Source organism: Solanum verrucosum, unplaced genomic scaffold (assembly GCF_900185275.1).
Source record: "Solanum verrucosum unplaced genomic scaffold, falcon-dt-bn FXZP01000123.1, whole genome shotgun sequence".
Lineage (NCBI taxonomy): Eukaryota > Viridiplantae > Streptophyta > Magnoliopsida > Solanales > Solanaceae > Solanum > Solanum verrucosum.
Window position 1 is genome coordinate 1 of NW_026020312.1, and position 72,089 is coordinate 72,089.

The following is a 72,089-nucleotide window of genomic DNA, read 5'->3' on the forward strand; positions in this document are numbered from 1 at the left end:
TCTAAATTCTATTGGTACCACATAAAATGGATTATATGATAAACATATATTGTTTGAAATTGACGAAAAAAGAAAAAAATAAATTACAATAATTAATAAAAAAAATAGTCGACGAAATTGACGAATTTTTTTTTATAAATTACAATAATTAACAAAATAAATCTCTCGACTCCAACAAATCTATCAATTAATGCCACATAAATTGGGACATGGCAAATAACATATATTATTTAAAAAATTAGGTTCAAAATGTACTATAAAATACAATAATTAACAACTTAATATATTAAAGAGATATATAAAAAAAGGTTAATATTTGAAATTCTGCATCTGCCACATAAATTAGAACAAATAGAGTAATAAATATTATTTTCAAAATTATGTTAAAAAAAAGTACTACAAATCACAATAGCTAACAATTTAAAATATTTTTAAAATCATATAAAAATTTCAATAACTTCTCAAATTCCATAATATGACATAAATTTAAAAAAAAGTGTTATAAATCATAATAAATAGTACAATATTTAAACTACTTTAAAAGCATTATAAATTGTAATAAATAATACAACAATTTAAATTACTGAAAATTTAACGACTTAAATTTTTTTTAAAAATGTATTAAAATTTTGGTTAATTGTCAAAACTTTACATGTGCCACATAAATTGGGACATGGAGAGTCACACATATTTTTTTAAAAAAATTACATTAAAACTATTCTATCAATTAACAACATATATTGTTTGAAATTGACGAAAAAGAAACTATAAATTACAATAATTAACAAAATAAATCTCTGGACTCCAACAAATCTATCAATTAATGCCACATAAATTGGGACATGGCAAATAACATATATTATTAAAAATTTAGGTTCAAAATTTACTATAAAATACAATAATTAAGAACTTAATATATTAAAGAGACATATAAAAAATGGTTAATATTTGAAATTCTGCTTGTGCCACATAAATTAGAACAAACAGAGTAATAAATATTATTTTCAAAATTATGTAAAAAAAAAAGTACTACAAATCACAATAGCTAAAAATTTAAAATATTTTAAAATCATATAAAAATTTCAATAACTTCTCAAATTCCATAATATAACACCTAAATACTACATATTATATATTAATTACTATACTATAAATGACTTAAATACTCCATATTATCTATTACAATAATTAACAATTATTTGACACTTTAAATCCTATCAATGCCATATAAATTAGGATAAAAAACCTAACATATAATATTTAAATATATTTAAAAATAATATAAGTAATACTATACATTACAATAATTAACAGCTTAATTATTTAAAACTTATATAAAAAATTTAATTGACTCTCTAAATTCTATTGGTACCACATAAAATGGATTATATGATAAACATATATTGTTTGAAATTGACGAAAAAGAAACAATAAATTACAATAATTAATAAAAAAAATAGTCGACGAAATTGACGAAAAACAAATTATAAATTACAATAATTAACAAAATAAATCTCTGGACTCCAACAAATCTATCAATTAATGCCACATAAATTGGGACATGGCAAATAACATATATTATTAAAAAAATTAGGTTCAAAATGTACTATAAAATACAATAATTAACAACTTAATATATTAAAGAGACATATAAAAAATGGTTAATATTTGAAATTTTGCGTGTGCCACATAAATTAGAATAAACAGAGTAATAAATATTATTTTCAAAATTATGTTAAAAAAAGTACTATAAATCACAATAGCTAAAAATTTAAAATATTTTTAAAATCATATAAAAATTTCAATAACTTCTCAAATTTCATAATATGACATAAATTAAAATAAAAAAATAATATATATTGGGTTCCGTGCTGGCACGGGGTCCTATATCTAGTATGAGGAGAAATGTTTAAAAATGGGACTTATTGACACCCAATTTTGACTCTCCAAAATTTGATTAATTTTCAAGCTTTTTAAATTTCAAACAATTTAAAATAATTGTTTTCGAATATCAAATAATACTTTTAAAATTATTTTCAAGGCAATTTTGCCATTTTTCCTATAAAATATATAGATTTATATTTTGAAAAAAAAAAGCTATCTCAAAAAATAGCTCTTGAGTTAAATATATATTTTCTTGTTCTTAAATTAGTTAAGTTAAATAATTAGTATTATAATGAGTTGTGAGTAATTTCCCTAAATAGTCACCCAAGTTTGGGAAATTACCTTGAAATATCACTTATGTTTGTTTTAGGACCACAATATCATCCAACTTTATCTCTTTTCCTCAAAATATACTTAAACCAAAAAAATTTATCTCTCTCCTAATAAGATGCCATGTCACATTATTCCTTTTTCATTATTAACATTTTTTTAAAAAAAATTTAGACAACCCATATTACCTAGTAAAAAAAAATTACATAGCCCAAAAATTTCTATCTTAGTTCTAGGGGATTAGGCGGCAAATCCAAATATGAGCTCCTCAGATTCTTCAAGAAAATATGTGGCTTCCTCCGATTTTTCAAGCGAGATAATGTCTTTATATGGACACTAATGGGCAATGACACCTTTTTGTTGAGTCCGGAGCCAAAAGTGTAACTTTTTTTCTTTAAAAAACAAAAACGGCACATCAAAAAAAAAAATTTAACCAAAAGGGAAAAATCGCTCCTGACGGAGCGATTTTGTTTTGACAAAAATTGACGCCACTCCGCTAAAAGAAATAAAAATCTCTGCCGATTTTCTCAAAAAAATATTTTTTCTTTAAAATCGCTGCTATAACAACATTTTTATATTAAAAAAATTAAAAAAAAAATCGCTGCTATTGCAGCAATTTTGTTTAAGAAATTAAAAAAAAAAGTGCTGAATTGTTTAAGAAATTATTTTTTTAAAAAAAAAAAAATCCTACCCTTGCAGAGAATTTAATAAAAAAATTTTTAAAAAAAAAACTGAAGCCAACGATTTTCATAAAAAGCTTTTTTTAAAAAAAATCTTTACCCTTTTAGCAATTTAAATGAAAATTAAAAAAAAAAATTAAAACTGAAAATCGCTGCTTCGGCATCGATTTTTTCTTTTAAAAACTTATTATTTTTTTAAATGGCTGCCGCCAAAAATTTATGTAATTTAAAACTTGTTCTTTATGTTTTTTTTTAATTCCTTAACAAAAAATCACTACTATAGCAGCGATTTCACTTTTTTATTTTATTTATTTTTTGAGAAAATCGCTACCAAATACAGTGATTTTTATTTCTTTTAACGGACGGCGTCAATTTTTGTCAGAAGAAAATCGATCCGTCAGGAGGGATTTTGCCCTTTTGGTTAATTTTTTTTTTTGATGTGCCCTTTTTGTTTTTTGAAGGAAAAAAATGACCCTTTTAGCTTCGGACTCCCTTTTTGTTGATATTTTAATTCATTAGAGTAATAAGGTAACCATATTGTCAAACTACAAAGGATATAATGTTTTTAAAGAATTTTAAAAAATGTTAATAATAAAAAAGGAATTAAAAAAATGTTAATAATAAAAAAGGAATAATGTGACATGGCATCATATTAGGAGAGAAATAATATTTTTTTTGTATCAAGTATATTTTGAGGAAAAAAGGTAAAATTGGGTGATATTGTGATCCTAAAACAAACATAAGTGATATTTCTAGGTAATTTTCCAAACATGGGTGACTATCCAGGGAAATTACTCAATGAGTTGTTTATTTTGAATGTTAGATAATTATTATAATGTGTCTTCTTCTTCGCCAAGCGAATCCAGACACGAATGAACCCAAGAGCAACCCGAACCTAGTGACTTTGCAGCTGCGTCGTCCTCTCTATCCGTTACCCTCTCTGTACAAGAAGATTCTCGAATCTCACAGCTTCTTCGTACTACTCAAGAATCAAACGATCCTCCATTCAATTCCGTTCGAATTAGTACGATTCCAAAATTTTCAGGTTCCCACATGGATTTGGGCCACTATTTTTCTCATAATCTCAGGCCTATATAAACCCTACTCATTGACTTTGTTAAAGGGGAATTTTAGCCTAAAAAACGAAAGAAAAGGCTTCTGGACCTGATTTTTTCGAAACCAGGAAGCTAGTTGATTTTTTCATTCTAGTCGTTTCGGAGTTTTCCTCTCAGGTGAGGTGGAGTCGCTTTCTTTGCTTGTCGTCTTTTTCAGCTTGTAATATTTCTGTCTTAAATCTCTTTGCTAAAAAAGAAAAGAGACTGTGCAGCAGGGGTTTTCACACAGGAAATGCTATATTTGATGGGGATATAACATGAACATCCCGTAATTTAAGTATTGAGTTGATAAATTGTGGATACTTAAGATGGGTTATTAACTCTTGTATGTGTGCTGCCGAGTTTGTGGAGAAGCTAGGTTCATAGATTTTTTTTAAAATTAATAATCCATATAAGCTGAAGATGGAGAATATGGTGTATGCGGAGGAGCTTGTGAGGGAGTTTCTAGTATTCAGAGGCTTTACAAACACTCTGCAGGCTTTTGTCAAAGAGTTGGGAACTGATATTGGCAAAGGATTTCAAGTTGATAAGATATTAGATTTAATTTTCTCCATTTATATCCCCAAATTCCAAGCTGAAAACCTCATTCAACTCCTTCGCTTTTTCAACAACTGCTTTTCTTCTCACGAGACACATCTTATTTCTGTCATATCTGAGTTAGATATCTCTATTATACACTATTATATCATTCATGCCATACAAGCTGGCAGAAAGGATAAAGTCATAGAGTTGTTTGACATACATGGCACTGAATTGCTGCAAAAAGACCAACATTGGGCATCCTGGTTTGGTCGGTACTATCTATCTCTTTTATTTATCTATTCAAATTAAATGATGAAGCTTTCTTGACGTCTAATCATTTCATGCAGCAATTCCATATATTAAAGCTCCTCAATCCGAACCCCAGTTTCGGGTATACTTTTCAAAGGAGTGGTCCAATGCATTGCATCTATCTCTTAGAAATTTTCTCACCAAGATGTTTAATGGCACTCATATCCTTAACTATATATTCTCATGTTTTATTATTTCTAGTTATGGATTAAATATTCTTGCTTTCAATCATGCAAATTAATTTCAAGCAGTTTCCCTACAAGTGAGATTATTTATGCTTCTTTGGTGTTTAGAGGAGACCATCTTTTACATTTAGTTTCTGGTGCTTTACTGCCAGGCATATGGGGAAAACAAAGATGCTAAGGCCTTTACCAATTTTGTTGAGGGAATCAGTTTATAGTAAAAGAAGATAAATGTCTGTATGTCTCCTATGAAGATCAATTATATGTTTGAAGGTATTTAATGTTTTCTTGAAAAAATGTGCCCATTAATTAGATTGTAGTAAAAGCAAATACACATTGCATTTCACCATATGATAATAAGCTAAATGTAAATAATGAAAAAAGAATGAGATGTTTGAAATGAATTACTTGATTATTCCCTCAAGCATGTTGTGGTTCAAATATTGTTTACACCTAAAGAGGAACAAACTGTAATCCCAAAAAGGAAAGGAAAGTATTTCCTATTTGTAGTTGCACAATTATAAGAATTCTTAACCTTTTCCATTTTTACAAAGAATGGGCTCTTCTAAATGTTTTAACATTTTCTTAATTCTTAATACTCCCCCTCAAGTTGGGGCATACACATTATATGCTCTTGACTTGCCTCAAATATACTCAATTCTGGAGCAGTGGATTGACTTTGTAACTATATTTGCCAACTGGATCATTCAAGTTGATAAAACCTGTTGTAATGTACCCCAACTCTTTTGTCGGATGAAATGACAAAATGTTTCTATTTACTTCGTTCTCTCATGAAACACTAAGCTTAAAACATTGTGTATTGCAGCCTGATTGCCATAGATCAGTTGCATTAGTGCAAAATCCTTAAAAAAGTTGCTTTAGTCATATAAGGCTACATGTAGCCAACATCATTGCTTGATAATTTGCCTTTGCAATTGATCCAACTATTGTGTGTGTTTTGCTTTTCCAAGATGTCGATTTTCTCTAATTAAAACATAGTTTTCCTTTAGTAGATAATCTATCTTAAGAAGATCCTACTTAGTTTGCATTGGAGTTTCCAATGTATTTGTTATGCTCTTATCCTCATATAATATGCCTTGTCCAAGTTAACTTTGATATACCTAAGATTGTGAATTGAAGCATTTCATGACTGTCATAAGGAGCTTGGAGAAATTGGCTAATAACACTGATAAAAAATGAGATGTCTCGTCATGATTGTAATATAATTGAGCTTGTCAACTAATCTTTGATTATGATTAGGGTCCTCTAGGGCTCCCACTGGCTAGGATTCCATAGGAGCATCAATAGGTTTGCAATTTAATGTGCTAGTGTTTTCCATTATGTTCAAATCATACCTCTTAAAATGAAAATCCTAGTGTTGAATAATGCCAATGCTTAGGAAGTATCTTCATTTAATCAGATTTTTGGTTTGAGATTGGTTTCGAAGTGACTAATTAGATACTATTTAGGTTGAGTGATACCTTCATCATTGCCTTTATGACAATGTCATGAGCGTAAACAATCAAGAGTATGCTACTCTAATTTTTCCATTATGAGAATGTTTATAGAACATAGAGTGGTCAACTTTACTTTGAAGCATGCCAAACTCTTGATCATTAGTGCTAAACAACCACAAATGACTAAACCTTAAATTTTTGTGGAATCCTTCGACGGACTTTTTTAGAAACCTTTGGTAAAATGCTCGCCCATAACCCAACATATAAAGTACCTTACATAGTCCAAGGATTGATGACTTGCCCACTCAGTGACTTTGGCACTCAACTTTCTCACAAAAAGGGCCCTTAACCAAAGTAAAAGATTACTTTGTTCTGAATGCAATTTGAACTATTGATTTACGTTATTGGAAATTACTATTAGGTTTATGATGAATCCATTGCTCAAGACTATACAAAGATTAATGTAATTGACACACAAACTCAAACTTCTTGTGAGCAAAAAACTTTGAGGTTGCTACATGTTGACATCCTCAACAAGGCCGCCGTGAAACTAATAAAGGAGCTAAAGAGACATGATTACGATGGAAATAAGTAGACAAATATATACAATCTTCATTATCGTAGAAATAATGTCACTATAATCAAGGCTGTTAATTTGAGTAGATCCGTTTCTACCCATCTAGCTTTGAAACCATCAACCTTTGATATAAATTTCAACAACATCTAACGACTGCTTCGTGCAGTGGTAAAAGAACTATTCCCAAGTACCATTATCTTTAAGACTATCATTACATTGATCATAGCTTGACACCAACTTGGATGAGCCATCATGCCCTGCCATTGTCTTTGGTATTTTGATAGTATATAAATTGATAATAAAGGCATGGTATGAAGGCAACAAAGTGTAATAACACAGGAAATTATAAACAAGATAAATATTGTGAGTAGTCTAAATGTTTTTTCTAAGAGCAATAAGAAGATCTATTTTATTTGATGAGTGCTCAACCCAAGTAGGGGGTGTTGTTGAAGTATGAGTCACTCGTCAAACATTGTTTGCATGTATCATGAATAGTAACACCAACTAGATTGGCTAGTGGAGGGTTTGGTCGAGGTCGTCTAGAGTAGACTTGAAGAGGAAGAGGGGATGAGCTGTAATGGGAAGAGTTGGTGCAGAAAGAACCATGGAGATGACATTTTGATTTAGCTAATTTGATGGACGATGATGTTACACATTGTATTGGAGTGAGGTGGATGAAATGGAGGCTTACATCCGGTGTCTATTGTGATAAGAATGTACCACCAAGACGTAAAGGTAAGGTTTATAAAGTGGTTAGACTAGCTATGTGGTATAGTGTTGGTCGGTCAAGAACTCAAACTTCCCAACGATGGAAAGTAGAAGAAACAAAAATGTTGAGATAGATGTGTGGGCATACTAGGAGAGATATTCGCCACAAGGTGAGAGTGGCTGCTATGGTTGACAACATGAAAGAAGCAAGAGTAAGATGGTTCAGGCATGTAAAGAGATGCATAAATGCCCTAGTAAAGAGATGTGAGAGGTTGACCATGGTGGGTTTGTGAAGAGGTAGAGGTAGGTTGAAGAAGCATTGAAAGAGGTGATTAAACAAGAAACGACATACATGCAACTTACTGAGGACATGGCCCTAGATAAATGGATATGGAGGTCGAGGATCATGGTAGAAGGTTAGTAAAGAGTTGAACATTGTCTAGTTTTCCTTAAGTACTATTATTATTATTATTACTATCCTATTATTTTATTCTTTAGTTTTTCTTTATTTATTGTTTCCTTTGCTTTGTTATCATATTATTTGTTGTTACTACTATCTCTGATAAGATTTCAAATGAGGACATCTGGGTCAAGGTGGAGCGGCTTCGGTGGAGGACAAAATGTAGAAACGAGACTGAAATGGTTTAGGCATGTAAAAAGAAGATGTACAGATGTCCTAGTGTGGAGTTGTGAGACAATGCTTATGGATGGTTTTATGAGAGGTAGAGATAGACCAAAGACAGCTTGGGAGAGGTTATTAGACAAGATATGATGCCGCTTCAGCTTACTAAGGACATGGCCTTAGGTAAGAGGTTGTGGAGGACACGAATTGGGGTAGAGGGCTAGTACGTAGTAGTGCGTTGTCTTGTTATCTGTCCATACTAGTAGTTGTAGTATTGCTCTTGTAGTTTTTAGTCCTTTGATTTCTGTTATTATTTGTTATCTTGTCCTTTGACTATCATATTATGTTGTTGTAGTTATTGTCCTGTTACTATCTGCTATTTCTTGAACTTTTGTTGTTTTGTTTTTTGGACTGCTTTAGACTTTTTTTTTGAGTAGAGGGTCTATTGGGAACAATCTCTCTACCTGAGTAGAGGTAAGGTCTGCGTACCCTCTACCCTTCCCAAACCTCACTTTGTGGGATTATACTGGGTATGTTGTTGTTGCTACTTTCATCATGGCTTTTTCACTATAGTATTTGTGAGAAATATAGGAAAAAAATATTATTTAATTTTGTATCTACATTATTACATAGAGACCCTATTTATAAACACTACAATACAATCCTTTACTAAGTAGGATATTCATTACTATTCTTATTCCTATTCCTATTCCATTCCTATGCCTATTCCTATTCTAAATACGATTGTATATATCTATTCCAATTTTAACACTCCCCCTTAAGCTGGTGCATACAAGTCACATGTACCCAGCTTGTTACAAATGTAATTAATACAAGGACTGATGAGGAGCTTGGTGGTATATCTGCAGGTTGATCACCCGACTTCACAAAATTGACCGTCAATTTCAATGTGCTTCTTCTCATGAAATACTAGATTTGATGCATAATGTTAGTGAATCTCAATGTGCTTGGCCTTCTCATGAAATAAATTCTAGATTAGATGTAGTTCCTCAAAATAAATAAATTAGATTTGATGTATAATGTCGATAAAATACAGAGTGATAAGTTCGTTGAGAAAATTGTTTCGGACCATAAAGTGACTTACACAATCGACATATAAGTGCAGTAGACTCTCCCTGAGCAACAAAATCAGGTGCTTGCTCCATATAAACTTCTTCATTGAGATCACCATGGAGAAAAACGTTCTTAGCGTTCAACTGATTAGAATGTCACAATCTGTGAAATAAAATTATATGGGTGCAGACGGAATGATGGCACAACCCTTCTGAGAAAGAGAATTATATGAGTAGGGTCAGATTAATGGCATGACTCTTTTGAAAAGGAGAAATTATATGGGTAGAGTCGGAATGATGCACAACCCTATGTAAATCAGATTTGAGGAGTCATCGGAAAGCTTTCCGAATGGAACTACCCAAACAAATATGAGGAGTCATCGAAAAGACACACGGTGCTATGCAACTCAAATATTAGAAAGCAGTTCAAAAAAATCCACGATACTACACAAATTAAATATGAAAAGTAGTCTGCAGAGATGCACGGTGCTATGCAAATCAGATCTAAATAAAAGTAGTCACAGGATAGATGGCACAGTGCTACACAAATTAATTATGAAAAATGTAGTCATCGGAAGGATGGCACGGTGCTACACATATAAGATATGAGAAACTAGTCATCGAAATGATGGCACAGTGCTACACAAATAAGATATGAGAAAATAGTCACTAGAATGATGTCATAGTGCTATACAAATTAATTATGAAAAAAGCAGTCACCAGAAAGATGGCATATTGCTACACAAATTAAATATGAAAAAAGTATTCACCGAAAAAATTGCATGATGCTACACAAATCACATATGATAAAAGTAGTCACCGAAAAGATAACACGGTGCTACACATATTAGATATAAGAAAGTAGTCACGAAAAGATACATGGTGACCCAACTATTGCTAATATAATCATTAGCCATACGGGTGACATATATGGGTAATGGTTGCCCGTCGGCAATAGAAACTCTTTGATTCTCTACCAAGATCGTAGAGGCTCTGATACCATGTGTGAAATATAGGAGCAAAATATAATTATTAGCCATACGGGTGGCATATATGGGTGATGGCTGCCTGCCGACAATAGAAACTCTTTGATTCTCTACCAAGATCGTAGAGACTCTGATACCATGTGAGAAATATAGGAAAAAAATATTATTGAATTGTTGTATCTACGTATTTTTTTTTTTTTTTTTTTTTTGAGAATGGTAACTTTTTCTTCTATTTATCCACAGGTATACTACATCAAAGTAGCCCCCCTTCCAAAAGTATTACAAACGAGACTTACTCCATCTGTGCTTTTTGTCACAAATAGTCTAAAACATCAAAAAGTTCTTCTGCCTGTACTAAGACTTTCTGTTTACACCAAAATAATAAAGAGCTATACAATTCATCTTGAAATTCTACAAATTGTTCTTCTTGCCCTCAAAACATCTTTGATTCCTTTCTTTCCACACTGTCCACCATATACAAGCTGGGACAATCCTCCATCTCTCCTCCTTAATTGTAGTATTGCCAATATTGATCCAACAATTTAGGAGTTGTACTATGTTTCTTGGTTTCACCCAAATGATCTTACTAAGGCTGCTGAATATTCTCCATAATTGATGGTTGACTGTCTCTGCTTGTTCCTCACACAAATAGCATCTTGAGCATAGTTGGAACTTCCTCTTCTTTATATTTTCTTGTGTCAGCACTGCTTCCTTTGCTAGTAACCATGTGAAACAGTTTACCTTGTATGGGATTTTAGGTCTCCATATCATCTGCCATGGCCAGAGCTCCATCCTATCATTTGAATTTGAGTGATTAAGATCTTTGTAAGCTGACTTGACACTGAAAACCCCTTTGCTGCCAATCTTCCACACAACTGTCTTCTTCCCTAGTCAGATTACTAAATTGTGCCATTGTATCATGGAAGGCCACTTTGTTCCCCATCTCCCAATCATTTAGATTCCTCCTAAGATGTAAGTTCCACCCCTGTCCTGTCCACATTTCAGCCACAGTTGCATTTTGTTGAAGGCTTAGTGTATATAAGTCTGGGAATAATTGTTTCAGGGTTCTTTGGGCTATCCATCTGTCCTCCCAAAATGACACCTTCATTCCATTACCCACCTGGAATCTGATTCTAGAAAGAAACAGATGCCAAAGATTTCTTATTGATCTCCAGATACCACATCCATATGGTGTAGTTACCATCTTTGTCATCCACCTATTCTCCATTTCATATTTTGCCCTGATCACCTCTCTCCATAGCATATTCTTTCTTGTCATAAACTTCCAAAGCCATTTTAACATTAGGCTTTTGTTTTGTTTCTTCATGTTCCTGATCCCCAGTCCCCCCTCTTTCTTGTTTTTTATGACCTCTTCCCACTTGACTAGATGAAACTTCTTTTTATCTTCATTTCCCTGCCAAAAGAAATTTCTTCTCAAAGCATCTATCCTCTGTTTGACCTTGTCTGGTGCTGGGAACACAGACATCATATAGGCAGGTATTGCATCTAGCACACTATTAACCATGGTTAATCTACCTCCTCTAGACAGATATTGGCTCTTCCAGTTGGTTAGCTTCTTTTCGCATTTTTCTATCACTCCATTCCAGATCCCTATTGATTTGCTCTTTCCCCCAATGGCATACCTAGGTATATGGTTGGTAGTTCCCCTACCCTACCACCCAAAACCCCTGCCAGACTCTCCACCTGAGCCACTTCATTTATGGGATAAATGAAACTCTTCCCCCAATTGATATGTAATCCAGAGACTGCTTCAAAGATGATGAATATTACTCTTAGGATCAACATTTGCTCTGTCATTGCTTCACAAAAAATAAGAGTATCATTTGCATATTGCAGATGGGTAATCTCCAAGCCATTTTGTGCACTGCTGTCCACCCTAAAGCCCCTTACCCAGCCCTTCATCTTTGCTGTGTGAATTAGGTTACTCAAACCTTCCATGGCTAAGATGAATAGAAAGGGTGACAGGGGATCACCTTGTCTCAGTCCCCTTTGGGATGAAAAGAAACCACTAGGAGTTCTATTAACTAAGATAGAAAACTTGACTGTGCTTATGTAGAATTTCACCCATCTAATCTATTTGGCTCCAAAACCCATCCTTTGCATCATAAGTAGTAAGAAATTCCAGTTTAAATGATCATAGGCCTTCTGTACATCAAGCTTGCATAGAATTCCAGGGCACTTGCTTCTCTGTCTAGACTCAACACATTCATTTGCTATCAACACTGCATCCATTATTTGTCTACCTTTTATGAATGCCATTTGTTTGCTGTCTACAAGCCTGTGTAGCACCTTCTTTAACCTTTCTGCCAGCAGTTTAGCAATGATCTTGTAAACTCCACCTATTAGACTAATAGGTCTAAAATCTGTCAGTTCCTCAGCTCCCACTTTCTTAGGAATTAAAGCCACAAAGGTGGCATTAATACTCTTCTCAAACCTCTCTGCCTTATGAAACTGCTGCACTGTAGCCACCAGATCAAGTTTAATGATGTCCCAACATTGGCTGATGTAAGCCATGGAGTAACCATCTGGCCCTGGTGCTTTGTCCCCTGCACATGCTTTTATGCTCTCTTGAATTTCCTGCTGCTCAAAAGGTGCCAAGAGTAATTTGTTTTCTTCTTCATGAATCATAGGACAATTTCTCATCTCCAGGTAGGGTCTCCATTCTTCTGGCTCAGAGTATAGTTCCTCATAATAAGTTACTATCTCCTTCTGTATCTCCTCTGGTTTAGTCAAATTTTCTCCTCTCACTTTCAGCTTTGAGATTGTATTCATTCTCCTGTGTGCATTTGCAGTTCTGTGGAAGAAATTAGTGTTTCTATCCCCCTGCTCTAGCCACACTGCCCTAGATCTTTGCCTCCAAGCTATTTCCTCCCTTTTAGCTATGTCTTCAAACTCACTGATTAATGCTGTTTTAGAGGTTATCTCTTCTGGCCTCCGGGTTCTGTTCTCCTGTATCTCCTCTAATTCAGCTAGCTGTTTCAAGACATTTTGTTTTTGTGTTCCCAAGTTCCCTTGTGCAGTTTTGCTCCATTCTTTCAGCTTTTCTTTTAGTGCTTTGAGCTTTGCAACCAAGACATAGTCAGGTTTCCCTATGAAACTGAAGGAGTTCTACCATCCTTTAATTTTGTCATTGAAACCCTCTATGTCCAACCACCAGTTCTCAAATTTAAAGTATGACTTTGCGTTTTCCCAAGCACTGCATTGTAACATTATGGGAGAGTGATCTGATGACACTCTGTGAAGTATGTGCTGCCTTATATTTCTAAAATTTGCTTCCCATTCTTTCGAGAACAAAATTCTGTCAAGTCTGGCTGCTGTTGTATGCCTGTCTCCTTTCTTCCAGGTGTATTTTCCCCCAGATAATTCAGGATCAACTAACTCCATGTCTTCTATGAAATCTGAGAAATCTGTCATTCCTTTGTTGATTCTGTTGCAATTTTTCTTCTCCGATGGGTACCTCACAGTGTTGAAATCCTCACATAGGACCCAAGGTCCTGCAATCAACCCCCTGGCAGCACCAATTTCCCACCAGGTCTCTTCCCTTTCTACTCTATCATTTGGTGCATAGACACCTGTGAGGTGCCAGCTGAAATCTTGACATATCTCTGTGAAGCTACAGGTGACAGAGTACATCCCTACACTGCTAATTTCTCCTTCCCACTCCCTTTTGTCCCACATAATAACGATGCCTCCCCTGGTTCCACTAGCTTCTAACTGTGCATAATTCACCTATTTATTCCCCTATACTTCACAATATTTTCAATTTTCCCTTCCACCTTTGTTTCTTGGAAACATACTACATCTGCCTTCCAGCTCTTCATAATATTTTTGATCACTTCCCTCTTTCTAGCACAGTTCATCCCCCTTATATTCCATGACACTATGTTTAGCTTCATTATTGTTCTATTGCCAGGTATCCCCCTCTACTTCTAGTGCCAAAGCTCATGAACTTTGTATCCAGTTCCAGGCTTTTCAATTCGTTTGATCCTTTCTTTTTGTTTGTTGTGACTTCTCCCTTGCCCCCCTTGTTCCCTTGCTTGTTATTATCAATTTTCATAAAGAGCTCCTTTGCTTTCTCGTCACATCCTCTAAAATCTACCCCAAATTCAGTGCTCAATTTGAGTATGTGTTGCTTAATCCAAAGTGGATGACTTTTTGAATTAAAATTGTCTTCTAATGGCAGCTGAATCATCAGCGGTACAACATTCTCTGTGAGCTCCGTATTGCTATCATTCGGTCCATTCAGTTGTGATACGACTATTATTTGTTTTCCCATGTTTGTAGCTTTCGCTACGGTGACTGCGTTCTCCCCGTCCTCCTGTATTGTCTCCTCTTGTTCGTGAGGCATGAAATTTCTCTCCTCCACCTCCAGGTTGTCCAGATTTTTGAATCTATACTGCGTCTTTGTTTGAGAAAGATTTGCCATTATTTCAACACTTACTAAGTCTAGTCTTTGGGCTTCTTGACTACTTTCTTTTTGTTTAAACCTTGTTGGGCCTAAAGCTTTTTATGGGCCCTGATTTTTTCTCTCGCTGATTTGGCCTGCTACTGCATGAAGTTGCCCTTTCCCTTTCTAGCTGCGGTCACGTGACTCCCAATTCAAAAATTCTCTAGCTGTCGATGTGCCCACGTGCTGTGGTGTATAAATTGTTGGTTTCTCCGTCGTACTAGATATTGAAACTTCTTTACCCAGCGGTTCTCTGTCTTCATTCTCTATAGAGACCCTATTTATAACACTACAATACAATTCTTTATCAAGTAGGATACTATTTACTATTCCTATTCCTATGACTATTCCTATTCTAAATAGGATTGTATATATATCTATTCCAATTCTAACAATATTCCTTTCTTATACCATCTTTGAAATGGTTTATTTGTATTGATGGCCTATCGGAACCAACCTCTCTACCTTCACAAGGTAGGGTTAAGGTTAGTGTACACACCACCCTCCCTAGATGACACTTGTGGGATTACATCGTGGGATTACATCAGGTATATTGTTATTGTTTGTGAAAAGTACGGAATGTCTCGAAAGATATACTTACTTATGTGTAACCCTTTGGGGTGGCCTAGTGGTTTGGACTGAGGACTTCCATGTTGGAGGTCTTAAGTTCGAAACCCCTTGCCAGCGAAAGCAAGGGGTTTGCCTTCTGGGTCGAGCTCGTTGTACCAGGGTGAAGTTTCAACTTCAAGAGACAACTTAATGACTGGGAGCTAGCTAGACTCACTGAAATTTTGAAAGCTCTTGATCATTTCAAGGGGACAACAGATGAGGAAGACAAACTTAAATGCAGGAAGCACAGTCTAGGCCAGTTTACATCGAATTCAGCATATGCTAGACTTAATCATCCTGATCAACAAGCTCATTTGCGGAGTTGGAAATCAGTATGGAAAGTGAAACTTCAATCTAAAGTAACCTATTTTGTGTGGTTAGTTGTCAGAGATGCTTGCCTAACATAAGAAATCTTTTTTTTTTTTTTTTTTTTTTTTCAAATATGGATGAAGATGTCATATATTTCATGATGGGTTTTAAATCATACGATATCACCAGAACGATATCAAGAGCTTAGACGTGGTACGAATGGGTGGAAAGAGGACGTAAGATGATGACAAGAGCGAGTTTCAGCCAAAAGACGATGGAGTGGGTAGGTTTTGTCCTCAGAGAAGCTTCAAAAACCAAAGGAAATTCAGTCAAAAGATGGAAATTTCATGATCATGCCTCAGAATTCTTTTGCTCTAGAAATTTCAACAAATCCGATCGTTACATTAGTATTATCAATATGCAAGGGAAAAAGAAAGCAGTAATCATCATTCCTGAATGGTCATTCAACTCAGGGTGGCTAGACATTGCTTTCAAAATAACAAATTTCATTAATGCTTAAGAGGAAAAGGACAGAGACATCAATACATCGAAATACAGAAAAGGGGTTACTATATGCCGATGCAGTCAGAAACAACAAATGGACCACAAGAGAAATGAATGCGGCTAAAATCCACAGACAAGGAAATTCTTTGGTAATCTCTGACGAGGCAGGCAGAACCCAGAATGAGTTACTGGCTAGGTGTGTGGTTGGCAGTCTACCAGAGGAAATCCCAAATGTCATCTTGTCGGAGATTCGCCAATGGTCAACGAGTACTTGGAAGCATCTTCATGGTGTCAACATCTATGAGATGGGTCGGAATCAGTTTCTCTTTGAACTACCCACAAAGAAGGATGCCGACCATATCGTGAAAGGAACCTGGTTTTGGAAGAACCACAAATTCCTACTCAATTGGTGGTCGTCGACGTCAAATGCGATAACAGAGAATCTGAAGCAAGTGTGGATCAGGTTGGTAGGATTACCATTACAGTTCTGGTCCCAAAAGATTCTCCAAGAAATAGGCGATCTTTGCAGTGGATGGATTCAGACAGAGGAGGAAACTGAGCTTCGGAATCATCTTAAATGGGCAAGACTGAAGGTAAAAGGAGATGAGATATCAGTACCGAAGGTGGTGGAGCTGAAACATGACGGAAAGATTTTCAGGATCCAAGTTTGGATCGAAGCTCCGGCGAGAGTTTTAACTGAAGGTCCAAGAGAAAACCAAATGTTTGTACAACGGTTTATAGAGAAACCCTACAACAAAAGAGGAGGGGGAGGTTTAGTCTGCACAGATGTGACTGGGCACGTGGGAACCTCTGAGTCCAAAGGAAATTTGAATTACACAACTGTCCAAACTTGTGAATCCACACGTGAAGAAGTAGTGGGGACAGAAGCACATGGGGCTTCACATGATCTCAACTTAAATGAAGGCAAGGTCAAAAGAAAGGGTTTGAAAATTTTGGGCCAGGACCCGATGGCCCAATGGGCAAATAGGTTTGAGAAGGCTTTTGTAATTAAAAGCCTAGGAGACCTTTAAAAGATGAAACTGAAGCAAATCAGATTATCATCGATAGTTTTCCTCAACAAAACAGTGGAGAAAAGCAGATCCTTCCCTCAATCAACCTCGACACAAGCGAAGAAGGTGGTGAGGAGGAATTTCAATTTGAGGGCCAAATTGACGAAGATGCCATGTCAATAATACATATTGACGACAGAGGAGATTTAATCAAACAGGTAGATAGAGGAAGAAAAGAAATTGGGGCACTAAATATAGAAGAAGCTATCCCACTGAATTCAACAGATTTAACTGACAGCATGGATGCAGATAATCACGCAGCTGTCTCCTTTTGGGTTAGACAAAATGTTCTCAAATTGGCTGAAGAATTTGGGGTACATTTTAACGGCTCTGAGGAGTTAGCTGAGGAATTGTTCATGAAGATAGATGGAAAGAGGCAAAACCCCATTGAAGTAGTGAAGGCTCTGATTCCGTTGACTCCCAAAAGTAATGGATCAAAGGAACTGAAAAGGTTGGAATCTGGAAACAATTTTTTCAGCTACGGCACGAGAAGCAGGGGGGGACATACCATTGTCCAATTTAATGAAGGTTAACATCATATCTTGGAACGTGAGGGGTCTCAATGATGCCAGGAAGAGACTCCTGATTAGAAGTTTGTTACACAATTGGAAAGCTGATGTCTTCTGCTTTCAGGAGACGAAATTACAAGGGGATATAAGGGAGATCATTAAAGATTTATGGTCGAATAGATGGGTGAAGTACGTGCAACTAGAAGCTAGTGGCACAAGAGGGGGCATAATTCTAATGTGGGATAGCAGACTGTGGGATGGGGAAATATGCGAGACAGGTACATACTGTATAACTTGTAAATTTGTGGGCAAAACTCAGGACCTCAGTTGGCATATGACAGGAGTTTACGCTCCAAATTGTACATTAGAAAGGGAGGAGGTCTGGTGGGAACTAGGGGCTGTAAGAGGACTTTTCACAGGTCCTTGGGTGGTGGTGGGTGATTTTAACACCGTTAGATTTCCTTCAGAAAAGAAGAACTGTTCAAGATATAATAAAGCCATGAGGGATTTTTCAGAGTTCATCGAGGATATGGAGCTAGTGGACTTACAATTAGCAGGGAACAAGTATACTTGGAAGAAAGGGGAAAGCCATGATGTTGCAGCCAGACTAGACAGATTTTTGATTTCTGAAGCATGGGAAAACTCTTTTAGGAACATCAAGCAATCAGTCCTACATAGAGTAACATCGGATCACTGTCCCCTAATTCTTGAATGTGGAAATTGGGAGAGATCAATTTCTTTCTTCAAATTCGAGAACTGGTGGCTGCAGACAGAAAATTTCAAGGAGAAAGTAAAGTTATGGTGGGAATCTCACCACTGTAGAGGCAGACCAGATTATATTTTAGCTGACAAACTAAAATATTTGAAAGGCAAGCTAAAAGAGTGGAGTAGGACTAGCCAAGGCAACCTGGGACTACAAAAACAGAGTATCCTAAGTCAGTTGACAGAGCTTGAGGTAATACAAGACCAGAGACAGTTATCTGATGATGAGATCTATCTAAGAACAACTCTCACTGTGGAGTTTGAGGAAAATGCAAAAAAGGAGGAGGTCGCGTGGAGACAAAGGTCCAGAGCTATATGGTTGAAAGAAGGTGACAAAAACACAAAGTTTTTTCACAGAACTGCAAACTGTCACAAAAGATATAATAATATAGACAAACTTCTGGTGGATGGTGAGTGTACAGGGGACTCATTAGTGATCAGGGAGGAGATTGTCAAATTTTATCAGAAGTTGTATACAGAATCAGAGATATGGAGACCTCAATTCAACCATAGATCAGGTGTTGTTATCAGCGAAGAAGATAACTTAATGCTAGAAAGTCAATTTAGTGAGGCTGAGATCAAAGAATGTGTGATGGCATGTGCGAGGGACAAGGCACCTGGGCCGGATGGTTTCACCATGGCATTCTTCACCAATTGCTGGGAAATAGTAAGCAAAGAAGTAGTGGCAGCAGTTCAGAACTTTCATAATCAGAACATTTTTGAAAGAAGCTTCAATGCCACCTTCATAGCCTTGATCCCAAAAAAATTGGGGGCCAAAGAACTAAAAGACTTTAGACCTATTAGCTTAATAGGTAGCATATATAAGATCATCTCAAAAGTGCTGACTGAGAGGCGGAAAAAAGTTGTTTCAAAACTGGTAGATACACATCAGATGGCATTTATTAAGGGCAGGCAGATCATGGATGCTATTGTGATTGCCAACGAATGTGTAGATGTGAGGCAAATTAGCAAGGTCCCAGGCATTCTTTGTAAGCTGGATATAGAGAAAGCCTATGACCACTTAAATTGGGGTTTCCTATGGAAGACTTTGGAAAACATGGGTTTTGGGGAAAGATGGATAAACTGGATCAAATTTTGCACCACTACAGTGAAATTTTCAGTTTTGATTAATGGCTCTCCCACAGGTTTCTTCTCATCTGAGAGAGGCTTGAGACAAGGGGATCCATTATCTCCTTTTCTCTTTATCTTGGCAATGGAGGGTCTCAATGATATGCTAAGAACAACCCAAACAAACAGCTGGATAAGGGGTTTCAATGCAAACATGGGGGATAGACAGAGTCTAGCTATCTCACATCTCCATTATGCAGATGACACGCTAATATTTTGTGATGCAGACATCAGTCAACTGAAGTTTTTAAGAATAATATTGATATTGTTTGAGGCAACTTCAGGTCTACACATTAATTGGGGCAAAAGTTACATCTATCCAGTCAATGAGGTACCTAGAATTGACAGTCTGACAAATATTCTGGGAGGAAAGATAGGGGAGCTGCCCACAATATATTTGGGAATGCCTCTAGGAGATAAGAGCAAATCAAAAGGCATATGGAACAATGTACTGGAGAAAAGCGAGAAGAAGCTTGCCAATTGGAAAAGTCAGTATTTATCCCTGGGTGGCAGAGCTACTCTCATCAACAGTGTTCTTGATGCTTTGCCTACCTACATGATGTCGGTGTACCCTATGCCAGCAAGTGTAAGAGACAGATTAGATGCCATTAGAAGAAATTTTCTTTGGCAAGGAAACTGCGATCCAAATAAGCACAAGTTTCACTTGGTCAAGTGGAATGAAGTTTTAGTCAGCAAGAAAGAAGGGGGACTAGGAACAAGGAATCTGAAAATACAAAACCACAGCTTGCTAATGAAATGGCTGTGGAGATTTGCATCACAAGAACAGTCGCTGTGGAAAGTCACCATTAAGGCTAGATATGGAATGGAGACAAGGTGGATTAGCAACATAGCAACACAACCATATGGCACCGGAGTGTGGAGGACAATCAGGAATCTATGGCCAAAACTTATAAACAAGTGCACAATTAAGATAGGAGATGGTGGAAAAACTCTATTTTGGGAGGAAGTTTGGGCGGGACAAGCTTCACTTAAAGCTAGTTTCCCTGACCTATTCAGCTTGAGTCTACAGAAAGTGGCCACTGTCAAAGAAATGAGAGATGCTCAAGGTTGGAATTTAAAGTTCAGAAGACCTTTAAATGATTGGGAGGTGAATAGAATGGTTGAATTTCTAAATATCCTGGAACGATACAAGGAACTCAGTAACAATGAAGACAAACTGTTATGGGCTCCAGATTCACGGGGGAAATTCTCAGTTGGAACAGCTTACAAAAACTCACAGAGGACACACACTCAATCAAGCTACTGGCCATGGAAAATGATCTGGAAAGTTAAGGTGCCCTTCAAGGTGGCCTGTTTTACTTGGCTCTTAGCAAAACAGGTTGTTCTCACGCAGGATAACCGTATGAAGAAGGGCCTCGATTTGTGCTCCAGATGTTTTTTTTGTGAATGTGAGACAGAGACAATAAATCATCTCTTTTTACACTGTAAGGAGACAGTGAAACTTTGGCAAATTTTCATCAAAAGAAGGGGCATCAGTTGGTCTATGCCAGGAAACATAAAGGAAGCTTTGGCATGTTGGAATCGGGATGGAAATCAGTCGGGGCACAGGGAGAGATGGAAGATTATCCCAGCCTGCATTTGGTGGACTATTTGGCTGGAAAGGAATCAAAGATGTTTTGAGAACAAGAGCTGCTCTATGGAGAAGCTGAAGCTGAAATGTTTAGCTCTGTTCTATTTTTGGTGTAAACATGAATATCCTCATGAAGATGAGGATATCACTAGTATGTTAGAGTCCTTAAGGAGTTCATAGGTAAACAAAAACACTTTTGTATTTCTGATTGTAAGTATTACTGGAATACATCCTGAGTATTCTTGTGTTTATAATACAAGTTACCTTTTCAAAAAAAACATAAGAAATCTAAAGAGAAGGGGGATGCAATTGTGTTCAAGGTGCTATCTATGTGGAAAGGAGGCAGAAAGCTATTGTCACTTATTTATACATTGTGTGGTTTCTAGAGTCCTCTGGAACCCTTTTTTGAGTATGAAAGGCCTGTCATGGATCATGCCTAGGACTAGAAGGGAACTGCCTTCTTGTTGGAATTTTTCTGGTGGACTAATTGGACAAAAGAAATGGTAGAAGATTATTCCAAGTGGACCATTTGAAAGGAAAGAAACATTAGTTGTTCTGAAGGAACATCAGCTCCTTACAAAAGATTAGTATGAACTGTCTTTTTTGTTTCGATTTTGGTGCAAGGAAGATTTTGTCCAGGATATTGATTCACTGGTAGATATCATAGCATCCCTGTAGTAGGTGGTAGAAGATATGCATGCTGTTGGTTTTTTCGTCTATGGCTTTAGCAGTCTTTGTGCTACACTTGTATACTACTGTTCCAGTTCTCAAAAAACTATATATGCACAAAATGAAGTGTAAAATACCTTGTGAAGACAAAGAAATATATAGGTGAAGAATGTTTTTATCATGCATTGTCACTGTATACTTTCTTGATAGAAACATCAAAGGGAGTATGAATTTCAGAAAAGACTTGAATGATAAAAAATAATTAAGGGCACCCCGGTGCACTAAACTCCTGCTATGCGCAGGGTTCGGGGAAGGGATGGACCACAAGGGTCTATTGTACACAGTCTTACCCTGTATTTCTACAAGAGTCTGTTTCCACAGCTCAAACCTGTGACTCTTTGCCACATAACAACAACTTTACCTGTTACAACAAGGCACCCCCTTCTAAGATAGAAAATAACCAAGTTATATTTTTTCAGAAGAAATAACTAAGTGCACCGAGAACCATTATCAACAAAGGTGACATAAAAATGAAAACCTAAAGTAGAGCTGACATGACTTTGACCACATATATCTGAATGGACAAATTCAAATGGAGATGGAGCTCCATTGCTAGTTCTTTCTGAAAGAGGAATGATCGTGTTTCCATATTTAACAATGTCCTAATTCTTAATACTAAATAAGTTGTTTGAGAGGCATTTATTGTTAAGTCAGGGATTGTGTAACTCCTTGTTTGGTCTATTTGGACTTGGTTGTTTAAAGAATTAGTTTCACTCGTCCTGATGCATGTCCTTGATTATAGATGGTATTACGTGCTTGCACATGATTTCTTTTTAGTTGTCACCCATTAGTTTTCTTTACCATTGTGCCCCCATTGAGTTTCTCCTTAGCTATATCACGTATCCCTGCATTAATGAAGATCAGTTCTGAAAGGAATATGGTGAGTCGCCTCAAAGGAGACATCAAGCAACTTAATTTCAAACTTGCGCAACTTCAAGTATCGTTGGAGGAGAAAGAGACTCAGCTGCATCAGTTAAGGAGGTGACAGCTGTTACAATTTGTTCTTACTGAAAATCTTGAAGTCTACTAATTGCATTATTTGATCTCAGTAATTCTTTGTTAGCAACGGAAGTCATTGTTGGGACTGACAGCTCATCAAATCCTCTTGCTGGTTCTGGGGAACCCATAGTTTTCGTACCGGCGTCTCATGTTATTTGTGTCTCTGCAAGTGCACAAGCTGGTGAAAGAGAACCTAAACACAGTGAGGATATCAGGCCTGATGATACTCAAGTTTCAACTTCTAAAATTAGTAATCACAGTGGTCAGAGTGAGAGAAGTGATGCCTTCTTCTTCTTTTTCTTCTTCTTATGATTCTGATCATGATTCTGATTCTGAGATGAGCTATTATGTAATCTTTCAACAGACACTGGAAATGATGCGCAGCGAGAAGAAGAATTCCCTGAAGTGAGAGTGGACTTCCAGGTAGACTCTTAATTTGCCTGAGTTTTCAGTTTTTCTTCTCCCTAATTACTTCAGCATCTCCTGTCTTAATTTTCTGTTCATGCTCATCATAAAGTCATAGACATAAAATCTATAATTGTTCTTCCTTTCGGGAACTGAGGTGGGGTTAATTGATTGTTCTGCAATAATATTTTACAGGAGACATTCTTAGGCCACACAAGTCCAATAAGTCGTTGCCGTTTTTCTGCTACTGGGGACAATGTTGCTAGTGCTTCTGTGGATGGGACAGTCAGGTATATTCTCCTAGCTGACATGCATTCTCATATAAATGTTTCTGAAAAATTGCTTTTTTTGATCTTAAAAAAAAAATGTTTCTGAAACATGAAGAAATTTTGTGTAGTACCAATCCACAGAGTTAAAGAAAGTTGGAGTTTGAAGTACCGTATCATTTTGATTTAATTTTGTAATAATGCATTTCCATAAAATAATAAATAATTACCTCCTCTGGCGGCATCTCCCTTTCATTCTTTCACAAAAGGGTACAATCAAAAGAGAGGGGATTAAACATCCTTACCTCACAATTCATGCAAAGTCTATACAAAAAATTACTAGACAATTTCATCCTCCTCCATGTATACAATAATACACCATGAAGCAACAGAAGAGAAGAGACTTCCATTCTCAAAAAAAGAGTTCTTCCTTGTTTACTCCTTAATGCAGCCATCTGGATGAAGTTCAAACTCTATGGCTCTTTGCCTTGTTCTGGTAAATTCTAAGGAGAAGTTATTGATCTGGAAAATGGTGGATTCCGCAATTACATTGCTCAGCTGAGCTTTTCTAATGGTATCCTGCATCTGCCATGCTGTATTACTCTTTCCTGCAGCATATCTATGACTATAAGAGAGTCACATTCTAGTATGATGCAAGTAAAACCATTCTCTGTATACCAGTTCAAGCCAAAGAGAACTGCTTTTACATCAGTCATGTTGCTACTGCCTCTTCCCAAACACAATAAAATGCTATGTTCATGAATCCTTGCCTCTACATATCCTCCTGCACCAGATATTCCTTCCATGTTCTTGTTACCATCTGTCTTGATTTTAAACCAAGTATCAGGGGGCCTTTGTCCATTTCACAATTGCACATTCAGTTATAGGATCAAGTTCCATAATTTCTTCACAAATTCTGTTCCGACTAGAATCCAATGTATTGCTGCTCCTAGTCATATTTTAGTAAGGAATTGAAAAGCTGATGAGTGATAAAGGATATTTTATTTGATGGAACAGAGGGAGAAGGATGATTCCATTTGGTAGGTAAGGTAAATGTTACCAAACCTTTTAGGCAAACAATTATGGAGGTTTGCACATGAAGACCAAGTCATGTGAAAAATGATGATTCAGGAAAAATATAGGGGTAGTTTATAAAGTGATCCTCTGAGTGTATCACCACCTCATACGAAACTAGTGTGTGGAAGGGAATTGTGAAAGATTAAAGAGAAGTTCTTTAACTTCATTACTTTTGCAATCGTTAATAGTAGATGTCTTATTTTGGTTGGATATTTTGTGTGGTGGTACAACTCCTAAAATTCTATAACACTATAAAGCTGAATAAGATGTCAAGGAAGGAGATCAAGTATTGTGTGACTTCTCTTTCAGAAACCGGTTAAAAGTCCCACAACATATTTGAGGGGATTAATTGAACCGTTTCCTATCGAAGATCTACTGATGTAAACAGTATGGGGAAGTTGATAGATTGCTAAGGGAAGCTATGGGGAGTCTAAGACTTTAAATTGTTTCGTCTCTTTCCTTTGGTGACTTCTTTGTTATACAAGACCTCAGTACAGGAAGAATAATTGGGAAAGGGCATGAGTCAGATGGACTTATCATCTTAGTTCTGACAAATCTACTACAGTTTGTTCAATCTCCGACTCCCCAGGTTTAATCTACAGACGATTGGGACACCCTAGTTTATCCAAACTTCAGAAGATAGTACCTAGCTTGTCCAAATTATCTTAGTTAGATTGTGAGTCATGTCAATTGGGGAAGCACACCCGAGTCCTAATAGTCATGCAGAGTCTCTTTTTCATTTAGTTCATTTTTGATACTTGGGGTCCTAGTACAGTTAGTTCAACATTGGGTTTTAAGTATTTTATTACTTTCATTAACCATTACTCAAGGTGGTGCACTTGGATGTTCTTAATGAAAGATCGTTCTGAGTAATTTTTCATATTTCAAACTTTTTGTGCTAAAAAAAAATCAGTTTGGTGTTTCTATTCACACTTTTCGTAGTGATAATGCACATGCATATTTATTATCTTTTAAACAGTTTATGTCTTCCCATGGAATTCTTCATCCGGCATCTTGTCCTTACAGTGCACCACAAAATGGGGTCGCAAAGAGAAAAATAGGCATATTGTTGAGACTGCACACACTCTTCTCATACAAGCAAATGTATTGCGTTTTTTGGGGGGATGCAGTGCTCTCCTCTTGTTATTTGATTAACCTTATGCCTTCCTCTTCTATTCAAAATCAGGTACCTCATTTTGTTTTGTTTCTTTAGTCAACCTTATTCTCTCTTCCACCACATATCTTTGGGACACATGCTTTGTCCATACACTCACTTCAAGAAAAGATAAATTTGCTCCCGATGCTCTTAAATGTGTTTTTCTCGATTATTCAAGTGTACAGAAGGGATATCTATGCTTCTCACCTAACCTCCAGTGATACATAAGTCTGTTCATGTTACTTTTTTTTGAATGTCAGACCTACTTTAATATCCTCTTCTATTGAACAATTAAGCATTTCAGAGGTTCTACCAATTCCGTCTTTTGGGGATCCCACCATAGTCTATCCTTCCACGTCATCTCCTAACTCTATCTTCCTCCTCTGCACCTCCACCACTATTGACCTATCATTGTCGTCTGCGCCCAGATGATTCATGCCTGCCATCGGTATCCTTGCTTGCAGAGGACTTGTCTAAACAATGTCCTTCTATTGGGACTGGAAAAGGTAATCGATCTCCTTGTAATGTCATAGGATTTAAACCCTGCATTATAATAAATTCCATCTTTCCCCATATCTATTGAAAAGTCCGGTCAGAGCAGCAGGAGAATTTCTCCCCTAGAGAGTGAAAAATTCAAAAATGGCTAAAACTAACAACCTCGAAAAACGTGCCTGAGAGCTTTTTAAAAACTCTTTGCTGAATACTTGCTGAATAAAGTGCCAATTCCTTCTCCGTCTTAATTGACAGGGATCTACCTAGAATAATGCAAGGTTATGATCAGTGTTATCTAAGGCGAAAAGCGCAAATAAGCTCTAAGGTCCGTGAGGGCTTTAAGCGCAAATAAAGCGTGGGCTTTAATGTAAAAAGGCGCAAAGGGAGAAAAGAACACAAATATATATATGTTTAGTCCAAGACTAATAATTATTAACATGAATGACAAATATATGACCAAAGAAATTGAATTTTTTTTTATGATAAAGTGAATTATCAATTATTTAGTGTCACTTCTTCATACGAGGCTCATTGGCAAGGAAAGGTTTTCCTTAGAACCTTGATGACGTCACTGAAGCTCACATAAAGCGAGGCGAAGCGCTCAACACGTTTTGAGCCTCGCTTCAGGGCTTAAGCACGCCTTTGATAACACTTATGATTAGCCGTGGGATGAAAAAGCTGGAGACTAGAATAAAAAACTATGCAAGGATACTTTTCATTGTACTTTTTGGCTAATTTAGAGAAAAATTAATAGAATTTTCAAGGTTGAACAAAATTCTATGAGGAAATTTAAGAGCTCCATTGTTTTTCATTTGATCTTTTCTCTGGGATCAATCTTCATTCTGTCATTCTTTGGAGTAGAAGGATATGGTATAGACATTGATGATTGGATTCTGCAGGGTTTGATGTATATCCACACTCTGTAGAGTGACACCATCTTGGTGTACTGTCATTGAAACTTTTTGACTTGCCAACAAATTATGCTATCCTGATCTTGTATTGATATTAATGTATTCTGATGAAGGATATGGACATATGACTCATCAGCACCAACATCAAGAAATGCAACCATCTATTGTGGGGCAGAGATCATGTCACTTGAGTGGGAGTGCAAATCTGACCGACTGGTATAGACACTATCAATATAATAGACATACATTATTAGGTTCCATGATTCTTGTTTCTTTTTCATGTTAATTGATATAGTTGCTAGCTTCAATACTGGATTGGTTCTAAAGCTTCTGGAACTAATGTTCATCTTGAGAAAAGCTTCTCATAGGCACAGCTGATGGAGGAATCAAAGCATGGAATGTCGATGCTAAACGTGTTGTTTGTGATCTTAGTTGCACAGAAGCATTCCCAAGGTTCCTCACACTCATGGGATTTACTCTCTTCTTTCTGAAAAAATGAAATACTTGGACACTGTCTTACTTGTTCTTTTATCCTTCCCATTTCATGTTTTCCCGGATACAGCGTGTTGGATTTAAAATGCAGCCCTGTGGAGCCAATTTTCGTATCTGCTGCTGCATCGAGATGGTAACTTGTACTTCTACCTTTCTCTTGTACTTTCTTCATGTACTTTTTTGATCTAAAGCTCTCTATCTATTATCTTGATGTCCTGATATGTATAAGTTATAACTTAAGAATGTATAACTTTGATGTCCTGCTATGAAGAAGTTATAGCTTAGATTTTTGTCACAATTCCTCTGCTTTAAGCAATTTTAGAGAAATAGTTGTGAACTGAAAATTCTTCTATTAATAACTAGTATGTGCAGGCTACAGTTCTCGGTATCTAGTTTTCTTTGTTTAGGTCCATCTAAATTCAATACTAATAAATAGTTCATCTTTAAGAACAAATGATGGGGTTCTTCAAATCTCACACTTATCCCTACATGGGTATACAAGTCCCTAACAAGATTAAAAGAATTTCTTGGGCATGCAATCATGGCTTCAATGTCCATGTTATAGGAGGCAATCATGAATTGTAGTTGTAGAAAGCAGAGGAGAAAGAGAATGTCAATGCACACGAATCATATAAATTGACCAGATTTGAAGGTTTGTCTCATGTCTGGGGCGTAGATTCTTGGTGTTGCCGGCACCTGATGCCATTGCTGGCCTAGATTCTCAACTACATATCTGGGGATGCCACTGGGTAACAACCACAAAGAACTAGAAATATGGGATGTAATTGTGGAGAAGACTGAGAAAAAGTTAGCCACCTGGAAGACACAATACCTATCTCTGGGAGGAAGAATAACAATGATCAATTCTGTCTTAGATGCTGTCCCTACTTATGTTATGTCTCTCTTTCCCTTACCTGCTAAAGCGGAAGATAAATTAGATAAACTAAGGAGAGATTTACTTTGGTTGGGAAACAAGGAAGGAAAGGGCACTCACTTGGTCAAATGACAAATTGCTCAACTAAGCAAGAAATCGGGAGGTCTTGGCATTAAGAATCTAGGTCTGCAAAATAGGTGTTTACTGTCAAAATGGCTATGGAGGTTTGGTAAAGAGGGGCAGGCTCTGTGGAAGGATGTTATCGTTAGCAAGTATGGACAAACTGATTCATGGACCTCCAACATTGTGACCAGCACCTATGGGGTCTCAGTTTGGATGTCTATCAGAAATTTGTGGCCAAAACTAGCTAGGAACATATGCTACAAGGTGGGTGAGGGGACTAGGATCCTTTTTTTGGAAAGACAAGTTGGATAGGACAGAACTCCCTCATGGAGGACTTTGCAGATTTGTACTCTTTTTGTAACAACCCTGGAGCATCTATTGCTGAGATGTAGTCTCAGCAAGGGTGGAATATAACCTTTAGGAGGCTCTTAAATGACTGGGAAGTGGATAGAGTGGCCGACTTACTGCAAAGGTTGGTTGGAAGATTTTCCGGGACTCAACACTAATCCTGATGCAATCATATGGAAACATGATAGTGATGAGGAGTTTTCTGTTGGAAGTACAAAAGAGACCTGGCAACACATCCGGGGGGGCATTTTTGGACCTTGGAAACAAATCTGGAAGTCCAGCACTCCAACCAAGATAGTGTTTCACATGGTCGGAGTGCAGAAAAGCATGCCTGACTCGGGTGAGATTGAAAAAAATAGGATTCCAGATTGTTTCTAGGTGCTTCTTCTACCATGAAAAGGAGGAAACAAACAACCATTTGTTCCTTCACTATAGAGTGACGGCCCAGATATGGTATATGTTTCAAAGCCTTATCCAAGATCCTTGGGTGGTGCCTGAGCATCCTTGTAGACCTACTAAGCTGTTGGATGAGAAGAGGGGGAAGTAAAACACAGAAAAAATGGTGGAATCTAGTTCCATCTTGAATATGGTGGTCAATTTGGAAGGAAAGAAACAATAGATGTTTTAAGAATATTACTAACCCAATGCAGAAAGTAAAAGAAAACTGCATTAATACTCTATATTTTTGGTGTAAAGAAGAGGGTATATATGAAGTATATCAGTTAGTAGATTTCCTAGGCTCTTTGTAATCATGACTACTTTGCCTTGAAATTTTTTGTTTGGTTGCCAGCATACCTCATTGCTGATGAATACAACTTTACCATTCTAAATAAAAAAAGAACTCTTGAAAATTCCAACCTTCCTATCCACGACAGGCATTTTTTGTAAGACTAATGTATGAAATCCATAAGGGAACATTGGAGAGTCAAGCGGAACTCGAAAATCATTCTCCACCCTATGCAAAAATTATATCAAAGAGCGAATGAAAACATTAAGACTGACCACTTAGAAACTGGTTGTATCTCTTGTAGATGAAGTTGGAGTATATATAGTTTTATCAATGGAAACTCATCAAATTCTTTAACTTAAAATTAAAAAAGAGAAGCTGTTTAGAAATGCTTGGACTTCCACCTAGTAACTCACTGCAAGTTATTTCATTCACTTGAATGACTTTTTATCTTCCATTACATCTTTAAAGCACATTTGAATACTTTAAAATTGATTATCTAATTAGTTATTGGAACATGTTTTTACGTTTGTACATAAAAAAAAAAGAGTAGAAATAGTATTTAGTGAAGGGTAAAATGGTAATCCAATTTTGAGGTTAGGAGCTTCCCACTTATAATAATAATATTTATATATATATATATGATATGATATGATATGATATGATGATTATGCTATTTGATTCTTCAAGTTCATTAGTATTGTGGTTTTCCTTACTTTGGTTATCTATACTAACTGTCAGTACCGCTCTTTCTTTATTTTTTTTCGACCAAAGTTTCTTACTCTTTCAACTCATTACGACCTGTTCTGTGAAATGATATTCTTGAGCCGAGGGTCTATTGAAAACAACCTCTCTACCTCAGAAAAGTATGGGGTAAGCTGTAAGGTGTGTGTACACCCCACCCTCCCTAGACCCCACTTGTGGGACTGTACTTTCTTTAATTTTATTTTCATCATAGTAAGTTGCAACTCATTCCGACCTGTTTTGTAAAATGATTTTCTTGAGCCGAGGGTCTATCAAAAACAACCTCTCTATGCCACAAAGGTAGTGGTAAGGTGTGTATGCATCCCACCCTTCTAAGAACCCACTTGTGAGAGTATACTTTCTTTAATTTCTTTTTACATCATAGCTTCTACTCTTGCAACTCATTCAAACCTGTCTTGTAAAATGATTTTCTTGAGTCGAGGGTCTATCGAAAACAACCTCTCCACCCACTAAGGTAGGGGTAAGGTGTGTGCACACCCCACCCTCCCTAGACCCCACTTGTGGGACTGTACTAGGAATGTTGTTGTTAAATGAGAGTTTTGATATGCTTAATTACGATGTATATAGTTCTTGTTTGCCTCAAAAGGGATCCTAAATTGCAGTTTTGTAGGCCTGGTTCGAGTGACATTGGTAAATTGGGCTATGCTTCTTTAACTGTCTGGAACATGAGGACATGGAAAGCTATGGTATGTGATTATATTGGGTCCGGGTTGTATCCAAGTGCTGAATTTACAACACAATTTCTTTTCCTTTCTTCATAAGGATTCTCAAACCTAACTCTCTTCAAACTTTATTGAAGACAGTCCTTCCTCTTGGTGAAGATCCACCTCCAATTACTTCAGTATGCTTCAATCACAATGGAAAACTTTTAGCAGCTGCAGCTACTGATGGAATGATACACATGTTTGGTATCCTTGTCTGAACTTGTGAACATAGTCTGTAGCCGTCCTCTCTTATACCTTGCATTAGAAACTTTTATATTTATTTCCAATTTCCATATTCTGTGTCTATTTCTCTCTCTCTCTCTCTATATATATATATATACTAGTTTTGACGCACGTGCAACATCAAACCATGTACAACACAATTTTTAAAAATATTGTGAATATGATTAAATAAAGAAATTAAGTAAACAATTATAAAATGAATGATAAAGTATAAGTTCCTATGAATTTTGGATTAAACTTTCTTATGATTAGTATTGAAAGTTCCCCATAGTGCATTACTTTGTTATTATTGTATTGTTGGAGTTCTTATTTTTAATATAATATATATAAATATTAATATAAATATAAGAGATATACTAAATTGGATGTTTTTATTTGGAGTATTATATTAATTTAACATTCATGTTAGGGAGTGTAATGAGCATGTGCATATTATTCCTAATCATAAAAGTCATAACCCTTCAGAAGGCCACAAAAATCATCAGAAAAGTCATATAACACTTTGTAAAAGTCGTAACCATTCAATGTGAAATGGTGTCTTCTTTTAATATAATATAATATAATATAATATAATATATATAAATAAATATAATATAAAATATAGAAGATATAATAAATTTGATGTTTTAAGATGAAGAATGAAAAACTTCAAACAATTGTAATTTAAAAATTTGAGGAAACCCCTCTTTTTATAGCCAACAAAGGGTAGTGTATGAAAAAATGCTTATTGTGCCTTATTAAAAAAGTGTCACAACCCTTCAAAAAGGTCACAACTCATCGGAAAAGTCATAACTCTTTGAACATGTCACAACCCTTTGGAAAAGTCACAACTCTTCGGAAAAGTCACAACCCTATAAAAAAGTAACAACCCTTCGAAAAGGTCACAACTCATCGGAAAAGTTATAACTCTTTGGAAATGTCACGACTCTTCAATGTTTAAAGGTGTATGCTTTTAATATAATATAATATAATATAAAATAAATAAATAAATAAAATACAATATAAATTATGTAAGATATACTAAATTTGGTGTTTTAAGTTGGGGGTAGATAAAGAGATAGCTATGGAATTGTCTAATTTTAGTTTCATATGAAATTTAAAAAAATAAAAAAGACTTTTAATTTAACGACATGTAGAATATATAAAAATATCTTTTAACTTTGTGGTCTTAAAGATGCGCCCTCCACCCCCAAGAAAAAAAAACATTCTATATTAAACTAAATAAAAATAGAAGTACAACAAATATATTGGAAACGGAGGAGTACTTATTAAATCTAGTTTGGACTCTTCAAACAAGTTTTTGATCAAATCGATTTTCTCCAAAAGTTTGAGACTTTTCACAACTTGAACACCATGTTGTGCTTTGCGCAACATAAAATCATTGAACTTCTTGTCAAGTAGAAGTTGTTGCAAAAGTATATGTATGGCTATGAAAATGAGTATATATTAATTATCTAGATAGTCTTCTCGTTTGAAGTTGAGTTATTTTATTCTCCTTGCTGCATCAATTTTTGTTGATCTATCTAATTTAGCCACAAAAAAATATTGTAATTGCATAATTGAACAACTTTCACAATCTCCCTTGTTTCAAGAAGAAGAATAGAAAACTTACAAAATTCATAGTTTAAAAGTGTGAGAAAACCTCTCTATTTATAGAAAACGAAAGATAATATGGAAAAATGCTTATCGTGCCTTATAAAATAAGTCAAAACCTTTTAGAAAAATCACAACTTTTTGGAAATTTCATAACTCATCGAATAAGTCACAACCCTTTGGAACAGTCACTCCCATCAACGTGAAAAATTGTCTGCTTTTAATATAATATAGAATTGAACAAATAAATAAATATAATATAAAATACAGAATATATACTAAAATGAGTGTTTTATGTTGGGGGTATTATCGTAACTTAACATTTAAGTTCGGGAGTTCATTCTTTTAATGGTACTAGTTTTGACACACGTGCGTTGCACGTGAATATCAAACCATTTACCACCACACTATTTTAAAAGATAATGCGAATATTATTAAATAAAAAATTAGTCACTCTTAAAATCTCTTAGTTACACCTCTTAAATATACTTTCTCTTCCCTTCCCCATGGTTTAAACATTTGAGGAAGCCCCTCTTTTTATAGCCAACAAAGGGTAGTGTATTAGAAACTTCGTATTGTGCCTTATCAAAAAGAAGTCAAAACCCTTCAAAAAGGTCACAACTCATCGGAAAAGTCATAACTCTTCGGTAAAGTCGCCCCCCTCAGAAAAGTCACAACTGTTTGGAAAAATTGCAACCCTTTAGAAAAGTCACAACCCTTCAAAAAGGTCACAATTCATCAAAAAGTTATAATTCTTCGAAAATGTCACAACCCTTCAATGTGAAAACGTGATTGTCGTTAATATAATATATATAATATAATATAATATAATATAATATAATATAATATAATATAATATAATACACATAAATAAATATAATACAATATAAAATATAGAAGATCTTCTACATTTGGTGTTTTAAGTTTGGGGTATTATAATAATTTAACATTTAAGTTAAGTAGTTCATACTTTTAAGGTAGTATAGATAGATAAAAAAAAGATAGATATAGATTGGTCTAATTTTATTTTGATATGAAATTTTAAAAAATAAAGAAGACTTTTCTTTTAAAGATCATATGTAGAATATATAAAAATGTCTTTCAACTTTGTGGTCTTAAAGATGCCCCCACCCCCAAGAAAAAATAACATTCTACATTAAACAGAAGAAAAATAAAAGTACAATAAATAAATTGGAAACAAAAGAGTACTTATTAAATGTACTTTGGACTCTTCAAACAAGTATTTGATCAAATATTTTTTCTCCAACAGTTGAAGACTTTTCAGATTCTGAACACCAAGTTATTGTTTGTGCAACGAAAAATCGTTGAACTTATTGTCAAGTAGAAGTTGCTACAAAAGTATATTTTATGGCAATGAAATTGAGTACATATTAATTATCAAGATACTCTTCTCGTTTGAAGTTGAGTTATTTCAAAATTCTTCTTGTTGCTTTAATTTTTGTTGATCTATCTAATTTACCAACAAAAAATATTATAATAGCATAATTGAACAACTCTCACAACCTTCCTTGTTTTAAGAAGAAGAATAGAAAACTTACAAAATTCGTAGTTTGAGAAACCCCCTCTATTATAGACAACAAAGGATAATATGAAAAATTATTTATCCTGTCTTTTCAGATGAGTCACAACCCTACAGAAAAATCACAACTTTTCAGAAATGTCATAACTCATCAAAAAGTCACAACTCTATAAAAAAAGTTACAACCCTTCGCAAAAGTAACTACCTATCAATGTTAAAAGGTGTATGCTTTTAATATAGTATATAGTGTAAATAAATATAATATTAAATATAGAATATATACTAAATTGAGTGTTTTAAGTTGGGGTATTATAGTAATTTAACATTCAAGTTAGGGAGTTCATGTTTTTAAAGTAGTATAGATAGATAGATATAGATTTGAGAGTGAATATGTGCAGTTAGGAGATGCTCTCATAACTTTGCTGGCTTGCATAGTCAACAGAATCTTAACAGGTGATAGATATGTCTGCTGGCTTGCAAATTACTGGATGGCCAGCACATGATTCTGCAATTAGTTCTGTTCTGTTTGGTTCTGATGAGACGAGCATTTTCACTTTGGGTGTAGATGGAAAGGCAAGTTATTTAGCAATCATCGAATTCACTTTATTTTTCTTTCATTGAGTGCTTCTCCATATATTCAAGGTTTTCACCTTGCTGAAAGCTTAAATTTGTTAGCTGCATTCTGAAGAATCTAACTCAGTAGCATGTAAGACAGATATTTGAGTGGAGTTTGCAGAATCAAGGCAAAGTACTTTGGTCAAGTGATTGCAGCAGGTATGTGGATTGTTTTAATCCTTTAGTTTTGATATTTCATTCTTGTGTGAATATTCCAGTTAACTAGAAATATTCTTTTAGCCCTAGTCTCATGCTTGTGCATCTCACATGGTATTTAGCCAGAAGAAATCATTTATCATTATTAAAAAAGTATAAATATGGTATTTGTTATGATACAAATTCATGAGTCATGATAGGCACCAAAAGAGCGACCGCTTGATAGGCAAACCGCAAACATTTGATAGCAACAAACTCATATTCAAAATGATAGTATAAGCTATATAGATAAATCTCCAAGTATCACAGATGATAGTGGAAGAGAAGTATACGTTATAATGCCAAGGAGTTCCTATCCGTCCCAACAGTAAGTCGAGGAGAAGCTACATACTTTGAAGTATGCTGTTTGGGTCGTAGCCCGAAAGTAAAGAAACATAATATAAATAGCTTGAAGTACCACCACAACGTATGTGGTTCTTTCACCTCATCTGAAGCTAAGAAACCGTATAAATATCTTTGTATGCTCTCACCCTCAACATACCAGGTAATTTAAAGCAATTATGTATATTCTAAACAATGACTTCAGGAAAGCAAAACATTCGAGAGGTTAAAAGTCTCACTTGCCTTTAAATGCCTTTTCTTCACTTGAAATGCTTAAATCCACTAAGACGACCTCCGAAGGCCCCAATTTATGCAAGATAGTGAATAACGCATTCAAATTAGGTGCAATATTTCCATAATTTGGATAAGTCAGACAATGGAAGGTCAACCAAAAACTCAACCTCCGACCAAACTAGTCAAAATGCAAAACAAATTATAGAATCAGCATACCCATAAGCTCACATTTCATTTATGTAATCAACTTTCAATCTTGACTTGTATTGCTAGGTCGCATCCCCCCTTTTTTTTCATTTGTAGAACTAGGTTTAAAATCCTTAAGGCATTCAAATCTCATGTCAAAATCCACAAAAAAGGAAGTATGATTATCTTAATGCCTTAGGTCGAAATCACTCCATTGGTTGAGCCCCGCCCCTCATGTGTTCTTCCTTCTCCTAAATGGCAAAAACTAAGTGTTGTTTGTATTTATACTTGAACTGTCCTTCAGCGGCACCCAAGGGTATGCCTTAGTGGTTAATGAAGTGGTTGAGAATCCTGAGGTCTCGAGTTCAAAACCCAGTGGAGACAAAAAATACCAGGTGATTTTTCTCATTTGTCCTAGCCTTGGTGGACCGAGTTACTTGATACCTGTTGCTGGAGGGAGGTGACATGTATCCCGTGGAATCAGTCAAGGTGCGCAAAAGCTTGCTCGGACACCATAGTCATAAAAAAAGAAACTGTCCTTAGTGCTATCACACTCCTCCACAGTGATCATGATAATTAACTGAACTACCCTTAAATATGATTGCGGTCAGCTTGCACGATAGCGCAAACTTTTGAATTTTCCAATGTGTGGTTGTGGTCAACTTGTGCTGTTGCGCTGATCAAACTCTTCCCATATTGTGTGATTGGGCTTGGTGCAGAATGATTGTGGCTGCACCAAATATAACTTTAGGGATTCAAATCTATGTAAAAATCCACAAAAACAAGTATAATCATCTTAGGTTGTTAATTAATCATTATCTTAGTGCCTTGGGTCGAAATCACTCTGTTGGTTGAGCCCCCACAAGTTCTTCTTCATAATGGCACAATCTAATCAATGTTCATATGTATACTTGAACTGTTCTTCGGAGCTATCACACTCCTCACCAATCATGATAATTAATTGAACCGTCTTTAAGGGCTATTTTGGTCAGCTTGCACGATAGCACTGGCTTTTGAATTTTCCAATGTGCGATGGCAATCAACTTACGATGACCAAACTCTTCCCACATTGTGTGATTGGTCCTGGTGCAGAATGATCGTGGCTGCACCAAATAAAACTTTTGATTTTTAGGTTCTACCATGTCCAAAACCACCCAAACTCTTGAGTCACATTTCAAATCAACGCGCAAGTAATAATTAGTAATACGATCTTATACATATGCTTAAACTACATATGGAATGCAAATATAAAACATGAAAGGGTTGGGTTATATTTTCGCCCACTTAAACTCTTGTTTGGGTATATTTGAGCTATCAAATAAGTGCATGTATTTGCTCTACATGTCTGCCCTAGTCTCTTAGTTACTTCATCGTGCGGATGATTCCTCCATGAACACTTCCACCAAAGGAAGTTTATTTGATTCTCAACTTGCAAACCAACCTGTCTAAAATGGGCACGAGGGCTTTCTTATAGGATAAATCGGGTCCAATTGAGGCTTCATTTGATTGCACTTAATGAAGGTCTTAATCTTTAACATTCAAATCCTACTCATTAAGTTTGTTTGTTTTTTGTGGTTTGAATCTTTATCATTTATGTCTTAATCATTAAGTGCGTTTGCTTTTCTTATTTTACAATTACTTAATGAGTTTGAAACCTCATTTGTTTCCATTAAGAGTAACACGCCTGAATTTGAATAACATATTATAATGTGCATTAAGATCTAGATGTCTAGATCTGAATACATATCTGAATATTAAGATGTCTCTAGATCTGAACACTGAATGATTAAGATGGTTTTCAATATCTGAATGTGCATATGAAATTAATTTATATCAATAAAATATTATAAAAAAATTATTGTCAAAAAAATATTACTTCTTTGATAAAAAAATATTTTAAATGTTTATATTTGATTGAAAAAAATCAAATTATATGATATGCAAATAAAAATTATATATCAATACAAAAATTATTATAACATGGTTGTTTTAAAGAATTCAACATAAGCATTTCATAAAAAAATTATCCAATTAATCAAATAATAAAGAAGGTTTCACATTATCAACGCCTAACATGTACTATAGCTAATTAGAAAAATGAAAGAATTTCTATTTTTTTCTTGATGACCTTAATCCAATTCTCTAACTTGTGCACCTCTAGTGTCGTCCATGCCCTTTTGTATCTATCAATTTCACAAAATATATTAACAGTATGGTTCTTCACGTCAATGCCATCTAATTTTTCCTTTCATTCTTCTAAGTTAGTTGTGCTATTTTTTTAATCAATAACTCTAAGACAATATTCGTCTTCTCATGAATTTCCAATTGAGACAAATTTTTCTTTTCATCCCAAAACTCTTTTATCAGGCGAAATTGAAGATCGGGATGGAGAATTATTAAGACCTCCATCATTTTTGTCACCAACTAGATCTTCAACTCCATTAGGAGTATCTATATTTATAGTAGGAGATTCAAAAGAGATACTAGGACAGGAATAGGTACAACTTGGACTCCAACCATGACCTCTTGTTGCAGTAGAACCTTTGAAAAGTTTTGTACACAAATCTTGGAAGGGTAGAGGTGAAGCGTTCTTGATAAACATCAATACACCCCCAAAAAATTGTTAATATAAAAAAATACTTGTAAAGATTATGATAATTTACCAGTTCAAAGAGGAAAAAGTTGGTATTTGATTGAGAAAAAAAAGGAAGAAAGTTTGTCGCGCGAGAGAACAAAGTCGCGCAAGGAAACCTAGGTTAACAAAGGAAGAATCTGCTAGAGAAGTTGGCTACTTTGGACAACATTGCTATAACAGCAGAAGAGTCAATGGAGAAGGCATCCTTAATCATGAACTTTGAGCAGCTAATCAAGAATGAAGAGATCTTGTGGAGATAATAAAGATCTAGATTCTTGTGGTTGAAAGAAGGGGATAAGAATACCAAATTCTTCCACAAGATGTCTAATTCACACAAGAGATATAACAACATTGACCAACTTCTTGTTCAAGGGAATCTGATCAGAGATCAAGAAAGGATTCAAGGGGAAATAATGGAATTTTACCAAAACCTGTACTCAGAGAATGTCCAGTGGAGACCTGCCAGCAACTTCACAAATTGCCCAAGGCTGACAGTGGAGGAAATGGAAGATTTAGAAAGGTGATTTGGAGAGGAGGTACTGAAATGTCTAAAGTAGTGTGCAATTGATAAAGCACCTGGTCCAGATGGGTTTACAATGGGGTTCTACATCAAGTGTTGGGAAATGGTAAAAAATGATATATGAAGACCTTCCAGAATTTCTACGAGCAAGGAAGGTTTGAAAGACGTTTCAATGCTATCTTCATAGCTCTTATTCCAAAGAAGAAGGTGCTAAAGAATTAATAGAGTTCAGGCCCATCTAGGTAGTATTTACAAGCTTTTCTCGAAAGAGCTTACTGAAAGATTGAAAAGAGTGATGGCTAAGCTTGTGGACTCACAATAACTGACATTCATCAAAGGAAGATAGATTATGGATGATGCCCTCATAGCAAATGAAGTAATAGACTCCAGGGTGAACTTGAAGAAACCAGGAATCCTATGCAAATTAGACATTGAGAAAGCATATGATCATGTCAATTAGGGATTTCTTATGGATTTGCTAGAGAAGATGGAATTTAGATACAAATGGAATAAGTGGATAAAATTTTGTATATCAACAGTGAACTTCTTTGTACTTATTAATGGTTCACCAGCAGGTTACTTTAATTCACAGAGGGGCCTAAGACAAGGTGATCCTCTATCACTCTTTTAGTTCCTCTTAGTCATGGAGGGACTGAACAACATGATTAAGAAAACAAATAGGGAAGGTTGGTTAAGAGAATTTGAGGTTGCTAGAGTTGGAAGCGATAGCTTGAAGGTAACTCATCAGTATGCAGATGACACACTTATATTATATGATGCTGAAGAAGAGCATCTCAAAATACTGAGACTGATCTTGGTAATATGTGAAGGAATGTCAGGTTTGCATATTAACCGGAGGAAAAGCTTCTTATATCCCGTTAATGAAGTGCCAAACATGGAAATCTTAAAGTCAATCTTAGGGTGTGAAGTGAGTGCTCCACCAACTATCTACCTTGGATTGCTTTTGGGGGCCAAGTCTATGTCTATGGAAATCTGGAATGGGGTGATTGAGAAATGTGAGAAGAAGTTAGCAAGGTGGAAGTCCCAATATCTCTCCTTGGGTGGAAGATTGACCTTGATAAGCTCTGTGCTTGATGCACTTCCAACGTATATGATGTCATTGTTTCCTATCCCACTAGGAATCATCAATAGGTTGGATAGCATCAGGAGGAAATTTCTATGGCTAGGGAACAAAGTCAGGAAGGGTTACCACCTAGTAAAATGGAAGACAGTGATCAATGAGAAAAGATTTGGGGATTGGGGATCAAAAATCTGAAGAATCAGAGTAAAGCTTTAAAAATGAGACACTAAGGAAATATTCAAATGAAAATCAAAGTCTATGGGTCAGAGTCATTAAAGCTAAATATGAGGAGAATGATAATTGGATGACAAAGGAGGTCACTACTCCTTATGGTGTTAGCTTATGGAAATCTATCAGAATTTTGTGGAATAAATTCAAAGTTAATACCATAGTCAAAGTGGCAGATGGAGTTAAAACTGTCTTTTGGAAGGATGATTGGCATGAAGCAGCAACATGGAGACATTATTCATTATTCCTAGATATTTATAACTTAGTTTTACATCAACACAGCACAATAGCAGAATTGTGGACACCTCAAGGGTGGAATTTTGTGTTCAGGAGACACTTCAATGATTGGGAAATACCAAGTACCAAGAGTAATAGAATTCTTCAGCACCATCGACCAATTCAGTGGTTTGAAGGCTGGAGAAGACATCCTACAGTGGCAGGGAAATAGTAACGGGACTTTTAAAGTAAATGCAGCCTATAGGAAGATAAGCAACCAAACCAATAGATACTTCGATGGAAAGCCAAAATCCCACACAAAATATATTGCTTTGTCTGGTTATTGGCTAAGGAAGTAGTGCTGACTCAAGATAACTTGATGAAAAAGAGGATCCCTTTATGTTCCAGATGTTTTTCTATCGGGAAATTGCAGAAACAGTGGTCCATCTATTTATACATGCAAGGTCACAAGTCAACTATGGAGATTATTCCAATGTCTCAAAAACGTATCTTGGTCCATGCCAAGGAAAATCATAGAAGCATTACAAAGTTGAGAAGAAGTAGGAGTACACGCTAAGAACAGAAACAACTGGAGAATTGTACCTGCAGCTACATGGTGGACAATATGGAAGGAGAGGAACCTTAGAGTTTTTCAGAATATGGAGTTGAACAAGCCAAAATGAATTGTATTTTGACTTTATGTTTATGGTGCAACCAGATATACTCTAATGATACTTACTCTAATGATACTACTCTATCATTGATGTCTTGGACTCATTATAAGGATAGGACAATAAATTTTGAGTTCTTTTGTAAATATGGTTTCAGTACAACCCATGTAATGTGTTACAGAATTAGAAACAATTACCTATGTCAAAAAAAAAATAACTAGGAAACTTTCATAATAGGAAACTCTAAAATAGGAAACTTTAAAATAGGAAGCTTTTAAGGGATAAGGCACAAGTACCCCCGACACTCTGACCGAAATCTCAGACACACCGAAACTTAACTAGGGTCCTATTACCCTCCTAAACTAATTTAAAATGGAATAAATACATCATAAATGTTGACGTGGCATAGAGAGTGTGCATACTTTCTTGAAGGCAAGTGATGAGTGCACAAGTTAGACACATGTCATTGTTTAATTGGTAATTTTATAATTACACATATTTATTGATATTAAAATTTTATATATATTTAATTATTTTAATTTCGTTCTCACTTTAAACTTTTTTTTTAAAAAATAATTTTTTATTTTTTCATTTTTAATTAATTTTTAAAAAATTATGTGTATTTTCTTAAAAAAATAATCAAAAGTGTCCTTTAATTTTAACATTTATGTTTTATTTGATTTTCTTCACTTATTTTGATATCCGTTCGAAATTAACTCATTTTAAATACAAGATATTTGGAATTAAATTTGAAATCAAATCAAAACGAAAGACAAAGAAAATAAAAAGAGTAAATAAAATCAATAGAAAATGAAAGATAAAAAACAATGAATGAAGGTAAAAGTTCCGTTAAAAGGTAAAAAATGTGTATTAATTAAACTTAAATAAAAGATAAAGAAAGTAAAATTATTTCTTTAAAATAAAAATTAAAAAATTTAAAATAATATTTACACATGTGGCAAGCACGTGTGTACACGCACAACCAACTTGGGTGGTTGAAAGTGCCACATCAACACAAAAGGTGCACATAAATACGAAATGAGTTTGAGGGGTTAATAAGACCCTAGTTAACTTTAGGTGTCTCTGGGACTTCGGTCATAGTCTAGGAGGTACTTGTGCCTTATCCCAACTTTTAAACTAGGAAAACATATAAATATAATACCAAAAATTCTTTCCTAAGGAAATAAGCAAAAGTTCCCAAAAAGGATTTCCAACTTTGACCAAAATATGTGGTCCTTCCCAAGTCACTTGCACGTGAACAAGAATCTTGCAACTCCTTATCCTTGGTGACTGTCTTCTTAGGGCTTCTATAGCATCATCCTTGTCCATGGAGCTATCATGCTGCGAATATTGCAAAACAATAGGAGTTTATTGACGATGTTTCTAGGAGTCCCTTCCGTTTTGAGCAAGTAAGCAAACATCTTTTTTTAGTTTTTCCCAAGCTTTTTTTGCTCTCTCACAAGCAATGATTTAAGGAAAATTTGAATCAGCAATTGAATTCTGAATTACAGTTTTGGCTTTAAATTTTTTTGTTTTTTCATCTGAATGAGATTCAATTTGGGGAAGGATAGGATTTGCAGGAGTGGTTGTAAGGTATATCTTTCATTACAACTTCCCACATATCAGACTTCAAGATGTGATTTTATTTTCATTGACGAAACATGATAGTTTTCGCTAGTGGAATTTTTGGGGCATTTTAAGAGAGAGATTGCTGCTTGCCATGTTTGAAAATAGGTTAAAAATTGATATTGGTTAAATATAACATACGCGATGGAAATAAACACCGGTTGAAAGTAGCCTTGATGAGTTAAAAATGGGTTGAAAGTAGCTTTTTAGAAGAATTCACGGATCTTAGAAGATTAATGAGGCTCTTCATACCATTGTTCGTTTTTCTAAAAGTTTGTGAAGCGAAAAGGTTGAAAGTATTGATTAAAAATATCTCTCAACTTTTATTAAGCACAATAGGGTTTTAAATAGCCAATGTGAAAACGTAATCTGCATAACAATAAATCAAAAAGGCTAAATAATCTCAACAACAAAAACAATCTCATAGAAATTCAAAATTCAAGTTTATCCTAAACCTAAACAGCTTATTATGCTAAAAATTACTGCAATAGTGAAAAACAAATTTCAATAGGTTTCAATGGCATGCTATGAAACTCATATCCCTGTCATTTTGGCATGGTGCTAGGTGATTAATGAAGGTTTTGATGAGTAACAATCAATTGTGTAAATTTATTAGGCAATGAAGAAGAATGATGTATTTAGGTTGACATGAGTTTCCTTCAAACTGTTCATATATCCAGCTCTGGGGGATGATTCAGCCATAAACTCCCTGTTTCCTAGAGAAACTGGATAAATCAAAGTTGTTAGGACCTTCGAACTGTATACTGACCGGGGGAAAAGAAATTAAATCTACATGATTTTTTAGCTCATGAGATGGGTTGCACTGTGCTTGAATATTATTTGTCAGAATAGGAACATGATTTATATAATATCCTACTTTTTCTTTGTAATGTAGTATTTATAAATAGGGCTCTATGTAATGATATAGAGTACACAATTCAATAATATTTTCTTCTTTATTTTCACATGGTATTAGAGCAGGACTAATTCCAATTTTCATTTCCTGATGTTGGGCCCTTATATTAAATTGCCCATGCACCAGTTGTCCATCCCTAGGCGTGGGTGTGAGGGGTTAAGGGATGAGTGGTCTCTTTAGTTTGGCTTGGGTAATACTCACCTCTTGAGTTAGCATTTGGAATTGAATAAGGCCCAAGATCCTTTTCTTTACAATACTTTCTATCAAGCAGCATATTTTTTTTTCCTTTTCCCATTAAATTTGTTCTCTAAGTTAAAAGTTGTTCTCTTTTCCTGTCTTGTTGTAGAATAAGATGCTTTACATCTATCATTCCTGTATTGTAGATTCTGTAACCTTAGGAGTTCGTCACACTATAAACATGAAATGGCTCTCGATGCTTATGGAAGAAGACTTCTGGTGACATCCAACTCCCTGAGGGCGCCTATATATCAGGTAAACTAGTTTCATGCAGAATGATGTGTTTAGGTTCCCTTGCCTCAGTCTCAGGGCCTAACTATACGTTCATAAGCTCTAGGTTTGCCTCTTAACTGAAAATGGAACAATCATTTATGGGAGTCACAGAAAGTTGTCCCATCAGTAAACCGATTGGATCTCTCTTTTATTAGTTGTTATGCGTATTGACAACTTCTGTTGGGACTAGCAGTGCTCATATGATGTCACAAGTCCTGGGGGGAGTCTGATAAGATGTAGTTTCATTGGTCCTTGCTATGGCCCCTGTTTGTTTCCAGTTACTGTTATTTCTTGCCTTGCTGGTTTACTGAAGTCTAATTTATTGACAATAAATGATTGTTAATTGTATCAGGTGCGAGGTCATGCATATGGGATGAGAACTCTTCCTCATAGTGCATCTATAACAACAGTAGACTGGCATCCGACATCACCCATCTTCTTGACTGGATCTGCAGATCACTCTGTTCGGGTTACATCTATGGCGTGACAACTTCTGATTTGTCTGGTGTGTTTATTTGGATAGTCTGATTTAAAGGAGATGAGTTGAAACTGTAATATTTATTCGTTCATCCAGTGTGTACGTGAACCTTAAAGCTATCTGTCCATTTTTAAGTTTGATTACAACCATTAGTCAAAGGGATCATCAGAAGCACAGAGTAGAATATAAAGGTGGTAGCTCGTTGTAAATGAGGCTTACTGAAATATTAACTGAAAAAAGGACAAAGAAGAGAGGTCTTGCTTCACGGACTCTTTGGGAACCACAAAAATCTCTTCAGGCGTCACAATTGAATTTTGTGTTGATTGTACGATAGTTGAACAATTGGTTTAGTTTATGCAATCAGCATCTGAACATCAGCTTTGAACTATCTGATACATTGAGAAGGGATTGCTTTGAATAATTGATAATGGCCTAGATTATTTAGCTTCATGTACTTGGTGTTCTAATATCATCATACCCAGTGTTTTGATTGGTCCCTCCAACATTAGAGGTTCTTTTACATTTACATGTGGCCAATGTCTCGTAACATTCCAATCCTTTTTTTAAGTTTTATGTCACAATATTTATTTTGAGACTTTGTATAAGTTATTTTCTTCATTTAGGACTTATTGACTGATTTGGTTTCAGACCCGAGAGATTCGGGTCAGTTTCAGATCACTTGAAACCTAAATGGATTGTAGATTTCTCTCTCAACTGGTGCATCGTGATTGCAGTCACCACCTTCCATCAACAGTATTGACAGAGGAGAATGAAAGGCACCACTTTGATATATGATCTTTTATGGACTTCGGGAAGTCAATTTTTCCTGCTGACATTGCCACACAATTTCACGGCAGAGAAACTGCGGTGAGATGAGGCATTGTGATCGCATTGACTTGACTGCGATAGTCTTAAGTCCCTAACCAATTTACCAGTCATGGTCTAGGGTGAGATGAGGCATTGTGATCGCATTGACTTGACTGCGATAGTCATAAGTCCCCAGCCAATTTATCAGTCATGGTCTAGTTATGGGATGGCAAAGACCATGTTCCAATACCAACATTGTTCTATCATATGAGTTTGCATTGTTTTAGGTGTAATCACCATGAAACTTTGACCTGACGATCCTAAGACAATTCTTGAGTTATTTACATGTAATTTTAAGATCAAAACAGGAGATATCAAATGTCCTAAAGTGGTTTTAGCCCTAAATTCCCAAATCATCATTTAAGGGATTTAACCTAGTAAACTAAGTCAAGATTGGATTTTTGCTATATATTTGGACTCCCTCGTTTGTGAGCAATCCATTCATGTAAATCATTTTGAGTTTCCATTAACTTGTAATTGACTTTGACAAAAGCCTAAACTTTAGAGATGGGTCCAATGTATAGCTAACCTTGAGAATGATCGATTTGAATAGATTTGGAATGTTTGACAGATAATGAGAGAAGAAACAAAGTAGTTTTGGATAGTTAACTTACATGAGTATTAGGTATGTTGAGATTTTGGACCTGAAAATGTGGTTTTCTCAGGATACATGCCCGAACAAGTTATTTGAATAATATGCATATGGAGGTGATTATGTATGCATTATTCTAATGTATGCCTATGTTGTGAGTTCATATATACTTTTATAAGCTTTAATTATGTAATGACCAGTTTTGTCGTTATTGAACCTTCTGCGATACAAGCATACGATTTTTTTTCTTCCAAAATATGAGTCCTGTTTTGAAATAGTTAGAGCCATGACGTAGCAGTCAGAAGGTCGTTGTAGTAGATGCGTTGCAGCAAAAGGGTAACCACTACAACGAAGAATGAAGGACAGAATCTCAAGTTAAGTTAGTTTTAGGAGTTTAACTCCTAATCTAAGGATAACTTCCTCCTAAAACCGCCCCCATGATAAATTCTACAAAGAAAGAGCTTAAGAAAAGTGTAGAGGAGACTTTTACTTAAGTATAACTTGATTATTGAATCGTGTATGTATTATTGAATTGACAGAGACAACATGATTAGGTCTCCGGTCATTGTGTTCAGATTTAAGCCCATTAAGTGCATTTGTTTTATTTTTTAAAAAATATCTCTTAATAGGTCTATATACATTTGAGCAAAACAGATTTGTAAAAGAGTCTTAACACCATTCAAACTTAAAATACATCTCTTATTTCTCTCTCCCAAACTTTCGCTCGTTCTTTTTTCTTTTCTCATCTCTTTCATATATCAATGAAGCAACATGAAATGTTTCTTTTGAATTGATAGCATCAAAATCTGGATTGGGCAAGAGATATAAAGGAATGAAGAAAATAAGTGCAACTATTGTCATAAGAAGTGAAAAGGTGCTCAATATTTTGTGAATCCAATCCAAGAAAAAATTCATGTTTATATTCAAGTTCTTAAAATTGAGAACACTGAATTTTTTTCATTTTGTGAATTGTGATGAAAATGCTCAACTAAGGAAGAACGAGCCTTAATAAAAGCAATCAAACCACCCATCTCCTCAGAAATACGTAATCGGACGAGACTGTTGGTTAACCTTTGAACATCTCTAGCCAATGGTATCCCCTCCACACTAATAGCGGCAAGACTTCTGATGAGTCCACAATTTGGACTCATTTAGGGCTTCATTTTAATAGAATTAATGTCCTCAAATGCATATTTTGTTTCAATAACTGATGTAAACCCTTAAGTTTGAGGCAAAGCATGGACACTACTTGGCAAAAAGGAACAAAACGACTGAAAAGACGAAGAAAAGAAGGCCTGAGGATCGCCTAATGCATTCGGCGAGTCACTGAATGGCCTTCACCTCACCCAAAGTTCCAGTGTGCTGAGCCCTGAAGGAAAAGATCAAGTCGGCGATGAAAAGGAGCAGTCGACGTGTCGCCGAATAGTTCTGCGAGGCAGTACTATATCGCCCAATGATCCAGAACGCGAAGATGCTGAAAGGCGATGAAGCAGACCAAAGGGCGGATCGCCGAGTGCATCGGCGATCCCGACTAACTGCGCCGAGTGTTCCTTCGCAGCACAATATTTGACAACTATAAATACTAGTTTGAAATTTTATCTTAGTATGCAATTTCAGATACAACAATTTTATTTTCCAAGTTTTCAAGTAGAGAATATTTTTGCTTAGCTTTTGGAGACTTGAAGACTTCCAATTCCAATAAATTGGAAGTGGGTGTTGAAGATTCTTCATCCTAGACTTGATTTAAGTGAATATAAATCATACCCAGTTGATGTTACTTTGATTTGGTATCATTTTTTTTTTCTATGTCTAGCTAAAACCTCAATTCTTAGGGTGTGATTTTGTGAATATGGGTTAAATTTCCTGTTGGGTATTGCTTATTGTTAGTCTATTTGCTGTTTACATGTGATTTCATTTAGTAGTTGTGTTTGAACTTAATGGGATTATAGTTGCAAATACAATTTCATCTCAGTGTATTTGGCTTGCTCGAGAGAGAGGTTTTAAAACTAAGACTACTAAATCGATAGCCGGTGGTTATTGGGTCGTCATGGGTTCAGCTCGAGAGAGTGAATCCTAGGCCTTTTCCCACACATTCAGCTCGAGAGAGTGAATGGGCTTAGGCGGAGGCTGTGCTTAAAAGCGACAACTCGATGTTCGAGAGAAACCAAGTTGATTTGGGGTAAGTTGCTCGAGAGAATTTACCCCCACTAATGTCTAGCCTAGTTACAAATGTTCAGCAATTGATTATCAATAGCAATTACCCGATTGTGTATTTTATCCCATATTCCTATCACATCCCAAGAATTCCGTCTCCTATATTCACAGCTTTGTGTTTTTACTGTTTTTGTTCATTAATTGAATACAAACCCCCCATTGATAATTGGTATTCGTGTCAACCCCTTAATTTATCATGTGTTTACTCAATAATGTTTTTAGCTATGGTTGACTCTAGCATATTCACACTTAACTCTTAATTCTCAGAAACCGCTCCCTTGGGACTCTACCCCAACCCATTCGGTTGGGTTATATTACTATTGTACGATCGTAGACACTTGAATCGGAAGTTGTGTCTTGATTACGCAAACATCAAAAAATGGCACCACTACCGAGGAGTGGTGTTACTTGAGAATTTCGAGTTGAGTAGAATTACGTTTTTGTTAGTCGTAGTTTACTTACTTAATTTTTAGTTTAGTTTTGTTTGTTTGTGTGAATATTTCAGGAACTATGAGTGTGAACGACAGCAATGGCAGCCAAGTAGGCCATCAAGACGACATTGGAAATCTTAACGATGTAAATAAGCCTCATGTTAATGACCCCCATCTCATGGGAGGTATTGGTGCCATTCGCTTGCCTCCGGCGAAGGGAATGCTGTATTTCACATCACGAGTACTATGTTGCAACTCTTGCAACTAAAGGGGTTTTTCAATGGATTGGCTCATGAAGACCCTCATGAGCACATTCAAAATTTCGTGGATGTGTGCAGACCATTCTCTTTCAAAAATATATCCCAAGAGTCGGTTTGTTTATATTTTTTCCCATTATCTTTGATGGGAGAAGCATTCAAGTGGATAGCTGAATTGCCACGCGACTCAATCACTTCATGGGAGGAGTTGGTCACCGCATTTAATGTGCGATATTTCCCTCCCTCGAAGATGATGACTCTTCGGGACAGTATCCAAAGCTTTAAGCTTTTGGAGGGCGAGCCAATTCATGAGACTTGGCTGCGATTCAAGAAGTTGGTGCTTTAATGCCCAACTCATGGCTTTTCTGATAACGTATTGCTGTAATATTTCTACCGGAGCCTAGACTCGGGAAACAAGGGCGTTGCTGACCAACTTTCTCCATGAGTTTTGACGCAACAACCTTACGTGATAGCAACTCAGCTATTGGATGGCATGACCACGATAAATCGAGCTTGGTACACCCGTGAAGACCAAGTCTCCCATCTTACATTCAAATTGACCAAGGAGCAGATGGAAAAAGATCAAGAGAGGGACCAAAACATGGCCACGATCATGACACAACTTGACATTTTGTCCAAAAATGTCATAGGAGCTGGTGCTCGGGGTGTCAATGTTGTTGGTATCGGGTGTGCAAATCCGGAAGAGGCAAAGTTTGATGCTTTGTACAATGAAGAGGTGAACTTCCTAGCCAACCAAGGCGGTGGTTATTGTTCAAACTACCCAAGGCAGGGTGGTAACCAAAGTTGGGCTAGAGATGAAGGTTGGAAAGAGCGTGAATGGAGAGACCGTAATCCTAATTGGAAGGATGGTGAGAAGGATAGGTATGTGCCTCTTTATGAGCGCCAAAAGCCAAAGGATTCGGAGGGTGGTAGGTCTGATGATATGCTTTCTCGTATCCTCAACAAAGTTGAGGGGTCAGACAAGATCTTGAAAGAGATGAAAGAAGACGTGTCGACCCTTAGCCAAACCGTTACCTCCTATTTAGTATCAATCAAGCAGTTGGAGGCCCAAATGGGTCAGATGTCATCTCACCGAAATCTGAGACAAAAAGGGGGTTTGCCTAGTGACACTATGGTCAACCCCAAGAATGAAGTTTGAAGGTGGACTTGCTTCGTGCCGCGACATTAACTAAGGCACTGTTTGGGAGACAACCCAAAACCCTTTATTACTTTTATTTGTGTTTTGGTAAAATAATGGTGTGTTGTTTGTACAGATTGAAGTGTGGAAAGTGTTCGAAAAAGTGCAGGGTGGCGAGCAACATGTCCAGTCGGCGAGTCGCCGAAGAGGTCGGCGAGCCCGACCTTATCTGCCGTTTGACTCAAGACATCTTCAAATTGGAGTTTGTAAAACTCGACGAGCCTAGGAAATTATTGGCGAATCGCCGTCCATGTAGGCGATCTCAACGAAGACAATCGTTGGGACCCCCACACTAATTGGAGGTTCTGTAAAATTAGGTGAGGTAAATGAACTCTTGGCGAATCGCCGAGAGGAATGGCGAGCTCGACTAACGTCGCTGAAAGGGCGAAAACTGGACAGGTTTTGCAGGCCAAAGGTTTAAAAGTTTCAAACTCATTCACTTTCCCTCACTTTTTATCTTCCCAAACTCACACATACACGATAGTTCCTATATTTTTGCATTTTTAGAGTATTTTTAGTGTTGATTTGTGCTCGAAGTTGGATTACATTGCCGCCTAGCGTTTCAATCTTCTCTTTATCGACACCAAAGGTTGGTTTTCTATGCCCCGAGTTTATTTTATAAAAAATTACACTTATTTGCAATAGCCAGATCTTGTTGAAGTGTTCTGATCCTGCCTGATAGGATTAGATTGTTTACATGCATGATTTAATTTGATAATCTTGCTCGAGTAGTTGTGACTGTTGAATTCCCGTAATTGTATGCCTTAAACTGGATTAAAATTCGAGGGGTTGTGTTTGGGTGTTATGGGTCCTACCTTAATTTGACTAGTGCATGATTTAATTTTGTTTTCGGCGGTTGCGGGGTTAAATTCGAGAAGTTGGGTTGAAAATAGGCACGTTTGGCCGTTTGGCGAGCTGGGTCGAGCTTGCCAAACTACTCGGCGGTTCGCCTAATGTCCCCATCTCACCTTTGATTTCATGCTTTATTTCATGATTGATTCTTTAACTTTCGGCGAGAAGCTTGATGTCGCCAAAAGCACTCGACGACTCGCCGAAAGGCTTCTCATTCGCCCTTTGTCTGCACCCCTAAGCCACTATGCACTGGAACTTTCGGTGAGCCTGTCCTTGTTTGCCGAAAGCTATCGGCGACACGCCGAGTGGTTCCCTCATCGCCTACTTACTACCGTTTTTAGAGCTAATTCCTTTAGTGAGCTCGATCTAGCTTGCCTAAGAAATTCGGCGATTCGCCCTCCGATTTGGGGAATTTGTCTGAAATTGTTCTGCTGTGCTTTTGTTTAAGTTTTTCTAACTTCTCTTTGAGATTTTGCAGACATGACTAAATAAAAAGCTGTTGAAAGAACAACACCAGCCCAAGAGAAGTCCAAAGGGATTGCGATAAATGAGGATGCAGCTATGTCAAAAGGCAAAGTTACGAAACTACCCACAACTACTGGTAAAGGCAAGGGCAAGAGGCCCACTTATGCCCGGAAGACCATTACCTTAGACCCTAATATTCCTTCTGGGCCCGGTGATTCTGCAGGGCGGTGCATGTCTTTCTGGCGGACTCATACTCAACAGAACTTAGTGAATCTGGTACTGCTGTTCCTCCTGAGGTGACCTCGGCCACTGATACCCAGACAGACGGAGCGACTATGTAGACAGGACCCCCTCTTTACCTCCTTCTCTATTTGGCTTTATTTCACTGTTGGATAATTTTTACTTGCATTTGAGGACAATTTTTTTAAATTTGCGGTTGGGGTATGTCCCACCTTTGTGTGTTGTGCTGATTATGACTCTTTGTTTTGTTTATCTATTTGGGCTTTGTGCTAAATTTGTGTTGTACTATTTTTTTTGTGGGAGGTTTGAGCATGTGGCTCTTTGCTTCTAATTGAAGATGATTTTTGACCCTTTCGAAATTTTTTTGCCATCTCTTGTATGTGTTGAATATGGCTGTTCTCTCACAAATTTGAGTATCGGTCTCGATCAATACCGATGACTTGAATAGTGCTCATAATCAAACAAACATGAATGTTCAGCTATGATGAGGCCAAATTAATTTTCACAGACAATATGTGAACTCTTTGCATCTCGATGTGACTAGCCAATTATCGAATTGAGTCTCTTGTGATGGACATTGCACACTAGCGAAAGTGTGGAGTCTTGTTTGACTTTGGTGCCAATGCCTTGTGTGCTGAGCTTACTGTGAACCATGCATGATAACACCTAGAATTTGCCCCGTTGGTCCGGTCAACTAAGTACGACTATCTCTTGATATGATCTTAGGCAACTTCGAAGAGTGTGAGCCAATTTGACATATACCTCTTTTGTGGCCTACCTTGTGAGTGTGTGAACCTCTTTTGAATACCCCTTGAACCTTACATTTCTTTGGAAGAAACTTGATGAAAACATGACCTCCCTTAATCCACTACCTATAATCCTCTTGATTTGTGGATTGATTGAATAGCCAACTTAGGCCAAAAGCCTAAGTTGGGGGTGTGGTGAAAAGAGAAAGCAAGTCAAGAAGTGCAAGAAAAGTCTCCTTTAACCCATGATTTTGAGAAAAATGGAACCCCTCCATATATAAAAAAAAAAGAGAAGGGAAAGAAAAGAAAGAAAAAGAAAAAGAAAAAGAATGAAAAAGTTGTGGAATAAAGTACAAAAGAAATTGGGTTCCCGAACAATCCATGGAAAGTGAATAATGGGATGACTTCTGAGCACTAAAGAAAATGATGAAAGAAGAGGAAAGGAAGTGTTGTGAACACCATATTTAATGAGGATGAAAGTCACTGAGCCTTAATGACCATACCTTTGCACTCAGCCCCATTACAAGCCTTGAAAAGACCTTTTTGATCTTGAGTGAGCTGAAACAATTATCTATTTGAAAATACGGGCAAACCTATGGGTGAAAGCATGCGTTGTGTTCTTTTTTGTGAGTGTGAGCGTTGCATTTGATTCCAAAACTTTAAATTGTTAAACCATTGTGTGTGAATATGGAATCATCCTTTGTGTGAGGGCATTTGATTTCCTTTGTTGAGCTTGAACTTGCATTTGAAGCAAGTATAGTGAGTTTGAGATTATTTGATAATGGTGTGTCACAACTTGAAACTTTAAGTGCACATTTGATCTTCGCATGAGTAAATTGAGTCTTATGTGTGCATTCATGATTGAGTCTTGTGTAGCACTGCTCGAGACATCCTTTTTGAACTGCCGAACATGAGGACAAGCAAAAGTTTAAGTTGAGGGTGTTGATGAGTCCACAATTTGGACTCATTAAGGGCCTCATTTTAATAGAATTAGTGTCCTCAAATGCATATTTTGTTTCAATAACTGATGTAAATCCTTAAGTTTCAGGTATTTGGAGTTTGAGGCAAAGCATGGACACTGCTTGGTAAAAAGGAACAAAACAGCTAAAAAGACGAAGAAAAGAAGGCCTGAGGATTGCCTAATGCATTCGGCGAGTCGCCGAATGGCCTTCACCTCGCCCAAAGTTCCAGTGTGCTGAGCCCTGAAGGAAAAGATCAAGTTGGAGATGAAAAGGAGCAGTCGGCGTGTCGCTGAACAATTCCTCGAGGCAGTACTATATCGCCCAATAATCCAGAACGCGAAGATGCTGAAGGCAAGAGCTGAAAGGCGATGAAGTAGACTAAAGGGCGGATCGCCGAGTGTATCGGCGATCCCAACTAACTGCGCCGAGTGATCCTTCGTAGCACATTTTTTGACAACTATAAATACTAGTTTGAAATTTTATCTTAGTATGCAATTTCAGATACAACAATTTTATTTTCTAAGTTTTCGAGTAGATAATATTTTTGCTTAGCTTTTGGAGAGTTGAAGACTTTCAATTCCAAGAAATTGGAAGTGGATGTTGAAGATTCTTCATCTTAGACTCAATTTAATTGAATATAAATCATACCCAGTTGATGCTACTTCGATTTGGTATCATTTTCTTCTTTTTTTTATGTCTAGCTAAAACCCCAATTCTTGGGGTGTGATTTTGTGAATATGGGTTAAATTTCCTGTTGGGTATTGCTTATTGTTAGTCTATTTGATTTTTAAATGTGATTTCGTTTAGTAGTTATGTTTGAACTTAATGGGATTGTAGTTGCAAATATGGTTTCATCTTAGTGTTTTTGGCTTGCTCGAGAGAGAGGTTTTAAAACTAAGACTACTAAATCGATAGCTGGTGGTTATTGGGTCGTCATGGGTTCAGCTCGAGAGAGTGAATCCTAGGCCTTTTCCCACACATTCAGCTCGAGAGAGTGAAAGGGCTAAGGCAGAGGTTGTTCTTAAAAGCGGCAACTCAGTGTTCGAGAGAAACCGAGTTGATTCGGGGTAAGTTGCTCGAGAGAGAATTTACCCCCACTAAAGTCTAGCCTAGTTACAAATGTTCAACAATTGATTATCAATAGCAATTACCTGATTGTGTAGTTTATCCCATATTCCTATCACTTCCCAAGAATCACGTCTCCTATATTCGCATCTTTGTGTTTTCACTGTTTTTGTTCATTAATTGAATACAAACCCCCCATTGATAATTGACATTCGTGTCAACCCCTTAATTTATCATGTGTTTACTCGATAATGCTTTTAGCTATGGTTGACTCTAACATATTCACACTTAACTCTTAATTATCAGAAACCGCTCCCTTGGGACTCGACCCCAACCAATTCGATTGGGTTATATTACTATTGTACGATCGTAGACACTTGAATCAGAATTTGTGTATTGATTACACAAACATCAACTTCCATACTTGAAGTCTTCCTACTCAAGGAATCGACCACCACATTGGCCTTTCCCGGTGATATCATAATCCTTTAGCAGCTGAAGCCATCTATGCTGCCTTAAATTTAGATCTCGTTGATCGAAGATACTGAAGACTCTGATGATCGATGGAAACCTCACAATGAACCATATACATATAATGCTTCGATAGCTTAAGCACAAACACTATGGTTGCCAACTCCAAAATATGGGTAGGGTAATTTATCTCATGAGTCTTCAACTGTCGAGAGGCATATGCGATTAACTACACCCTTCTGTATTAGAACACCACCTAACCGACTCTAGAAGCGTAGCAATAAATGGTGAAGTCAACACCCTCTTTGGGTAGAGTCAAAACAGGAGCCGAAGTCAACAAGGTCTTGAGCTTTTGAAAGCTCTCCTCACACTCATCAGACAACTGGAAACTCACACTCTGCCGAGTAAATCTAGTAAAATGAGATGCAATGGTAGAGAAGCTTTGAACAAATAATTGGTAATAGCCGACAAGTCCCATAAAACTTTGGATCTCAGTAACCAACGTAGGCTTTGTCCCGCCCCTCACTGCCTCAATCTTGGCTGGATCCACCCGAGTACCCACCTTGGACACCCCGTAAACTGGATCTCAGTAAACTCGCACTTTGAGAACTTGAAATAAAGCTTCTCTTCTCTTAATCTCTGTAGTAGAATCCTCAACTATCATGATCCCCCTCAATCTTGGAGTACACCAAGATGTCATCAATGAACACTATCACAAAGGAATCCATATAAGGTTGGAACACCCTGTTTATCAACTCCATAAACGTTGCAGGGGTGTTAGTCAACCGTAAGACATCACAAGAAACTCATAGTGCCATAGCGGGTCCTGAACGCTGTCATAGGGACATTTGAATCCCTAATCTACAACTGATGATAATCGGACCTCAAATAAATCTTAGAGAACAGAGATACACCCTGAAGCAGATAAAACAAATCATCAATACGAGGAAGAGGATACTTGTTCTTCATTGTCACTTCGTTCAACTGTCGATAATCAATACACCTCCTTTTAGATCCATCCTTCTTCCTGACAAACAATACATGAGCATCCCATGGAGAAACACTAGTGCGAATAAACCCCTTACTAAATAAATTACGTAACTGGCCCTTCAAGTCCTTCAACTCAGTTGGAGCCATACAATAAGGAGGAATAGAGATGGGCTTGGTGCCTGGCTTCAAGTCAATAGCTAAAATCAATCACACTTGGAAGATCAGTAGGAAACACATCTATGAACTCTTGAACCACGGGCATAAAATACATGGGAAATGGCTCAACACTATTATTCTGACTCAAAGCCAAGTAGGACAAACACCTTCTATCAACCAATCTCTGAGCTCTAATAAAGGAGATAACTTTGCAAGGGTAGGGAACACTAGCACCCGCCAACTCAATTCTCGGGACACCCAGCATCACCAAGGTAAAAGTCTTAGTAGAACAATTCAGAATCACATGATGTGAAGAGAGCCAATCCATACAAAAAATAAATTGAATCATACCATTCCCAAAATGATCAAGTTTACCTAAGTATCATACCCGACCAAAGAAACAACACATGATTGATAAACTCGATCCATCACTAAGGATTCACCAACTGGTGTAGAAACATGAATAGGTACATAAATGCAATAAGACAACATATCAAACCCAATAGCAAAATAGGTAGACATATATGAGAAAGTAGACCCAAGATCAAACAATACAAACGCAGGTCGATGGCAAACTGGGATGATACCTGTGATCACACCATCAGACATCTCAGCCTCAGGCCTCGTACTGGCTATCTCAGTAGCCCGCAGTCTGAGTAGAACCTCTACCTCCACCCTGCACAGTTGGAATACCTCTACCTGTAGTCTTGTCACCTTTATCGAAATGAACTGTACCTTGGCCCCTGGACAGAGGTGCTAAATCTCTAGATGGAGTAGCTAAATAAGAAAACTGAGGTCTCAGCTGAGGCTGTAGAGGACACTATCGCATCATATGACCTGGATCACCATAAGTATCACAAGATCTCAGCACATATAACTGCTAATGCGAACCAGACGAATTACCATGGACACCTCGACTAGAACCATAAGGTCCTTAGGCTGACTGACCGCTCTCAGCTACTTGCATAGAAGTATGGACCGGTCCACGATGGTGAAAGGAGCTACTAGCTCTATGTGAACCTCTGCCTCCAGAGGAGGCACTGGAAAACTGACCAGAGAACATGCCCTCTTGGGCTCCCTGAACTCCTCTAAAACCATCAACTCCACCTCCTTGGTGGTGCTCATAATGACTGGAAGGAAGCCCCCTCTCTAGTTTCCCTAAAAACATAAGGCCTGATGGAGAAATTCAACCCTCTCATAAACGTTCGAATTCTCTGTCTCATCTGAAATAATAGTCATAGCATACCTAGAAAGCTCATAGAAATAGGCCTCATACTTGGTCACAGAGAAACTACCCTGAGTCAAGCTCTCAAACCTCATACGACTCTCCTCTCTCACGCTCCAATGAATGAAGCGGTCTTGGAAAGCACTAGAGAACACATCCCACTCTACTGGAGGAGATCCAACTTGTCTAGACCTCTCAAAATTCCTCCATCACTTTCTGGCGCACCCACAAAGCTAAAGTGCAAGAAAGCGAATTCCATGAGCATCCACCATACCTACAACCTCAATCATCTCATGGCACAGAGTGAAGAACTCATGAGCATCCTCGTTCTTACCACCCTGAAACTGGGGTGGTTTCATCTTCTAAAACCTCTCATAGCACTGCTGCTTAGCTGTCCTCAAAATAACCTCAAGAGCAATCCAAACACCCACAACCTGTGCTAGAACAACGGGTGGGTGACTCACCTAATCCTGAATACCCGGAGTCTGCTACTGACCTGGAGTCTGTGTTCCTAAAGTAGTCTAAGAACCATGTGGTGTACCTGTAGCACCAGTATGAGAAAAGTTCTCTAACAAACCAAGCATCCTCAACATAGTCTCCTGAAAGAAAGGAGCTCCAAACTCGGGAGGAACTTGATCCTCAGCTACATCAACCCGTGTCTTAGGATAAGTCTCTCAAGCTCGACCTCTGACTGATGCCGCTCCACAGGGACGACCTCTAGCTGGTGCTACTCTATGAGCACGAGCTCTAGCTCAGACCCTACCCTATCCCTAGCCGGGGTATCAACAAGAGCCTCGGGGACCGCCTCCCCTCTACCACTAAAAATGGAAGCTCAGGTCTTCGACATCTGCCAAAATAACATGTGGAAACTCGACACTAGCGAAGGTAACCACACACGATAAGAAATAATGAGTAAAAGGAATTTTCCTAACAATCTTTATAGCTTCTTGAAGACAAGTACATACGTCTGTGTACCAATCTTGTAGGCTCTACTTAGACATGGATTGTACACATGTGTTACCTATGTAATTAGGGTTTATACCTTTAGTCACGACCGTAAAACGGACGTGATGACACTTGTCTTTTCCACCAAGACAATTCAGCCTCAAACCAATGAAAACGAAAGAAATACCAAAATATAAAGCAAGAACAAGACAAAGGCAGAAAGCTTATTTATTCTAAACAATATCCTAAAACTTGGTTGTCACGTGTAAAAGCCATTAAATAATGTGCAAATTTTGAAATTAATATAAGTCTCGGTCTTTGTTTTCAACTAGAACAAAGTAGAAGGAAAAGGAAGATAGTGGGTCCGCTGAAGTGACAAGAAGTTACCTCTTCAAATCCTTCACGAGCCTCAGAAAAAGAGAAGAAGAGTGATCACGCTATATTGGGCTCAGTACCTACACAAGTATAAAAGTAAGGGGTGAGTACCAACAACACGGTACCCAACAAGCAAACTATTAAACAAAGCAACTAGTTAGAAATCGAATACCCCTTACACTTCAACGAAACCTCCTCAAACTACAACCTGCACATAAATCAATCCAACCTAACAGTTCTACAATACACAACTCTTAAGGCCCAATATCCACAGTTCAACAATCACAATCAACAATCAAAGGAATCAAGTAAGTCAATCTCAAAGTCAAGTAGTTCAGTCACATGCAATAAGTATATCAATCTCAAGTATCAAGCAAGTCACACATAACCATCAAATGCATCAAGTCACAATAACCAATCTCTTGACGAAACCATTTCCTATTAGCCTTATATCAACTCACAACCCAGAAGCATTTCTCATCGACTTTATATTAAATCACTAGCCGGAACCATTTCCATCGGCTTTACATCACTAGCCAGAATCATTTTCCATCGACTTTATAAACATGTGCTAGAAATGACCTCGGCATCACGACACTCGCCGGCAAAGACCTCGACATCACAAATAATCACATGTCTCATCACGTTGTTCACAATCAATTCATATAAGCAATATCATAACACACAAAAGAGATAATAATTCACAGAATTCAAGTCCACATTCATGCTTTCAAGCATTTCATTAATAAAACAACAAAGGTCACAATAAGGCAATTCAAATCATTATGTTCATCACATAGCCTCTTTCAATTCAACCCCTTTTCATTCATTTATATATAAAAAGTGGACAATTCAAACCCTTCACCGCATCCCCATTACTCCCAACACACAAGCAACAAAGGAAGTACATGAATTCTACTAGAATTCTAGATTTAGGAAACCACTTGCCATAAAGCAATCAACCAATCAATCCAAAGATTGAATTTTCCCCTTCAAAATCACTTACGAAGCCACACAATCTATAATAATCAAGTATTTACTCATCAGAAACAACAATTCTTACATCAATTATGTAAAGATATAGGTAAATCAACTCAAAACCCAAATTTCAAAAATGGAGGTTTGAATTTGGAAAACAGTACTTGAAAATGATATCTGAGGCTTTAGAAACTCATTAGAGAAAACTATTTCGAAAAAGGGATCAATGCAACTTCAAAAATTACAATTCAACTAAGTTCTTGGGTTCTTGAAGATAACCCCATATTTGTCATTTCAAAAGCTTGATTTGAAAACATAAACCCATAAATAATAATGGATAATTGAAGATTTAGAGTTAAGAATCGTTAGCCAAAAGATTTTCCTCAAAAATCTGGTCCAAATCGCCACCCCAAAGCTCTCAAAACTCAAAAATGCTGTAATGAGGCTTATACCCTGAATTTTGCAGGTCAAAACGCTCTTTGATATCACAAAAGTGACCAGAGGTTCACTTAAGCGAACATACCTAAAAACACGGGCGTCACTTAAGTGAAGGCTCTTCATAAATGCGAAGGTCAACAGGGGTTAACCCTTCAAAAAAGAGAAGAAGACCTTGGTAAAGGGAGCCTGCAAAAGTGAGCCACGCAAAAGCGAGCCACTCCTTGCAAAAGAAGAGTGCACCAGAACACAAACATCATAAAATCAGCCAACACTTTAAGCATTGAAAGAACCCTCAACATTCGTTCGAAACCCTGTACACACAAACCACATATGCAAATCGATTAAACTCAACGTTTCAGACTCAATGGAACCATCAAAACACGAATTTGAGTTCTTCGTGACTTGACATCCATGAAAATAACAAGAAACTAACTCAACTCTAAAAAGGCTAAAATAAGCTCCAAACCTCTCTAAAATCAACCAAGACCTCACCTAGGCCTAAAATCATCCCCCAAATCCAAGGGGACTTGGAATTCTGATATGAGCATCTGAACCCTGAAGTTGACCAAATTCAACCCAAAGGCTAAAATTCCACAATTTCACAACGTAGGACCTCAAATCCTCAAATGACTCAGAATTATAAACCGACAACTCTCACTTATGAGATTTTACTTCTCGGGTCTGATGGGATCAATGAAATTCCATTTCAACACTGAAAACTCCAAAAGACACAAAAAACTACTTTCTAACAACTTAGCCTTTCAAACTCAAAACTTATCGAAATCTTAACTTTCAACTCAAAGTTCAAAACCAACTTTTCAAACTCAAATATAGAAGCCTCGGGGTCAATCATGGGGAGAGAAAAATTATAAATTCACTAAACTTTCCAAAAATGACCGACCGGGTCAATACAAAAGGTTAGATGTTCCCACTCTTCGCTGAGATGTATATCTACTTCTCCACCACCCATGCCCCTAAGTTCATTGATACCCCATCTAATATACAAGCCACCACCATGGTTGATGGTAGGTGACATCACTAATATTACTAGAAGGGCAGACCCTTCTAGAAACCATGTTTATCCACCTTCAGGCCTCAGTTGTGAAAAATGTGCTCTTGATCCCCGTTCGAATGTTTAACCATGTGATTTGTCCTTGTTTTTTCCTCCCTCACTAGGTTGTTGACTAATTATGGGTTGTTTCCATCGACATCCTTCACCTTGAACTCTGTCTCTAGGATAATAGGCAACCTTAGAGCTTCGTTTATGGCCACCACTCCTACCCTGATGTGGTCACCTAGACATAAATGATAGAGTTTGGGCTTTCCTAGTTGACCATTGGATCATGGAATAGAACTCCTGCACCCAACACTCATTGCAAGAACAAGGATCCTCCATCAATAGATCCCATCCCATAACTGCAACTGGTCATAGTACTCTGACACCTTTTTGAACACTTCCTCCATGATAATGACATATTATGGATGGGAACCTTTACTTTCTGTTGTAGGTAGCACCTCTCACAGTTTTCACCCACGACCTTCTAATGATAAGAAAACTTTGCTACTTACGAATATTTGAAATGAGTACCTGTGAAAGTGGAGGAGAATGTTAGATAATGTATTCAAGCACTTGTGAGAGAAAGTTAGCGTAAACAAAATGAAGTCAGAGAAAGGTCATCAAAAATTGAATCCTCATTTTCGCCATAATTAGTTACTACAGTAAGGCCTTTGCTACAGAGGGTGCCTTTTAGCTGTAGTGAGGTCGTTAGAGTGTGGTACTCATTGTAGAGAGCCCACACCAGTAAAGGACCTTCGTTGAAGCATACGTTATCTTCCACACCATGACCCTGAACCTAACAATGACGTTTGAATTTTGGAGCATAGTTTTGCCAAAATGTTGTAAATATTAGACACTATACATGCATATGATAACACTCAAATTACCCTTAAAATAAATTAAAAGGATAAGCAATTGTCGTCAATTAAATTACCTAACTAAGAGTCGAGGTCGCATCCCACAGAGAACAATTTATCGGCTATCGAAAAGACAAAGAATGAATAGTTACAAGTATGAACCTAAACACACAATATACAAGGTAATCAAATGAAAAGGGATTTTTGTAACCTAATGATGGTTTTGGGAAAAGACATTATCAAGTAAGGGATATATGGGAATTGGGAAATTCAGAATTGAATCCACACTCAATGATCCATCGCAATTAAACACATGCTAATTCAATCAGAGATAGACTAGATCATCATCAATAAACACTAATATTCTTTCAGTCTCAAATTATTACGTCATAAAATCTCCGTTTGGTCTTAATCATGTCAACAACAAAGTAATCCAAGACCTTAATCTCCCCTATTTCTAGCAACTTTAGCATTCAACAAAGTGAAACTAAATTATCTCCTTTCGGTCTTAAATTTAAGAATCAAAGTCAAATATGATTAGTAACCTAATTCTCAACTTCACGAATTCTCTTTCAAGCAATCCATAAAGATCAAAATCTATATTAAAGCGTACACTCTCAAATCATAAATTAAAGCATGAGAACTAGATTAAACCCATTTCACGATATTAAGCATGGCATTAAAGAGTCATAAAATCAATGAAGTAATAAATCAAATACCCAAATAACTTTGTCTATTTCTAGCAAAAAGCCCCAATTTCATATACACAATTACACAGACAATTATAACACTGCAAAGCAAGAAAAGAATAAGGGAACAATAGATTTTACTATTAAACACACAATATTTAAACTCGAATGTGAAGTGTGAGGAAACTTGCCTTTAATGTCTCAACAAAAAACTAAGAACAATATGAAGTTTTTCTCTACTCTAAGCTAAAAAGATGAACTAATCTCTAGGATTGTTTCATGGATGTAATTGAATGATCTAGATAAAGACTATTGGTGGGTGTAAAAAAGGGTTTTATGGGATTAATTTGGGGAAATTACCATTCTGGCGTGATGACTAAAACGTGACCCTCTGCATTCGCAGGAGGTTGTCTGCATTTCTGGACTTGAGTTGACAAGGACCCCATGTTCGCGGTCCCTATTGCGCGTTCACAGTCCTTCGTTGTCCAGGACTCTATGTTTGTGGCCCTTCGGGAGCGTTTGTGGTTCTGTTTTGACCAATCTTCCATGTTCGCGACCCTTTGGGTGCGTTCATGAAGAATCTCTTCCCTGCCAGATTTTATATTTTTCAGCCCTTGACCTCTTTTGCCTCAAGTGCACTTGGTTCCTTCAAATGTAATCTAAATTAGCTCTCCATTTCATTTTCATGCAAATATGAAGAAAACCATATTAAAATCACCAATTCTAAACTAAAACAAGCCAAATTAACTAAGAAAAAAAGCCTCAAATGAGTGGAAATCAACCACTCATAAACACTCCTAACTTAAAAACTTTGTTTGTCCTCAAGTAAAGAAAATAAAAAACTTAAGAGGATCTTATTTCAACACACACCACAAATCAATTTTACCATGCTTAATTAAGCACAAAGATAACGACTTCTGTTGGTACTTATGATTAGTCCACATGCACAATTTTTACAAAATGACTCCCTTTATTATCATGGCACATTTTCAAGAACCAAGAATCGTTAAGTGTCAACAAATAAAACCCAAGAAGTGGCTCAACTCATTAGCTCCTTTACATGCTCACTTAACTTAATTTGGAATTTTCAAAATCACCACTTTTTCAATTTACATGCCCTCACAAGAAAGAAGTGTCCCAAAACCACACACATATATATACAAGACAAGGGACAAAGATTCAACACTCACACTCACAAATAATCATCTTATGCACACAAATGCCACACCATAGGCTTGCCCATGTTTTCAAAACATTGACTAAACTTCATTTGGTTAGAAATCTCAACGGACTTTGTTAAGTGACTACACCATCCTTGAACACTACACAATAACTCATCATTTCCAACTTTGCCCACTTCCCGACATTTTTGAAATCCATGCTTATTCCACACTATTTTTCATTTTAACTCTAGATGCCCCACATGCAATCATATTCAACTTTTGGAGGATTCAAGTGTCACGACTCAGGGGTACCTCCTAGATGTAACATGGCGTATAGAACTCCGAAGGACTCCATACAAGCCACTTAGCATATCATAACATAAGCAATAGAACATTAAGATTAAAAACTCATTTCAAGTCTAAAATTTTCATAGAAGAAAAATGGAAGTCTAGACTCTAAGTCTCAACATATCCATTTATTACAATATTCGAAATGAGAAAGGGACACAACCCATACAACATAGTCCGAAAAGGAAATGCAAGAATTGAACTACAATGAGATAAGATCTATCCTCAAATCATGAGGACCCACCAACAAGCTAGGAGAATAAGCAAATCCAAGCTTTAGCCACAATGATGATCTCCTGGAGAACTGGATCCTACACTTGGGAAAAATGTAGGAAAAGTAGGCGTTATTACAAAAATGCACTAAGTATGATAGCCATGCATAAATAATTGAAAACATGCTAAAAGGGGCATTTCATTTGGAAGCATGCAATTTACGAAGTTTAAACATCATCATGAAAATAGTGGAAAAGAATAGGTCATAAGCATAGTCAACATATAGATCATCATAACATAACAAAAACACTTCATAAACACCCTCAAAGTATACTTGTGCAATGCATGGATAAGACCCCATAAATCTCACCCATGCTAGGTGATTAATAACATTCAAAGACACTTCATCCAATTCTAAGTGTCAACTATCGTTAATCAATATAAAACCCAACTAAATAAGTTGGGTTCGAATCCCATAGGGAGCGGTACGTGTTTCAAATTCTATTGGGAAGTATGAACATGGTCAAATCAGTCATATGAATAAAAATTATCAAATAAAGGCATTATTCAAATCAAATGATTTCTCTTGAACATCAACAAGCATGCAAAATAAGAGCAACCCACACCTTAATTCATTCACTCTCTCAAGCTGAATGTGCGGGATTGGGTTTAGGATTCACTCTCTCAAGCTGAACCCAGGTCAACCCAATACCCACAAACCATCAATCAAAAATCTTAGTTCTAAAACCTCTCTCTCAAGCAAGCCAAGAATACAAACATAGAGCTGCATTTGCAACTACAATCCTAAGTTAAACCACAATTAATGATTGAACTCACTTTTAAATAGCATTTAAACTAACAATTAGCAATACCCATAAGCTAAATCAGCCCATAATCGCATTATCACACCCCAATAATTGGGGTTTTAGCTAGACATTATAAAAAGGTAAAAAACTGTTACCAAATTGATTATCCATCAGTTGGATAAAAGTGATTTCGTCCTTACAATGCTCCAATTTGATGAATCTCAAAGATCCATTTCCAATTTCTCAAAAGTGAACTTCTTCAATCCTTCAAAGCTAAGAAAAAACTAGAGAAAACAGTCTCCAGATGTTCGAAACTCAACAATAGATTGTTCTAAAGAGTAATTCATTACTAAATTAAATGTTCAAAAACATATTTATAGTCGTCAAAAATAAGCCACGAAAGCTCATTCGGTGAAGTAATTTGGGCTTGCCGAACCACTCGGTGAACCACCCTTTGGTCTCTTCCATTGCAATCAACATCCTCAAGGTCTTTAACTTTGGGCGATCTATCTTGGTTTTATGGAATCACTCGGCGATCTGCTGATTGCTCCTTTTCATCGCCAACTTGGTTCTTTTCTTCAAGGCTTGGCACATTGGAACTCTAGGCGGTCTGATTAGCCACTCGGCGACATGCCGAGTGCTCTTGGCGATCCTCAGGCTCGCCTGTCTTTATTTCTTCAACCTATTTTGTTCCTTTATTCCTATTAGTGTCCTTGCTTTGTTCCTCAATCCATATTCCTAAATATCAAGGATTTAACATCAGTTATTGGCACAAAATAAGCGTTTGAGGACACTAAATCTATATAAACAAAGCCCTAAATGAGTCCAAATCCAGGACTCATCACTAAGTAAACCTTTTTAGGCCAATATTTATACTCATCACCTTTAAGAATTTGAGTAACCATAGTTCATAATTCATATTCTTGTTCATATTGTTGTGGTGGGAATAAGCCTTAACCGACATAGACCATGCGAGCTTAACATGGAATTCGATGTTACCCACACCGAAAAGGGGTTTCCTACTTGCCTAAGGTAGAACCATTATTTTTGCTTAGGTGGATCCACTACCTAATTTCCTATGGGGCCACATAGTTTATGGGATAAAAAGATTGCTACTAGAAACCTAGACTCAACTAGGGTAGAAGGTTTCCATCTCATGAGACATACTTTGGGAACCCGGACTCAACTAGTGTATAAGGAACCCATTTGGAAGGACAGACTCAACTAGTGTAAAAGCTTTCCATTGGAAGTCGGACTCAACTAGCATATAAGCTTCCATCTCATATATAATATCCACTTGGTGCTAAGCATTACTTCCCAAGGATTACATATTAAGTCTTGACTTAAGTTCATATTTTTGGAAGAATGTCTTGACACTCACAGTAACATAATTCATAGGATCGCTCTTAGATCATGCGCGAGAATAACCTTACATATTCCATGTCTTCATATAGATTCTATAAGTGAGAAAGCCTTTCAACCCTAGAATCATCATACTGTGAGTAAACCTTTCACATCATATCATATTCATACATAGGTGTGTAAATGAGAATATACTTTCAACAACACAACAAGATCAAAATCATAATCACTTTACTCTCAAAGTGTTCTTAAAGCATATACATAAATCTCATAATCATGCATAATTCTAATACTTTGCCCTTTAACAATCAAAGATCATATTCAATCAACACATCTAGAATTCACTACATTAGACATGGATATAATCATAATTCAAGTAATCAAATCACTACATGCATAATCTCATAATACTCTTCTTTCATCAACAAACCTACATCACTAGATCATAATTGAGAAATATGGGGGTTTCAAGGGTTCTTGGGGAATTCATCGTAAAAAACTATAAGAAATACTCAATTCATACATAATATAACATAATTCAATCATTAGAATCGATTTTAAAAGGAACCCATGACTTTGGAATCAAACCCTAACTTTTTGGGATTTCTAACTTTAAAATTGGGTTTTGAAGGGACTCCATGGATGAATTCTATCCATGGATGAAGAGCTACCATACCTTTGTAATAAATCCCAGTGGATTTGATGTGAAAACCTAGCTTCTTGAACCCTTGCTCCAACTTCCTTCTTCTTCTTCTTCTTCTTCTTCTTCTTCTTAGAGTTTTCTAGAGAGAGAATTTTTGGAGAGGAGATGAACTTTGGGAATTATTTGGGTGTCTGGAAAATATGACTTAATTTAGGTGAATTTGACGTAAAAATTACTTATATAGTGACCCTAAACTTACCCAAAACCACTTCACTTTAGTTGGACTTAAATCAAAATTTCCCAAAACACCTTTCACTTTAAGTGAGCTGCCCAGGTGCCACGAGGGGATCCACGAGCCGTGGTCATGACCACAAGCCATGGTCCCCTCCGTGGACTTGAGGCAGTGGGTAGGAAACTTGTGTCTTTAGCCCACAAGCCCAAGGAAACTTCACGAGGGGCTCCACGAGCGGTGGTGCTTGCCACAAGTCGTGGTCCCTCTTGTGGGCCTTGAGGCAGTGGCTTGCCACTTGTTTTCCACCCTCTTACACCTAACTCTCCTCCACGAGTCATGGTCTTCACCAAGAGCCGTGAAGTGGCTCATAAAGAGGAGCTTGTTTTGGGCAGATTTTGGGGAGCTCACTGCCTAGCCCACAACGGACCACACCACGTGCCTTGGTCCCTACCATGAGCTGTGGTGGTGGTCGTGGTCACTAGGGAAGTATCTAGGGGAGAGTGGACTGCCTTATTCCTCTCCCTTGTCCCTTGCCCACCTCCTTGACTCTAACCCTCACGTTTAGCTCTAGTTTAGCCTACTAGTTTCCGTAGTGTTACAATATGTCCCCCTTCGGAACATTCATCCTCGAATGACGATCTAGACACTTTACAAAAGTGAAGACTCAGGACTAGCTGCCCATCATGCATTCAACATCATCAAAAATGCAAACAAACAAGGAGGAAACATTAACTCCCTCTCAAACATAATCAATGCATTACAAGGAACTAGGAACTACATCTAACAACCCATTATGCATGAAACCTTTAAATATTTCTCATGATTTAGGAGGAACTCTATTCTCCAAGCTCAAAAATATGCTCAACACAATGTCATGAAGCCAATATGCTATTCACTCTCAAAAGCATACTAAAGCATGTTCAATAATTCATCTCATGAAGCATATAGGCATCTCTTACTCAATGCACAATAACATGAGGAAAATTAATCATAAAAACTCATTTTCTTATTAAACATAAATTTCTCAAGAACATGCATAATATAAGGAAATCATGGAAAAACACAAATAACACACATGACTCCCAAAACAAGAAAACTCAAGAGGAACTACTTACCTCAAGTTTGAATAGGAGTAGAAGGAAAGAGATGAGGATACCAGGATTTCATATCGGCCTTGAACTCCCAAGTAGCACCCTCAACTAAGTGATTTCTCCATAAAACCTTTATGGATGTTATTTCCTTATTTCTCAATTTATTGACTTGCCGGTCTAGGATCTCAACCGGAACCTCTTCATATGAAAGACTCTCATCAATCCCATACCGTTCTAAGGGGATAATGGATATTAGAACTCCAATACACTTCTTAAGCATGGAGACATGAAATACGAGATGCACTAGAGCCAACTCATTTGGCAAGTCTAACTAATAGGCAACTTTACCAACTCGTTTCACAATTTGATATGGGCCTACATATCGGGACTAAGTTTCCCTTTCTTGCCAAATCTCATCACACCCTTCATGGGTGAGATTTTTAGATAGACCCAATCATTAACCTCAAATTCTAGGCCCCTTCTTCTCACATCGGCATAAGACTTTTATGTACTTTGAGCCGTTCTCAACCTCTCTCTAATGAGTCGGATCTTTTCAATAACTTCATAAACCAATTCTGGACCAATTAGAGCAATTTCACCTATCTTAAACCATCCAATCGGAGACCTACATCTCCTTCCATACAAGGCTTCAAAGGGAGCCATATCGATACTTGAGTGATAGCTATTATTATAGGAAAACTCTATTAATGGAAAGTGGTAATCCCAATTACCCTTGAAGTCTATTACACATGCTCTTAACATATCTTCCAATGTTTGGATGGTACGCTCCACTTGCCCATTAGGTTGGGGATGAAAAGCCATACTAAGCTTAATCTTGGTGCCAATACCTTTTTGGAATAACTTCCAAAAGTGAGAAGTAAATTGAGTACCCCAATCGGAAATAATAGATAGAGGAACTCCATGCAACTTCACTATCTCTCTTACATACAAATTGGCATAGTCTTCCACCGAAAAAGAAACCTTAACGGGAATAAAGTGGGCTGATTTTTTCATTCGATATATAATGACCCAAATAAAATCATGTTGCCTTCGGGTGCGAGGCAAACCCACAATAAAATCCTTGTTCACCTCTTCCCACTTCCAAGTGGGAATACCTATATCTTGGGATAAGCCTCCCGGCCTTTGATGCTCAACCTTAACTTGTTGACAATTCAGACATTTGGCCACAAATCCTGCAATATCTTTCTTCATCTCTTTCCACCAATAGACTTCCTGAAGATCACGGTACATCTTGGTGGTTCCCGAGTGAATAGATTATCGAGAACTATGGGCTTCCTTTAAAATATTCTCCCTTAAGTCATCAACATTTGAAACACATAAACGACATAGGTAACCAAGAACACCATCTCCCCCTTGGGAGAAAGCCTCAACGGATTTCTTGAGTATCGCCTCTTTCATTTCTACCAAAATAGGATCAAGGTCTTGCTTAGCTTTCACATCCATCACAAAGGACGATTTAGACCCATTATAAACCATGACACCACCCTTGGTGGAATCCACTAGTTGAATACCTAGTCGGGCCAATCTATGCACATCATGAATCAATTCTTTCTTTTCATCCTCTACATGAGCAGCACTACCCATGGACAATCTACTAAGAGCATCCACTACCACATTAGCTTTGCCGGGGTGATAAACGACACTCATATCATAATCTTTCAACAGTTCTAGCCACCTTTTTTGGCGTAGATTGAAGTCCTTTTGACTAAACACATATTGAAGACTTTTATGATCGGTGTAAACATCCACATGGACCCTATACAAATAATGCCTCCATATTTTTAAGGCAAACACAACCGCCAATAACTCAAGGTCATGGGTAGGATAATTCTTCTCATGGATCTTCAGTTGCCTTGAAGCATAGTCAATCACCTTACCATTTTGCATAAGCACACATCCCAACCTAACTCTAGAGGCATCACAATACACCACTAAACCATCCATACCTATTGGTAAAGTCAACATCAGAGCGAAAGTAAGTCTATCTTTCAACTCTTGGAAGCTTTTCTCACAAACTTCCGACCACACAAACTTAGCCTTCTTTTGAGTCAAAGGAGAAGCAATAGAATGAAATCCTTCCACAAACCTTCTATAATAACCGGCCAAACCCAAGAAGCTTCTAATATCTGAAGGAGTTAGAGGTCTAGGCCAACTCTTGACATCATCCATTTTCTTAGGATCTACATCAATACCCTTGCTTGACACAATATGAACAAGTATAGCTATGGACCTTAACCAAAATTCACACTTGCAAAACTTTGCAAAACGTTGTTGGTTCTTAAGAACTTGCAACACAATTCTCAAATGGTCCACATGTTCATTCTCACTCTTTGAATAGATTAAAATATCATTGATAAACACAATCACAAATATGTTTAGGTATTTACTAAACACCATATTCATCAAGTCCATAAATGCTGCTGGAACATTGGTCAAACCAAACGACATCACTAAGAATTCATAATGACCATACCGAGTTTGGAAAGTCGTCTTGGAAATATCTTCCCCTCTCACCCTCAATTGGTGATAACCCGAACAAAGATTACTTTTAGAGAAATAGCTAGCCACTTGAAGTTGATCAAACAAGTCATCAATTTTTGAAAGAAAATACTTGTTCTTAATGGTCACTTTGTTCAATTGACAATAATCGATGCACATTCTAAGAGACCCATCCTTCTGTCTAACAAACAACACAGGAGCACCCTATGGAGAGATACTCGGTCGGATGAAACCCTTATCTAACAAATCCTTCAACTATTCTTTCAACTCTTTTAACTCGGTCGGAGCCATTTTATAAGGAGGAATGGAGAAAGGTTGCGTATCCAGAAGAAGGTCAATACCAAAATCT

The 72,089-nt window shown here is 36.8% G+C and overlaps 1 protein-coding gene across 6 annotated transcripts; it reads left to right on the forward strand.

Annotated features, from left to right (window-relative positions):
• The first annotated feature begins 4,310 nt into the window (after positions 1 to 4,310).
• LOC125835176 (uncharacterized) lies at positions 4,311 to 45,394 on the forward strand. Of its 6 annotated transcripts, none has more exons than XM_049514300.1 (15): positions 4,311 to 4,799; positions 4,879 to 5,000; positions 22,963 to 23,105; positions 23,174 to 23,400; positions 23,488 to 23,546; positions 23,724 to 23,818; positions 27,544 to 27,646; positions 27,789 to 27,883; positions 27,993 to 28,055; positions 31,370 to 31,445; positions 31,559 to 31,667; positions 35,300 to 35,412; positions 35,555 to 35,613; positions 44,688 to 44,796; positions 45,167 to 45,394. In XM_049514300.1, exons 1-15 carry the CDS (start codon positions 4,412 to 4,414, stop codon positions 45,299 to 45,301), a joined length of 1,896 nt encoding a protein of 631 aa, XP_049370257.1. In that variant the 5' UTR covers positions 4,311 to 4,411; the 3' UTR covers positions 45,302 to 45,394. The 6 variants fall into 6 exon arrangements, with proteins under 6 accessions (XP_049370257.1, XP_049370259.1, XP_049370262.1 ...); XM_049514302.1 differs by having other exon boundaries at positions 23,174 to 23,391; XM_049514305.1 differs by having other exon boundaries at positions 23,174 to 23,385.
• Positions 45,395 to 72,089: the final 26,695 nt, after the last annotated feature.

Bases quoted from the DNA above. Each gene is read 5' to 3' on its own strand.
- LOC125835176 (XM_049514300.1), top strand. From the start codon at position 4,412: ATGGAGAATATGGTGTATGCGGAGGAGCTTGTGAGGGAGTTTCTAGTA. The intron at 23,401-23,487 runs GTGATGCCTTCT...ATCTTTCAACAG, and splicing joins CAGTGGTCAGAGTGAGAGAA to ACACTGGAAATGATGCGCAG. The intron at 31,668-35,299 runs GTATCCTTGTCT...AACAGGTGATAG, and splicing joins TGGAATGATACACATGTTTG to ATATGTCTGCTGGCTTGCAA.